Here is a 72,089-nt window from a genome sequence, read left to right as displayed (position 1 = left end):
CAGATATGGGGTGTGTTTTATCTCTAGTGGTTGGACAGGTGTGTTTTAAAACGAAAATGGGTAATTATTCTTTAAAGATATAAGTTGACAAGTTAGTTATTTCTTAAAAGTATAAGTTTCTGGACAAAAATGTTCCTAACAAATGGTTGCTAACACGTCTTTTTGTCGCTTCATTTATTTGTTTTATGGTCATTTTTATTTTGTTTAATGTTTAAAAATGTGTGGTATTACTGTAGGACCCGGTAACTCCTCAGAAGACACAATTTGAGTTCCCTTTAATAACCACACCCAATGTTACTCATGTAACCACACCTAATGTTACTCATGTAAGTGATCAAAGAGAGCTACAAACCATGGTTGATGCAATTGCAGCTGCAAGTCAACGAGAAGCCGAGGCTCACGAAACAGCAATCATATTATCGAAAGAAAACGACGAATTAAAAGCGAAGCTCAAAATGCTAATCAACGACAACAATAAACTCATTGAACTTTATGATCATGCAGTTGCCGACGGTCAACAAAACATTAACCGAATGGAAGAAAGTCATAACAACAATGTTGACCAAACTGAGCTTGCTCAAAAAGAAACTGAACTGAGAAGATTAAACGAGAAGTTAAAGCAGCAGTTAGTTGAAATGCATGAAGAGAATGATAAACTACTTGGATTGTATGAAAAGGCATTGCAAGAAAGTCAACAGAACAATGCTGACCAAAAAGAAGTTGAATTGAGAAGACTAAATGAGAAGTTAACAGAACTGCATGAAGAGAATGATAGATTGCTTGGATTGTATGAAAATGCAATGCGAGAAAAGAGTCAACAGAACCGTGTTGATCAAGCCGAGTTTGGTCAAAAGGAAGTTGAATTGAGAAGACTGAATGAGAATTTAGAGCATCAGTTAACCGAACTGCATGAAGAAAATGAAAGATTACTTGGCATGTATGAAAAGGCAATGCAAGAACAAGATGAATTAAAAAGATTATTTTCTTCAATCGATCAAAAAAGTCAAAGTTCCCAAGTCAATGAAGGAAGTGAAGTTCAGATAAATTATTTAATTGATGATAATCTGGTTGAAGTCAGTGTGAACGATGATCATAGTCAATACTCAAGTCAAACAAGTGAATTTTTTGACCCAGATGTACAGATGGTTGAAAATTCGACTTATTGTGATGAAAAAACTCAAGTTGACTTTGTTTCTGCAAACAAGAATCTTCAAGAAAAGCTGGATAACGTCCACAATTTGCTTTCAAAATCTTCCGAGAATGTCGGTCTATTCACTTCACTTGAGCGAGAGATTATCGACATTGACCGCCTTTCACGAACCTTACAAGAAGTCAAAGACGATGTTTTGGACAAACAGAAATATCACAAGTCAACAAATGTTGTCAACTCTCATATAAAAGAGCGCGAAAACACGCTTCAAAGAAAGATGACTGCAGTCAAACAGTCAATGTCAAACTTTTTAGAATCTCTCTATTACTTCGAGCAACGTGAAGCTCAATCCCGAGCCAAAGCACATGCTGCATCATCTCATCTGAAGTCAAAGAAAAACGTGTTGATCCGTGTTTTGACTGTCAAGGAAGAAAACGAGCGCGCTTTGTCAAAGATTAAACAATCAGAAGCTGAGTTAAAGAACCATATAGCAACATTAAAGGTAAGGATTGAAGAAGTCAAAAAACGTGAAAGTGACAAAGTTCTTCTTGCTATCGATAATGTGAAGTGGGAGTTAGGTAAAGCAACGGAATTACTCAAATCCGAAGAGGAAAAAACACAACTGCAGATTGAAATGAAGCAAGATCAAGAAAAACTCGCGACCGTTAAATCAGAATACGAAAGAATAATAAAAATGTCACATGATCTGGATACAAAACAGAAGGCGATCGAGTTAGAAATTCAAAAATTGTCAAACTTAACGGAGGAGACCGAGATGAAGCTTCAAAGTAACATTCAAGAAAAGCAAATGTTGTTAGAGATGAAAGAGAGCGGGACAACCGAATTTGAGAACTTGTTTCTTGAATTTCAAGAAACTATGTTTCTAGGAAAGTTAAAAGATGAAGAGATACTGATTTTGAGTGAAGAAATAGAGATGGGTGTGAAAAGGTTGGAGGATTTGGAGGTTGAAAGAAGTGTTTGTGTGCAGAAAGTGAGTGATATGGTTGAAGAAACAAGAGGGGGCTGGTTGTTTGAAAAGATTGTTGAACAACTTGAAAGCATATGTTCATGTCTTAAGGAGTTAAAAGGTGGAATTTGATTTGAGTGTGTTTATTAAATTATTATAACTTGTTGATTCTCTCTTGGAGTTGCATGTTATGGGATTAACACTGTAATGTTATTTTTAATGTCAAGGGTGTGATTATACTTTTGTATTTTCTTTGTTTTTATTGGATTAAAGGGTGTTATATGGTTCGGGTTTTGATTATTTTTTTAGTCGAACATGAAAACAAACTTAACCGAATTCAAGACGGTAAAAAATGAAGTTTAACTTAGTTTGGTTTTGGCTTTCAAAATCGTGCTCAACAATTTGATTTTGGGTTTCAGTTTGTTCTCTTTGTTTTTTAATGGGATAAATGTTAATGGTTTGTACATAAGAAAGTAGTCTAATTTTGATACACTAATTCGGTTTCCTGATTATTACTATGTTATGTTACTTCAAATCAAATAACGAATTTCTTACGATTTACTTAAGATTTGACCTAAAACGGAATATGTAATTCGGTTTGGTTTTTTTTTTTTTTTTTTTTGGTATTTATCGGTTTGTAACAGAATTTTAGTTATCCTAATTCAAATTAGAATCAAGTGTTAAAATAACAACAATCATAATCTAGTACATTGATTTTAAATTTGAATGACTGAAATTAATTCAATAAATAAAAATTGATGGAAAGGGCGTGAAGGTAATAACCCAAATTTGTTGACTTTCTCTCTCCACATGCAAGGCACATGTCAATTCCTCCATCATTTTAAAATGTCCATAACTTTTTCATACGACATTATTTTTTAAAAAAAAAATTCACCATAATAATAAGCGTTTTTTATCTTTAATACGAATATCATATTGTTATATAAAAATAAAAAAATTAATGGGTTTTTTTAATTGTGTTTTTTTTGTTTTCATATGAATTGTATTATAGATTTTGATCATTATATTTTTCAATTGGTTGTTTCCATTGTTATATTGCGTTCAATTCATTGTGTAATATGTTGTTTCCATTGTGTTTTACGTTTTAAGTCATTGTGTTATACGTATTCACCATTGTGTCTTACGTTTTAGGTCATTGTGTTATACGTATTCACCATTGTGTTTTACGTTTCAAGTTATTGTGTAACATGTATTAATCATTGTGTTTTATGTATTAGATAATTTGTTGTTATTTTATCATTATTTTTACATATTATTATTACACAACGGTGTTATTAGTATTTAAAAAAACATAATGATGAGTTAAAAAACACAATGACGAAAAAACACACAATGATAAGCGAAAAGACACAATGGTGTGCGAAAAGATACAATGACGAAAAAAAACACAATGATGTGCGAAAAGACACAATTGTGTGCGAAAAGATACAATGACGAAAAAAGACACAATTATAAGCGAAAAGACACAATGGTGTGCGAAAAGACATAATGACGAAAAAAGACACAATAGTGTGCGAAAAGACACAATGACGAAAAAAGACACAATGATGTGCGAAAAGACACAATGATAAGTGGAAAAGACACAATTTTAGGCGAAAAGACACAATGGTTAGGCGAAAAGACACAATGGTGTGTGAAAAGACACAATTACGTAATTTTTGTTTTAAATTTTTTATAACAAAAATCATACTCATATTAAAGATAAAAAACGCTTGTTATTATGATGCAATTTTTTTTTAGAAAAATATCACTCGAAAAAATTATAGACGTTCTAAAATAATAGGGGTATTAACATGTGCCTTGCATGTGGAAAGAGAAAATGTGTACAATTACCTCTATATATTTTTTCTTTTAGTCACCACTTGCACATGTCAATTTTTTATGGTTTTTCACACTTCTTATTTTTGTTATCCTTTGTAGAATAACTTGACCTCAATATCAAATACAAATAATGTAAAAATATAATTAAATAAATAAAATATAACTATTTGATGTGTTATAAAGATTCACTTTTGTAGGTAGGTATATGAATCAAAATGTTATTTAAACAACTTTTATAATATTTTATCAATACTAAAAAGGAAAAGCTAGTTTAAACAAAATAGTAATTTTATTGAAAATTCAGGTTGGAGTTAAAAGAAATAGAGAATATGAATGAAAGCGACAGTTAGATTCTTCATATTTTATGTTTCCGGTTCTTACCACCACACCAAAGGAAAAAAACACATCTTCAAACAAAATTTTTTATGTGCCAAATATTCATGTAAACAGTGTTATTTTTTAATCTTCAAACAATCCATCACGTCACAAAGCTAATCTTACTCTTTCTTCTGTTTTGAACTTTCAAACCTTTTGCCAATCCATCATTTCACTCGGGTAGACAATATCCACTTAGGAAAAATATGTGCATTAGACTCTTGTTCGTGAACATAAAATGTTTGAAATATCTAAACATTTTATCTCCAAATTGACCCTGGTCGGAAGCCTATTCAACAACACCCGCCAAGCCAAAACTTGTTAAGAGCCCCAAGCTTTGAAACCCAACTATATGGTTTTACCATGCATTTATTTACTTACTAAACTCCAAAATGTATAACAAGGAAACATAGCAGCCAAGCCAAGCATGACCCAATGATAAGTCCAGATTCATTAATCCGGGCCTGTTTTTGAATTGACGCGAGAGTAATAACATGGTCAAATTTGATTGTTGACCAATAGCGATTAAATTATAAACTCTAATTGTTCCTCAACCTCCACCTCCACATTTGTAATTGAAAGCAAAATTAATAAACAAACAAAACTGTTGATTTTAAACGACTGTTTTTAAATGCAAATAACTTTATATATATATATATATATATTTACCTATATATATATATATATATATTGAAAGCAAAATTAATAAACAAACAAAACTGTTGATTTTAAACGACTGTTTTTAAATGCAAATAACTTTATATATATATATATATATATATTTACCTATATATATATATATATATATTGAAAGCAAAATTAATAAACAAACAAAACTGTTGATTTTAAACGACTTTTTTTAAATGCAAATAACTTTATATATATATATATATATATATATATATATATATATATATATATATATAGGTAAATGATGGAATACGAAAATTGTTTATCGTACAATAGGTACGTGAGTGTCTGGAGCGTCCATCTTCAATAACCATCTTAACCTAAAATCACAATTACGCGAGCCGGCTTCCTTCAACCTTTTCTCCCGTCGATTCCGTCCACCTTCACCATCGCCGTTCAACGATTCCGTCCACCATCCACCTTCGCGACCACCATCTTCTTCTGACACAACCATCGATCATTGCTCACATGTCCGTTGATTAAATTGCCCAATTGAAATTGAAATTGTTGAACTAATTGATCAATTAAACTTTGAAATTGGTCCAATTAATCAATTTTGAGTTTTGCAGAAACCCAGTTGCAGACGCTCCATATTTTGTTCATATGATTGAATCAATGATCAAATTAACGGTCGATTGACGATTGTTTGATGATTATGAGATTATATAAAGTGATTTCAGTGTTCAATTTCATGTTTACAGGTGTTTAATTTTTTTTGTTAGTTTTAGAAGTTCTGAACCCAGAACTTCTTAGAATTTTTAAACTTTTATCAGAACTTCTAAACTTTTTTGAACACCCATAACTTCTTAGAACTTCTAAACTTTATCAGAACTTCTAAACTTTTTTTAACAACCTGAACTTCTTAGAACGTATTAGAATGCTTAAAGATGCTCATTTTTTTTAACACCCAGATCTTCTTTGAATGTATTAGAACGTTTAAAGATGTTCTTTTTTTGTCAGAACGTTTAAAGGTATTTCGTTTTGTTTCAGAACGTTTAAACATAATATTTGTACTGAACTTATAAACAACATTATTTAAAAACGTATAAACAGAACGTATAAACTTTATGTACTGCACTTTTAAAGTTTAATTGATTATGTTCTGAACGTTTTAAACAGAACGTGTAAACAGAAACCCAGAAACTTAATGTTAATACGTTCTATGTCAAAACCCATAACTCAAAACTCAAAATTGATTGACGGAAGCTTCAAATTGATGATTAATCGGATCAATTTCATTAATTGGATCAATTTCAAAGTTAATTGATCAATTAGGCTCATCAACAATTTCAATTGGAAATTGCTTAACTGACCTGTGAGCAACGATCGATAGTGGTGACGGACGATGGTGGTGCTCATGACAGTAGACGGTGGTCGCGATTGTGGACTTTGACGGGTATGCGTTAAGTATTTTTAGGTTAATTACAATTATGCCACTAAGCAATTTTTTTTTTTTTGAAAAGGCGGTATTTTATAAAAATAAATAAAAACAGTCCTAGCAAGTAGCTAGAACAAAAAAACATAAAACATTACAAATACAATAGAGGGTTCTTAAGCCACTCGATCCTAGAAATATTACATTTACGATTTCTGCTACTATACCATAAGAACGAGAAATTTAAAATTTCATCAAATATCGTTTCTTTGTTATGCCGATTCTTCTCAAATACCAAGTCATTTCTGAATCTCCAAATAATCCACCAAGTGACAAATATAATCATCCCGATCATATCTTTCTTATGAGTTTGGACTCTTAAAGTGTCCCACCAAGACATCAGCTCAATCGGAGCCAAAGAGGAAGACAACGGTAGGCCAAGCCAAGAAGCAACAAGACCCCAAATCCGATTAGCCACCGAGCACATACCGAAAACATGGTCAATAGACTCCTCATGATCATTACAGATAGGACATAAAGAACTCGGAATGTCTATACCCTTACTCACCAGATTGACTCTCATAGGAAGTCTCTTAAGTAACACCCTCCAAGCACAAATATTAACTTTTCTAGGAAGAAATTTGAACCATATTGTCTTTCGAGCCCACGAAGGAAGAATAAATTCATCAATAACCTTCCTTACACCCTTAACCGTGAAGTCTGTCATATCCCCAAAACTCCAAATCCATCTATCTTGAGAATCCGTTAAACTTACATGTCCTAACTCTACCATCAAATTATCAAATTGTTCACTTTCTCTCCCCCCTCTAATCTCTCTTCTCCAATTCCAAGAACCACCGTCTGCCCTTTGATTAACAAAACATTGCTTGTCCATTTCCAACACATAAAGGCGAGGATATTTGACCGCCAACGTACTACTTGTCCCCCAACAGTCTAACCAAAATCTAGTTTCTTGACCATTTCCTATCTTTTTTTGAACAGCCGAAAGAGGAATTACTTCTAAATCGTGTAGTTTATTAAATGAGTTACACATAGACGACCACACACCCGACCCTAACCCACTATTTTCACGATAGTTAGGATTCATTTCAACTCCATATATGGCTTTGATCAACTTAACCCACACACAATTGCTATCTGAAACAAACCTCCAACGCCACTTTTGTAAAAGAGCCTTGTTAAATGCCTCCAAGGAACCAATCTCGATACCTCCTTTCTCTTTAGAGGCCAACACTTGTTTCCAAGACACCCAATGAATTTTTCTTTCGTCATTTTTAAAACCCCAAAAGAACCGAGACCGAATTCTTTCCAAAACCTTCAAAACACTTGGAGGCACAACGAATAGGGAAAAGAAATAAATTCCCAAGGCTCCAAGGACCGAAGTGTTTAAAAGAGCTCTAGCTCCAATAGATAATAAATTCGACTTCCAAACCGAAAGACGAGTTTTGAATTTATCTATGATAACCTTCCAATCTTCAACCCTTTTCATACTCGAACCAACCGGTAAATCCAAATAGGTGAAGGGAATTTTAGCCGGAAGACAACCTGTCGAAGAAGCACGTAAAACCACCTCCTCATATGGGACCCCCACTCCATATAAATTAGATTTGAATAAATTTAACTTTAAACCTGAAGCCAAATAAAAACAATTCAAGATCTGAACAATACCATTTATATTTGCCTCCGACCATTCCCCCAGACATATAGCGTCGTCAGCATAAAATAGATGAGATATCCGCCCTTCATTTCTACCAATTCGAGCTCCTTTAAAAATACCCGCTTCAATAGCATCCTCCATGGCCACATGTAACCCTTCCATAGCTATTAAAAAAAGAAACGGAGATAAAGGATCACCTTGACGTAAACCTCGATGCATCTCGAATTCCAAAGTCGGGCTTCCATTAACAAGAATTGACATACGAGCCGATCCCAAACACGCTTTAATCCAAGAAATCCATTTCATTTGAAAGCCCATGTGTTCCATCATCTTAAACAAAAAATTCCACGATAAAGAGTCATACGCTTTTTCGAAATCAATTTTGAATATCATCGATTTTTTATTCCGCTTTTTGAACCACTCAACCACTTCATTCATAATTAACGAACCATCTAAAATTTGCCTTCCTTTTATGAAAGCGGTTTGTTCCGGGCTAATAATTGAATGAATGACCTTACTTACTCGATTTGCCAGAATTTTAGCTACCACTTTATAAACAGCTCCGATAAGGCTAATAGGACGAAAATCTTTGACAAGAACCGGACTTTGCACCTTAGGAATCAATGTAACAAAAGCGGAGTTACAACCTTTTGGAAAGGAAGCTTCCAAAAAAAATTGTTGAACCGCCTCAAAAAAATCCGCCTTCATAATGTCCCAAAATTTTTTAATAAAAGCAAACGAGAAACCGTCCGGTCCCGGCGACTTATCTGAACCACAACCCCAAACCGCCAATTTCACTTCAAACATAGTGACCTCAGAAACTAAAAAATCATTATCATCCGGTGATAAAAATTTTAATTTATTACTTCTTCTAACAACCTCCACCCCATCAAAAGGTTTAAATCTCTTCGAGTAAAAATCGAAAAAGACCTGCTTCACTTAAAGAGGATCTATAATCCACTCTCCCTTATCTTTAACTCCTGAAATGTTCATTTGTTTCCGCTTCTTTTTTAACAAAGCATTAAAAAATTTTGAGTTTTCATCACCTTCCAGAGACCATTTATATTTAAGTTTAATCGCCATTTCTTTGTTCTCAAGATGATTCAACTTCTCCAACTCGAGAAGCAAATCATTTCTCTCCTCAAATACCCCTTCGTCTATCAAGCCTGTTTCAATCTTATGTTCACAATCAATCAACTTAGATTCCAATCTCACCTTATCTTTTGAAGATTTTTCTTTGTTTACTTTCACCCAACCTTTTATTCTTTCTTTGAGTAACTTCAGTTTGTTTTTAACCTTAACGAGACCTCTACCAACAACCTCCTCCTTCCAAGCATCTTCCACCACCTTATCCAGCCCCTCCCATTCAAACCAGGAATTAAAAAATTTAAACGGTATACGACCAAAGTTTACCTCCTTCATTTGAATCATGATGGGTCTGTGATCCGAACAACCCGAAGGCAGAATCGTTGCCGCCAAAGACGGCATCACCTCCAATAATTCTTCAGAAATTAAAACTCTATCAAGTTTACTTAACTTTTTACCCGAGAAGCCAACCCGAGTAAATTTAAAACCACCTAGAGGCATATCGAATAAACCAATCCAATCAATAAACGAGTTAAAATTCGAAGCATTTACTTTAGAGAAAACGGTCCCCATTCTCTCCGACGGATACCTACAAGAATTAAAATCCCCAAAAATAAAATATAAACCCGGATTATTCCTTTTGAACGAAGAGATAACCTCCCATAAAATAAGTTTTTCACTCTCTTCTTGAGGCGCGTAGACATTCACCATATAAACCGAGACCTTTAACTTAACCCATAACCCTTCCACTATAAGCACATTGTCAAAACAAAATATTTTTGATTTAACGAACACCGAAGGATCCCAAATAGAAATAATTCTACCTGATTTCCCCCGCGCATTCACTGTAGCAAAATCAAAAAATAGTTCCCCCACATAGACCGAACATAAAATAAATCCACAGACGTTATTCTCGTTTCTTGGAGACCTAAAAAATTTACCCCCTCCGCTCGACAAAGATTGGCCACCCACTTCCTTTTAATCGCCTTACCCACCCCACATATATTATTAGTTAAGATATTCATTGATCCACCTTGTGTTCTCCAGTCCTGCTGATTAATTTGTTAAGATCCGCCTTAGTACCTTCCATTTTGTATCCAAGAACCTTTCCCACCTCTATAAGATCTGTCAAACCATTAACAAAAGAAAACCCACTAGTTTCTTTAACCTCCTTTCCTTTGTACCTAGAGTGACCCTTTTTGCCCGAAAATGATCCTCCTTTACTACCCTCTTCTGTTCCAACCGAGCTCCTAATCGGACTATGAAACCGTATTCCACCAAATCCCGGTGGAACTGAAGAGCTCCTTGATCGTACATTCCCCGCCTTTAGTTTTTTCTTAACTTCATTCTGCCTCAATGAAGTTTTCTCAACATAAGATATTTCTTCCTCTACGTTCCTTACCGCATCCTCGTTAGCATCTTCATTAAACTCCTTAACCGAATCTTCCGACTCCAAATCATTCGTTGCAAATATGTCTTCGCCGTCCCCCTCGCAAGATCCTTCCACCGTATCATCCTCCGATGGAGCACCACGGTTAATTGAAGGTGACCACGGTGAAAATTCTTTGATCTCCACTTCATAATCTTCCTTATCAATTACCACCCGAACCTTTTCGTTTATAGTAGACATTACCTTTGTTCTTATTGTAATGTACGATAAGAATCGGTGGTGCAGGAAGTCGCGTATGTAATGTACGATAAACGATTATTGTATATTAACTCACCCCTATATATATATATATATATATATATATATATACTTCATTATGTATTTTAAATATAACATAATAATAATTTGTTTTAAACTTTAATTCAAATATAATACTACGACATCTTTCTAAAAATAACTTTTTTAAACATTTATAAACTGATGCGTATAAATGTACGTAACACACCATTCACATGGTGCGCCTAACCATAGTGTCACCTGGTTACATGATTCGTCTAGTTCATACGATGGTTTGTCTGTCTCGTGTGAAAGGATAGTTACATTTTTTGGTTGAAAGCATTTAACCAATTCTTTGTCTAAGTCTAACTTAAATTATGCTTTTTAAAAATATTTTACTTTTTAATATAATCACCCATACATGTGAAGGCCCACCATAATGTGGTATCAAGGACTACAACATAAGATCAAGTACAAGTAAAACGTATGTCTAACTTCCATAAATAAACAAATTCAAGTGTAAACATTACAACTTACAAGACTTCAAAATGACTTTGAAATTTTCTTTTAACTTGTTTTTTCAATGCAACATTACGCGTTTTATTTTGTGTACTTCCATAAGCAGCTTATATGATTCCCATTTTAAATAATTTTTCACTTATAATTTTCTTTTCTTACTTTTTATTTCTATAATAAAAATGTTTTCTTTAGTTTATAAATATTTCGATAAGACATGTTTATCATTATTAAACAAAATCTTTCTCTTGACGAGTCACTTTTAATAAAGATAAAACCATTAATGAAAAAACATTGTTCATTACACTATTTTTAACATGACAATTTAAAAAAAGATATATCTAAAAACACCAATGTGTTTGGATTTATAATATAGATTAACAAAACATTTCACTTGTTGCTTTTAAAACCAACTATATACTTGTTTGACCGAAACTTTTGGATGCACAGAAGAAAAATTAGTTCTCTCGAGGGTTATGGAAAGAGGCAATATCAATGAACGTGAAAACTATTTTGTTCAACGTTTATGATTTACCAAATCTTATAATATCATGTCTTTAAGCTACATAATTTATACATTAGTATTAGTGTATTACTATACGTTAGATTTGACTAGGGCATTTGTTTGTGTTCATTACCTTTTACTATACCTTGCTGAATTGTAACCTTCGATTGTTTTGTATAATGAAAGTTTGTTTTGATAGTAAAAGAAATTGTTTGACTCGTTTTTCTTAATACATGTTTTGTATTTCTAACCAGTAGTCGTGTCTGCTCCTCATAATATAATAGTCAAAGCAGTATCTGTACTATCAAAGATGATCTCATGAGTCTGAAATATTACCGGGTTTTTCGTGATCGACCGTTTGTGAGAAGAAAGTAGAAACAAAGTATGAAAACATACGATATGGCCCGACCTCTTGATTTTGTAAAATAAAATGAATTTTTGAGAGTTGCCATCTCCAATTATTTAAATTTTAACTCCACACTAGTTTCTAGCAACTTACACAAGTCACATCATGTGTATCTTAGTGTTCTTTCTCCCTTCTAAATACAAAAAAACATTTAATAAGAGAACATTAAGAAACATAAACTATAGTAATTATTTCTAAATTATAGTTAGTAATTTTAAAGTAGAATAATAACTACTATTCACCACTTTTGTTGCACCGAAATAGTTATTATGCTACAACAAAATAAACTAGAGTAATTAAAACTATAACTAACTAGTTTTTAGCCAGCGTGTTACGCGGTTGCTTCTAGTTTTTTTTTTTTTTAATTTTTGGTTGTAAAAGTTAAATGACCATGAGTTAATGAATTTAAATAAAAATAATACCACACATAAACTAATACTTAACACATAGCACACGAAAGTCATGAATTAAATGAACAATGAAAGCATGAATTGAATAAACCTATGGAATGAAGAGAATCTCAGAGAAGCAGTATAGTGAGGACGCCTATGCCATATGCGCCTAACCCTATAAATCAAATTAACGATTCAATTAGCAATTTATCGCTAAACGAAAAAAATTGTTTACCGTGTGTATACAATTTTTAGCCCATGTATTACGAGGTTTATTTTACATTTGTTGTTTATATTATTTTTGTGTTCGTTTACGTGTGTTCATATACGTTAATTTATGTTCGTTTGTCTTTGTTCAATTATGTTTATTTATGTTTATAAACTATTCATTTAGATTTTAATTGAACAATCATAAACGACACACAAACATATGTAACCATACATTTCCTTTAGATCTTCATAAAAATCAAAACTATTAATCATATCCGTTCAAATTAAAGAGGTTAATATTGTTCCTTATGATGAATTCAAAAATCTTAAAATCGAATACCAACTATTGAGGGTGTGTTTGGAATTCCTTATTTTCCTCTCCTTATGACTTATGAAGGTTGAATAAGTCATTTTTATGTTTATAAAGTGTTTGGGAATACATAAGGCCTTTTAGGTTTCTCCTTATCATCAAGGCTAAAAGATGGGTTTTCAATAAGTTAAGATTTGATAACTTATCTCCTTATATGTTTAGAATACCCATTCCACCCTCCCATTCCACCCAAACACTTTTAAAAACAACTTATTCACTTATACAAAAATGTCTTTTTTGATCATTTACATCATTAAGTTAAACAAAACACTTTTTAAAATACAACTTATTGACTTATGTTAATCTAAACACTTTTTTGGAAACTCCTTATTAGAAAATCATAAGTCTTTTTTCACTTATCTCAAAAAAAACCTTCTCAACTTAAATAAGGAATCCTAAACACACCCTAAATATGCATAATAGTAATAAAAAAATGGCGGGTTGAATATTATATTCTTAAAATTTTATTTGAAAAATGAACTATTTAATCGATGAATAATTACCTTACCAATCACTTTATACCAAAAATGTGAACTTATTAAATATATAGAGGCTAATGTTACTGTTAATGTTAACCTTCTAGATTACTAACATGTATTAAATTTTAAAAACAAACAAAGTTGCTTCCTTTATCATACACCCATTTAACGTTTTAGTTTTTTCGGTTTCTTGGTCTTTAAAAGTCAACATGCCAAAAGAGGCGGTCAACACAATACCTTTCTCACTCAATTTCTTGACTTTGTCCAAATCCACGATATTGTAACAACAATTCATAAGAACATTATGATAAAAAATAATAATTGTCGGGCATATCAAAATAAATCTAACATATTCTTCCCTCATTAATCCCGCAATAAGCTTTTGGGCTCGGCGTTTTGGTAGCATTGTTGAATGCCCAATCATGTGAATAATACTTTGCAGCTTTGTGTCCTTTGTCCGAGTCCAGAAGCAGAATGTTCTTCACCAAAGAACAATACTGCTACAAATTAACGTATCTTATTAAATAAATGAACATACACAGACTTCGAATGGTTCACATAAGGCTTCTTACTGGTGTAACAAACACATACCCCTCATGCTTGTTCGTTAAATTGAATAAACAAAAAAGTTCGCTCTTGTTAGTTTATTTATTGAATAAAAAAACATAAACCAACTTTCCTTCAAACGCTTCATCGAACATTCGGTTCGATTACTTTGAATGGAAAAAAAGTAAAACAGTTGACACTGAACCCAATAATGCACTTCACATCATTACATATGCATTGTTAACATTGAATCCGATTCGCTAAAGAAACCAACATCATCATATTTGCCTTCGACGCTTTTGGATCCCTAGCTCCCAAGGTGGTTCGCTTCTTGGAGCGGGTGCAGAATGTGGTCCACGGTGACTCGCGGAGCCCGAGGAACCAAGGATTTATATTTAGTAGAATAGCTTTGCGATTCAAAAGGGGATAGCGGCGCAGCTTGTTGCTCGCTTACCCATTATCCAGATGTAGCTCGGTTTGTGTTATATATAAAAGAAAACTAATTTAATAAAAAAAAAATCATCATCATCATCATCATCGTACTCAGTATATCCCACCAATAGCAAAGCTACGGTAGGGTCTAAGGAGGGTAAGATGTAGACAGCCTTACCTCTACCCCATAGGGATAAAGAGGCCGCTTCCGATGAGAACCCCGGCTCGATAGTAGTTTTGCATCAAGCCTTGGACATAAGGCACATAACACTCAATCATCGGGACACCGGCTGATCGGTGCATGTACCTTTGTCTTTCGGCTATCAACGCCACCACATGATGCCTGATTAACCTTTCGCCACTTTTAACGTTATTTTCACGAGATTAGTAAAATAACGTCAAAATTAGTGCAATTTCACTTTTGCCCACCCGAGGATTCACACATATATACATTATATACGCGCACCGCAAGCATGGCGTATTTACAATTTACAAATAATGAGTAAAAAATACAGCCTCCTACATATCATTATTCTTCACCGGCAACAACACAGTAACCACCATCACAACCCCTAGTCACCCCCGACAACTCCAACCACCACTTTCACCTCCTCCGTCACACTCCCACCACCAACCTTTGAAAAGGAATAATACAATATGAATAAAAACAAAATAAATGAATTTATTTATCATCAAGATAAGAAACAAATGGGATAATCATTTGAATTAAACCTGCCTCAATTCTGCAGCCTTATGTTTGTCATGATCCATAGCATACCTGCAAATAAACAACCAAAAATGGAGTCAAAATTAAGCAATAAACAAATAACGAAAACGATGTGTAATGATCACATATTTAAACAATAACATTACTGTTTGAGTTTTATCTTGAAACCTAAATTTTTCCACATACAAAAATCATGACAGTATAATCTTGAATTTACACATACCCAAATCATTAAATCAGTCAATACCTTAGTCCAGAAAAGATCACTATTTTTTGACTTTTGATAATATATGAACCTAGTACAATAGAGATGAAGAATTTATACCACTTACTTGACTCCGATTATCTTTCCCAAAACAAAAATTCTAAAAACTTTTAAGTTGAGTAAAGAAAGATACCACATTACCACTTTGATATTAATCACATATTTAAATCATAACATCAAATCAATAATCACAAAACCCCTGTATGTGTCTACTGTTGACGTTTATCTTAAAACCTAATGCTAATTCCAAGATTAACATGGATCCAATTTGGGTTTCCAATCTAACAAAAAGATTGCATATTTCTCAATCTTAGATTAATCCCATTAACACAGAATTTTCTTTAAATTCAAAATATAAATGCAAATCAAATTCAACCCCAAAAAAGCTCATACCTTTGCTTTGTATTTATCATAAAGAGCATCTTGCTCTTCATGTTCATCCTCAGAGTCCACCTTCCATATTGTAAATAAGCACCTTAAATCGTTAAATATTCTGCAGTTTAATTGGTGATTTTAAATCAACATAAGAACAATATATCACAATCTCCATCAATTAGACACACACAAATATTAATAACATTATTTAAGTAACATCCATCAAGTAAAAGATCAACTCAGGCATTTGATCAAACACTTGGTGTGCACCACCTTTTCCCCGCCTAATTGATCTAAATTGGCGGTTATGATTCAAAGGAGCATGAATTAATCACAATTTTTTAATGTTTGCTCAATTACATGCAGACCAAAAAATAAAGAAGTTAGATCTCTATGGAATAAGGGCACATGTAATTGGTTCAGAAGTTGTGGATTACGCCGTTTGAATTCAGAAGACGGCAAAATCATCAATAGATCCAATTAATGATTGTATGCTAATATTTTTGAAAAAGACTAACTAATCTAATTGAAAGAAAACAAAACGAATCAAAATATAATACCTGTTGAAATAAAAAAATCTCGATTTTAGCTGAAAAAGGGCTATGGATCTTCAGAGAGAAAATAGGGTTGCGAATGGAGAAGAAACGATTCATATAAGAGTTTGGAGAATAACAGGCGTTGTCGAGATTTCTCGGAGATGGAGAAGATGACCGGAGATGAAGGTCCCCCGGTGATAAATTGAATAGGAGAAGAAACGTTCATATTCTTAATTCGTTTTATAAGTTATAAGTTGACTTGTACAAGAAGCTCTTGAGGTACTGCTCAATTATATATGTTGTCGTTTGAAGCCGACATTTGAATTCATCCAAATATATTGTGTTGTGTGACGCTGACTGGACCCAACTCTTTAACCCTTGTCGGTCGCGCCCCCGTTGAATTCACCACGTTATCGTTCGCGCTACCGAATTCATCCATTTGCGAGCCAACTCATCAATTTTCCCATTTAGCTCAAGCGAGAATCTTCGTCCTGAGTCACGTCAAGTGGTGAAGCGAGCGTGTTGTGGTGTGCGCTAGCCACCTGGCTTGCGGTGCCTGCTTGCTCCAACTGTTTCCTGGCCACTACACATGGCCTTATGATGACCATTCTAATTTTGATAGGACGGTAAGGTGCTTAAAGTGTGAAATAAGAGGTTAAGGATTCAAATTTCCAATCCCTATCAAACGTAACATTAATCATTAATAATAATAAAAAATGTTCCACCATGAGTGTTTTAATGGTGTATGCAACTATGCACCATGACTTTGATGTCGTTCGCCATTTTAAACATGTATTGCTAATAATATATCTCGATTTGTGGGTCCCGTTTTTTAATAATTTAACAAGAGTTAATGCAATACAACATGCATCACATAAAGTTTATTGTGATAGGTTTCAGGTCACAAAAGGAATTTTCCAGATTCATTAATGCCATAAAAGATAGATGACTAGACCTTAATGGAACTAAAGTTTCATCCCTCTTGGCTTACTAAAGTAAGTATTTTGTAGCAATTATTTTAATTAAACACAGAGATGATGCTGATTTTAGTCTCTTATTAATTCATTTGTAAGCATTTATTAGAATAAAACGAATTAAGAATAGACTTTGGTACATAGACTACGTATATGTAATACAACATATAAAATACATGTATGTAATATAATATGTATATATATTCAACTAGTTTGATTCTCCTGTATTATGAAGTTTATGTAAGTTTTTGTTTTTATTTGTTTTTTTATTTTATGATGATTATTTTATTTTTTAACGTAGTTTTGTTTAATTTCACACACACACACATTAGTTTGATATTAATTTTTTTAGCGTTTGGGTTTTTTCAATTGAGATGTGTGGGTCTTTTAGATTTTTAACGAACAAACATAAACGAACACGAGTATGTTGAGTTTTTTAAATAAATAAATATGAACACAAATATTTGTCTAATGAAAAAGGGGACGTTGATGTGTTAATGGTGGTGGGTAGTATAGGAAATTAACCGGCGATGAAGATAATAGACCAGCAACGGAGAATATATAAAGGAGATAAATTAAATTATGGTTTGATGATGAAAGTGTTTACCAATAAATGAGATCTTATAACCCATTTGAGAGTTATTAGGGTTTGGTAAGACCCGTAACCTGTGGAAATTATTCTTTGATGATTAAGTGGTTATTGCACAAATAAATTAGATGTTATAACTCGTTTAAGGGTTATCTGGGTTTGATGACACCCATGATCCACGAAAATTATTATTTGATTATGAAAGATTTTCACAAATAAATGAGATGTTATAACTCATTTAAAGACTATTCGGGTTTGGTGAGACCCATACCCGGAATATGAGTTAAATTCATGAGAAGCCTTCATTTTGAAATTAAGCAATCTAGTGGCTCTAAAGAATGGGAGGAACAACATGAGAGTGACACGTAAAATTTCATGGTAGACAATTATATAGATAGTTAGTGTCACACCCCGACCAAAAGCGGCAGAACATGCCGTGGTGCAACTGATTGCCCAAATACACAAAACACTATTTAAAGTGACAATATTTATCAACTCATTTTATTTCATAAATCAATAAACAACATATCTTGTTCATACAAACAAATTGAATACAAGTAACTAATTATATTGTTCGTTTTACTAATATACTAATAGTCTTGGTAACATTTTTCTTCAAGTCCTCGAGTCAACAAAAGTCAAACCTGTAACATTACATAAAATAAAGTTTATCAACACAAAGGTTGGTGAACAATTTCATAGTTTTTGAACAAATATGTAAATAATAAGAAATGCCACAATCTTGTATACAAAACAATAAATAAAAGCAACAATATGGATAATATGAGATCGCTAACACATTAGCGACACCTGCCATAAGAGAATACCAGATGGTTCAGGATTTTTATATGAGGTCGTTAATAAGAATACATTAACGGCACCGTCTATAAGGGAATACCAAATAGATTCGGATTTCATGAGGTCGTTAATAAGAATACATTAACGACACCGTGCTATAAGAGAATACCAGATAGTTCACGGATTTATGAATCAACCTTCCAAAAGCGGTAAACACATAAGCATATAAGCATGTAAGCATAGAACACCAAATCGAGCATTTATTTAAGTAAAGTATACGATAAAGTTTGTGGTTTAAGACTCAAGTATAAATCGTTTAGTTTGAATAAGTATGCAATATCACCCCCAAAACGAAAGATGGAAAACGACGAAATGACAGTACTCACATTCAAGTAAGAAAACTTGACCGGAAAAGACGGGAAAACGGTGGGTCGGAGTTTAACGAGCAAGGCCTAAATAAAAGTAAAAGCCTTGAATTAGAATGGTTGTTTTAGGAAATCTTTAAAATAAAAAGATAGGAAATGTAAATAATTAAAGTTTTTAAAGTTTAAAATGTAACTATTTAAGAAATTATAATAATAACCCTTTAAAAATGTAAGTTTGCTCGAAACCGGGTTAAAGTATCTAACCTTAATATTTACTCAACCTATGTTAAGTAATAAGGTGGGTAAAAATGCAAGAATGCAAGTCCCTTTGGAATAAAGATACTAAAACGGGTCTTTAACGAGTGTTCGGGTTGTTGGTTCGGGTCTTGGTAACTGGTCAAACCCAAAGTCAACTTTCCAAAATAACATATGTTATGAGATAACTCAATAAAATTTAAGAAGACTTAACCAAGTATGTAGTTCTATTGTTTTAGAACTAACAACGTACGTTAAGCGAGTGTTCGGTTTTGTCGGTCCAACTTTGTTATAAGATCAAGTTGGATTCAACATTCCAAGTACTTTAAATGAATATTTAAAATCAGTTTGTAAAGTATTTTTAAAGAAATATACAAGTCTTGATAGCTAGAAACACACTTGTGTGTCTTAAGCGAGTGAAAAATCGGTTTAATTCGGTTTGGTTCAGTTTCCATCTCACAATAAGTTCATAGATGGTTTCAACATGGCCAAATATCAAAGATCTTGCATAATAATTTATAAATGATGAAACTTAAGTTTTACAACCAAAAAGTTAACAATAAAGTCTTTAAATGAAAGTTCGGTTTGGTTCGGTTTTCATCTCACAATAAGTTCATAGACGGTTACCACATGCCCAAATATTAAAGAACTTATATAAAATGATTTTAGAAACTTAAATTAACAATAAGCATGTTTAAACAATTATTTAACAAAAACTAGTCAACAAAGTTCGGTTTACGGTCTAGAGCTATTTACGGTTAAATCGAGGCTAGACTCTTAGAACCCTTAACCATGGAACTTGTAAAATGATGTACAAACTAAAATGAGCAGAATTTAGTCATGGTTAGTATGTATAAACAAGTTATATAAGTATATATATCAAGAACACGAAGTTCTCCATGAAGTCTTGCCTTACGAGGTCTGAAACTTAACCAACCGGGGCCGGATAAGTAACTATCAAAGGTGTAACATCCCAAAATTTCGAATAATAATAATATTATTATATATTGACTCGTTATGACAGAAAAGTTTACTTGAGTTAATAAATAAATAGTAAAATGGTAAAAAGGGAAAGATAAGTAGGCTAATTAAAGGAATCAATCATGGACTAAAAAGGAAAGATGAGCCTTAGGTCCAGGGGCTTAAGGAAGTATAAATACCCCCCTTAAACCCTAATTCTTTCCATTTCCATCCATCATATCCTCATTATTCCCCTACACACCTTAAACACACACATACCCTCTTGCTTACGGCTGCAAGAGAGATACCAAGATCCGAGATTAATCGAGCAAAGATTCTTGATAAATCTTCAAGGCTCAAGCAAGATACAATATACTTATTGCAAAGCAAGCTAAACCGTAACCTAATAGCACATAAAGTGTGCCTTTTACCTTTAAAGTTTACATTTTTATGAACGGTTTGTTATGAAACTTAACCCTAGAGTAGATAGGGTCTAGATGTTTCATAAAGTTGCAAACTTGATGATAAAAGTGGACTTAATCTATTCATTAGCTAAGGATCTAGCTAAAATGGGTTTAAAACCGGTAAAGCTTTAAGCTTTAGACCTCATCATCATCATCGTACTCAGTATATCCCACCAATAGCAATGCTATGGTAGGGTCTGAGGAGGGTAAGATGTAGACAGCCTTACCTCTATCCCATAGGGATAGAGAGGCTGCTTCCGGTGAGACCCCCGGCTCGATAGTAGTTTTGCATCAAGCCTTGGACATAAGGCACATAGCACTCAATCATCGGGACACCGGCTGATCGGTGCATGTGCTCTTGTCTTTCGGCTATCAACGCCACCACATGATGCCTGATTAACCTTCCGCCACTTTTAACGTTATTTTCACGAGATTAGTAAAATAACGTCAAAATTAGTGCAATTTTACTTTTGCCCACCCGAGGGTTCACACATATATACATTATATGCGCACACCTCAAGCAGGGCGTATTAAGCTTTAGACCTAAAACGGGTTTTGACAGTAATAAAGGTTTAAGCTTTATGCTAGACACGGGTTAAATCTTGGTAGTGGGATGATATTGAATGATTAAACGGCTATGGAGAGTAGAAATGGTGGTTAAAATCATGTTATGGGATGTTAAAAGTTATCCGAGCCTAGAAAAAGGAAATAAGATAGAAAAATAAGAGCTAGCAGCACTGACCTGAGTTCTCGGCCAACTTGAGATCTCGGTCACGAAGAGTTCTCGGTTCCCATGGGTTCTCAGTGACGGGTGGGTTTTCGGTAAAGCATGGGATCTCGGTCAAATCCGAGTTTTCGGTCAAACCAAGGTTCTCGGTCAGAACAGGTTTTCGGCTATCAGGGTTCTCTGTTTGGATTTCTCGGCCACCCCATTCTGTTGGGTTTGGTCCTAAATCCAGTTGGGCCCAGGTATCATAATGGACAGTTGGGCTAAGCCCATATCTAATATAAAGCAAACTGGCCCATTATCTTAGGCTTAGCAAATAAGCCCAACTTAGAAAATAATTTAAAATGTTAATGGAACCCAGCCAGGGGCTCTGCCCCTTGGACCCCGCTAGGGGCTGCCGCCCCTATAACCCTGCTGCCAGGGGCGCTGCCCTCTGACCCCCCTTCTTTGTGAGTTATATAAAGATAGAAATACGATATGAGTAGTAATAGTTAACTGATACGTGTAATTGTTATATAGTTAGTCGTGTACAGCTCAAGAAAGGAATAACCATTAACGGTGAACGTAACCACATTCAGGTGAGTTTCTAGCCCCACTTCCTTGTTATGTTTTCGGGGCTGTGTGCATACTCGATGTGATAGTTAATACACTTACCTTAAGTGGTAAGTGTATGCCTTGCATGATTTATGTATGATGATCTCTTGATGGTGCGTGAACGATCTTCGGATATTGCACGTACCGTCAGGTGGAAGTTAAAGATATGATAAATATATAAGATGTATGAATGATGAATGTATAAATGCTTATGATGTATGTATGAGATGTTGATGGCACGTGAACGATCTTCGGATATTGCACGTTCTGACATGGAAGGTATGTAAAGACATGTATGGTACAGCTGCATGAAACAAAGGGACCAGACCCTAATAATATCTGTAAAGATAAGGACCGGACCCTAATAATATCTGTGAGGATAGGGACCAGACCCTCATAATATCTGTGATGGTGGGGACCAGACCCTTTATAATATCTGTGATGTTAGGGACCAGACCCTTATAATATCTACGAGGCTATAGGGGGGAAGGCTCTTTAAAAAGGATGGATAGTTATGTATGAAAAGTAAGTATGAATAATATATCCCCCTTCGGGCAGGTGTGCAAGTATGTGAACCGATTGTATGTTGTATGATTAACTAGAACTCACTCAGCGTAGTTGACTTTTAGTATGCACGCATGTGAGTAGAATGAGACAGTTGGCTTGAGCGGGGACACATGACGGAAGAATAAAGAAGCTGGCATCTGAAGTTTTATTTGTTAATGTTTGAACTAAAAGACATGTTTTAAGTTATGTTTTAAAGACAAGTTATGAATGTTTGTAATGACTGCTGATGTTTTATGTTATTCCGCGAAAGTTTTAATTAACTCTGATATTCAGAACTGTGTTTATGAGTAAATCCAACACCAAATGTAGGGCACCGGTAACGGGGCCTTATAAGTTGGTATCAGAGCAAAGTTCGAGAGATTTAAGCATCCTACATGCCTAAACTCGAACAGAGAATGAGATTTAAGTAAGAAAAGAAAGAAGATGTCAGTTCAAGATAGCCATGTGTCACTCAAGCAAGCTCAGTAAAGGTAAAAGTGTATGGTTAAATAAAGTATGTTAATGCCAGCTTAATTGCTAAAGAAAGGATATGTGAATGTTAGGGATAGGATTAATTGATTGTATTGATTGATTGACTGTTTAGAAGTAGAACCAGCACAAATAGACTCATAAAGGGAAGTGTATATGAAAAGAGTTTATGAGCATGGATTAATGTTAGAGAGAGTTGGGTATTTATAGGATAAGTTTAAATGGGTTAATTAAGAGGTTTAATGGTTAAAATTCGGATTCGCTGGACAATAGAACAAGCAAGGGAACACAAAAGCAAATCTGCAGGTCTGAGACGGCCATGCGCGGCCGCCCTAGCCTTCATGGCCGCTGGGCGCGGCGCCCATGAGGGTGGGGTTTAGTCAACTCGTCTTGCGTGGTTCGTTTTGCGTCTCGAAAGTTCGTTTTTGATGTAATTTGATCGTTTTAAAGGCTTTTTCGAATTCGTAAAAGGGGTTTTTCAAATTGAACATGTGGGAATGATTTAGTAACATAAAATCTAATATTTTTTATATTTAAAATGTTCGTGATATAAATCGGGTCAGTTTACGTGATAGACGAATACAAATAAAACTCAAAATTGACGAACGTCACAGTTAGATAGTTAGATTAGATATGATATCTTATAAACATGAAATTACAACTTGTAACATGAGTTTTTTGTTTAATAATTTACTATTATACTCAAGTAAAGAAAATAATTGTTTGATTTTTGGTATAAATGTCTAAAGCATTAAAAGGTTGTTAACGCTTTAAAAAAATAAAATAAAAGGGGCTGCTATTTTTCACCCTTCTTATATATTGCTATTTCTTTTTACCAAAAATTTAGAAAAAAAAATTAAAATAAATCGGTTGCGATATTACATATATGTAATATATGTAATATTGTTGTATTAAATATATATAATATTTTTGTGTTACATATATGTAAATATGTAATAGTGTTATATTTCATATATGTAATATAATAATATTGTTTTATTATATATGTGTGATATTGTTGTATTACATATATGTAATAGTGTTATATCACATGTATGCAATATAACAATATTACATACATGCAATCAATCAAATATCGAGATCAAAGAAAAGTAAACTAATAATAAAAGGAATGACAAATTATTTTTAAATAAATAAAACCATGTTTGAGTTTTCGCTAGTTCTTTATTAGTTCTCAAGTTATCTCTTTAATGAATAGTTCTTTTATGATCCTTCTCCTACATACACACATAGTTTATTTGTGTTTTGTTATATAAATAACTTATATGTAGAACCTAAAAAGATATATTCGCAATCTATTGATGAAAAACATGTGATAGTTTAGGTCAATTTTGATTAAAAAAACACAATAAGTTAGAGGACGAAAATTGTAATTTACTAAAAACAAAAGGCATAAAAGGGAAAAAGAATAGCCCCCGGTTTTATCCCTCGACACTCTATATAAACCTAATTCCAGCCGCTAGCCGCAAACATGCTTTTCTTGTACAATTCTCTCGGCAAGTAACAACCACTTCCTTTACTTTCATCGCCTGTGACAACAAAGCCACAAGTTGAGCACATCTCTCGTCATCCCAAGATATCCAAGAACTACTCGATTGGCCAGAATTGTTCAGTTAACAACCGATTTTCAACAGACCGTCTAGAAACTGACGTGCCGATCATACCAAAATAGCCAAGTGAAACTCCGACCAGTGGCAATTAATCGGAGAATAGTAACGACTTTTGTAATATTGCTTTTGACTAAACCGTGAAGCGATCAAACGACCATCTACCAGTTTTACATAAAGTGAAAGAAAAAACGAACAAGGTAATTAAACTTTCCCCTTCCATCGCCGTGGTTACAAAATCTTTTTTTTTTGAGGTTTTATTTTATAAAAAGTGAAAGTGAAGGAATGAAATAGATCTACCTATACTAATAAAAGAAAATAATTCTGACACATGGCATGCTGAGATTAATTCTCACTATCAATTTCCCGCCAAAATCACTTATCTTCTATTGATGGAAAAGAAAAAAAATATCTTGGTTCTAAATATAGTATTGATTATAAATTCAACATACCGTATTAATTGGTCAATCTCCCTTGATTGAATTATTAATGCCATAAATTATATTCTAAATTTACTTAATATAAAAAAAATTATTAATATAATAATTACATGTCTAGATATATTTTCTTTTAAATTAGAATGTATATATCTAAAAAAGTTTATGTTTAAAGAGTACATTAACATTTAATTTTTTAATACTTTTTCATTTTAAAGAAAGATATAATAAAATATTTTTATAATTTTTTTACAAATATTTAGTCTTAATAATCATAGTCAAATTTTCCATTATTTATATTTATTATAAGACTATTGTGATAGCTGAACAATAATGTGTTTATACAGACATCATGAAAGTTGTTCAAAAAAATTTGTTGCCTTTTTTGTCTATGCCCGGGTATGGAATGTATAATAGTTTTGTGAAAAACTTTAGCTACATATTTCACATCGAAAGACTCATTGTTTAAAATGTTGCTTCCAGTGACATTATTTCATTATTGTATACCAATGGTAGAACAACCCATTGCCGATTTAAAATTTAAATATATTTGATGATATAGAATGACTATATATGTAATACATTTTTTTTACATAATATAAATAAACTTAATTATCTTTTTTTTATTTGTATTAAATTATTTATTATAATTTATCATTAATTTATCCCGTGTAATACACATATTTCTAAATCTAGTTAATAAATAAATAAAGTGATATAATAAATAAAAGAATTAATAAACAAAGTAGGAAGCAAGGAGTAAAACAAAGGAAGGTTTAAAAGTGTAAAAGCAAGGAACCTGAGACTAATGAAACCAAATCAAAGCAAAGCTGGTACTATAATATACTCCTCCTCCTTCATCTCTCTCTCTCATACATACCTTTACGCCTCTGTCTGTCTCTCTCTCTCTTTAAATAATAATAATAATAATAATAATAATAATAATAATAATAATAATAATAATCAATCCCCCCCAATGTATATATGTATTTTAACAAGGCAGATAGATTAATTGTATTCTATGATTGGTTCTGTTCTCTTCTTCCTCACTGATCACGGCTAGGCTAGGGTTCAGTGGCTCAACACCACCACCTCCTCCGATAAATTCAATTCAATCAATTCACATTCATCATCATCATATTTGTAATTGAATTGTAGGTAGATCTAGGTTGAGCTTCACCTGGTTGTTCCGTCTTCCTCGTGATTCTACCGGAATTTGCGCTTCACCTCTTACTCAATTCAATTCGATTCACACCTTCTTCTTCTTCTTCTTCTGTCTCTGATTATTGTTATTATTATTCATGATATGACTACTCTTCACCAAACCACTCGTCTTCCTTCCTTTCCTTGAGGTAATTATTTTATTTCTCTAATTCTTTCTTTTAGTATTATTCTATTTATTAATAATAAATTAATATTTCATTTCTTCATGTGACTGATAAGTGTTTGCGTGAGCCTTCATGAGCCTCTACCCGTTAGGTTTCTTTCTTTTCTATTCTACCCTTGCCTAGGGTTTATACTTTACCATCATCATTTCATTAATGCAAATCTCATAATAATTAACACTATATACATATATGTTACTTAAATTCATCTCTTCTTACTTGTTTTATTAATTCATTCATTCATCAATCAATCAGATATTGTTGTTATACATTATTATTATTCATTACACACCTCTTTTAAGTAACTAGCATAATAAACAAATATCACACTACTTTTGTTGCATCTACTACACTGTTACAATAATCAAAATTAAACTATGAAATAATACAGACCTTTGACACTCTTTTATCCCAACATAGATTATCTATGAAATCATTACTCATAAGAGCTCTGTTTATTATATGTTACAAAGATGAGCAACATGACGAGTGAAAGTGAGGACATGACCATGTCCAGGGACTGCATCGGTTCACCAGGGATTGATGAAGTTACCGTTGAAAGAAACATGCTCAATAACGCAACGCTCAAGAAAGGTCCATGGACGTCTGCTGAAGACGCAATTCTGGTCGAGTATGTGAACAAACATGGGGAAGGAAACTGGAATGCTGTTCAGAAGCATTCTGGGCTTTACCGTTGTGGTAAAAGTTGTCGGTTACGCTGGGCCAATCACTTAAGGCCTGATCTCAAAAAAGGTGCGTTTACGCCCGAGGAGGAGCGCCGAATCATTGAACTTCATGCTAAAATGGGTAATAAGTGGGCCCGCATGGCTGTCGAGGTACGTCATACGTGCCTGTTTTGCTTTATGAGTTTTCTAAAACTACCATGTTTCACATTTGCATTATTGTTTGTGTACAAGTTGTTTCACTTTGCTGTTTCTTTAAATAAATTGAATTTCTCAGGTGTGGTAGTTGCATATAAAGCATGTCTGCAAATTGGGTGTCAATTTGCATTCATGCAGTATGTCTCTCTGTATGTATGCTTAATATCATGTTTTCCGTTTTCTATACCAAGTTTTCCATATATTAATGGTTCCAAAAGTTTTTGTTAGGTGTAGACCAAACCAGCTTCTTGGGGTAGGAAATTCTTTTGAAATAGTTTATTTGTTTGCATAATCAAAAATGTAAATTTCCTTATTGTAGTCATTAGTCACATTCTTCATTTGGTAAGCACAGCTTGTTTAGTGGAAACAGAAGCTCATTCTTTGGATTCTTTTGAATTCGTTTCACCACAAATGAGTGTATATAACACACACAGGCACACGCGTATTGAAGTATAATAGTATGTTTATTAGGCACAAATTCATCTTGCTAACTAGGGCCGTTAAGAAAATCATTGAACTAATCCAAGAAAGAGGTCAACCATTCAGTTATGGATCATTTTTGGTTTGGAAATATGGCAATCCACATTATTTGGTCTCGTTTAGGTTTGGTAGTTGAAAATGCTGTTAACTTTACCAAATCATTTATATATAGGATAATATGAAATAGATGTATTTGATCAGTAAAACAAAAAAGGTATTTCAGTTTCTTGTCACAAAAATATAAATTCCTAATAAGCTAAATCAGAATATGCTGACCTTAATACTATAGTCCAAACTTATATTCTTGTGTTGAAACCTGATGCTCCTACTTATTTTCTTTTACTCTTTTGTTAGCTGGTTATAACATATTTCAGTTTTTTAGAACGTGGGAATTGATTAGTGAATATTATGGATTGCTATAAAATAGAAAGATAAAAAGCAATTGGAGTTTTGATTCTGATATTTTGTTTCTTGGGTTGCACATAGAGCTTCTTTAGTTGTATGTGGAGTTAAAAAATCTCACAAATAGGATTCATGCATTGTATATTATTATATTGTATGTATATATAATTATCTTGTTATGGTGTTTAAGGATACAACAATAGAAAATTTGTCTATACTCTATAGTTAATTTATAAGTATAGTAGTTGATTTCTTTTCTGCATGTATTTTGTCAATGCTGAATTAGAAATACAAATACTCTGTCCACATGAATTCGCAACATGATTGATTCTTGCATTTATTCTTCTATGCTTCCTGATATATCTATCTATTTTAGTTTGTTGTGTAAGAAAGTTGTTGAGATGCTCAACTTATAGCGGGGTCATTTCATTTTAGATGCTTACGACCTACTACATTACAATATGTAAATGTAAGAAAAAAATTAAGGAGATTTAACAAGTACTATTTATTTTAGATGCTTACGACCCTACTACATTACACATACACACACAAATGAGAAAATCCGATAGGTAGAACTAGCAAAATGTCTGAAAATGAGTTTTTACTTTCAATGAGTTATGTAGATACACCTTTTTACTTTCAATGAGTTATGTAGATACACCTTTTTACTTTCAATGAGTTTTTAAAAAAGTTCAAATGTCTAAAAGTTAATTAGTTAATTGTTTTGTTAAAAATGGGTCAAGTTGGATGTGTTTAGGTCAATATGCATATTGTAGCAACATACTTTTGTTTTATTTCCATTTATAGCAACAACCTATTTAACCGATAACTGGTCAGTCTTTTAATTCGGCAGCTTCGATGGGCAAATTGTAAATTCAGGAACTTGAGGATGCCAGTTGAAAAAGATGAAAAACTGGTCATGTTTTTACCTTTTGCTGACCTACAACTTATTTTTAATTCACTCCAAATCAAATTAATTTTTGACGATCCTTTTACTTTTAAATAATTGCTTTCATTAATTTAATATTATCGATTGACTATTTCATTATATTATTTGAAGAAATCAAGGTTTTTAAATTTTTTAAACTTTACAAATTTAGCTCTCTTTTTTGGGTAGTTATGCAGCCCGTATATGCATATATTTCTCAGATATTAGAAAAGTGAAATGAAACATCAATGCTGGTTGCAGTGTTGCACATCGCGTCAGCACATGTATTTGTCAGTTAAGAAGGTTTTTACTTATTAATTGCTATAAATGAAAGATTTTAGAAGTAAATTGTTGTTTTGCATAAAGAAGTAGGTTGCTAGCTCTGAATGGTAATAAAACCAAAACTGGTTGCTATATTATGCATTTTACCCTTTGTATTGCTATGTCAGCGTTCTGGATGGCAGAACTGTTAAATCAAGGGAATATTGAGGTCACTTTTGAAGTTAGTAATTAATTTTTCAAGTGCAAGGGGAACCATGCAAGCTCCGCTGCTGACATCATTTTGCTTGAGCTCTTAAATACATGCAGACTTTTGAAAATGATGATTTTCTGTTGTATGTTGGTTTCTTTTTGAAAATTTGAGGTTGTGTTGTTTATTGACTTTACTTGTCAAAGAGTATCTCTTCAGTTTTTAGTTCTTTTCTGTTTGATTCTTTTGGGTTTTTATGCATGACATTGCTGGGGAAATTGTACCTGTTTCTTTTTTTTTCTTTTTTCCTTTTTTAATGAATAGTGTTAAAGCTTTTGTTTATAATTTATACGGTTTTGAATGAGTTTATGTATGCTAGAACATAATGTGTAGTTTCATATGGTTGGATTATGTCTTGGTTAATAAAGTTGTATGGATGAAGATATTATGAAATGTTTAGTTGATAAATAGGTTTATATGTAAAACAGACTAGAGTATGCAGCTTCTGATTGTATATAAAGCTTAATTGGTTGCACATAGCGCCTTAATATTTTTTAAACCAAGGGATATATATTATTTTTGTGACAAATGTTCTTTATTTTTATATTTTTCTCTTGTTTGTATTTAGTTCAGATTTTGGATGAAAATTTAAACATTAGATTTATTTGAATCACTTTTCTTCTGATGTTGTGGTGCATGTTTTACTTCTATTAATTAGTAAATTGTTGTTTATAAGAATATAAAAATGAAGCATGTTTTGACCTGTTTTAATGGGTTTGAAAATTCACATTTTACTGTTTTCCTACTAAAACGACAGTAACTTTTATTTTTCAGTTACCGGGGCGTACCGACAATGAAATCAAGAACTTCTGGAACACAAGAACCAAAAGGCGACAACGTGCCGGATTACCAATTTACCCTCCCGACATCTGTTTACAAACACTAAACGACAACAGCCAAACCCAAAACATGGTCACATTTGATGCATCACATACTGAAATCCTACCAAGTAACGCGTTCCAACTTCCAGATTTCGAGTTCAAACATTTGGAATTAGATCACGACTTGTACAGTACAAACATTCTCGATTTGCCTGGACCCAATTTCCTTAATGTTTCTGAAAGTAACCTGTTCCATGAGATGGGACCCACCACCTGTAACAATAATAGTTTTCTATTCCCAATGCTGAAACGGGTCAGGCGACCCGATTCTTTTCTGGCCTTTGATGGTGGGCCTAGTGAGTATTTCCCAACAGTTGACCAATCATATAGTCAACACATGAATGATGGTGATATACCAATACCATCAGGCAGCCATGCCTATTTTAATGGCAACACTTCTTCTTGTGGGCCCGATTTGTGGGCCCAGAAGATGGAGCTCCCTTCACTCCAATATTCTACCCACATGGGTAGATGTAACGTTGCGCCTTCTTCCCCGTTACCTTCCCTTGAATCTGTGGATACTATGGTTGACCAGTCAACTTTGGTTGGTCAAAGTCAAGCAAAGTCAGACAGGGATAGCGGGTTGTTGGAAGCAGTGCTGTTACAATCCCAAAATCTGAAAATGTCCAAGAGCGGTTGTAATAATAATGATTCGAATGCTGCGAGTGTGCCACGTGGCGGTACCCCTGATAGCTCATCGCAACCGGATGACGAGTGGGACCCAATGTCACCTTTGGGCCATTCTGCTGCTTCGGTATTTAGTGAGTATACTCCTCATCTTAGTGGAAGCTCTTTGGATGAACATAAATCTGTTGAAGCTGTTTCAGGTAACAAACCATATTTTTATATTTTTTTTAATAATTGTTTTGTTTAAACTAATTTTAAAAACTAGGGTTTTGCTAGTGGCTTAACTTTCAATAACCAAACAATAGAGGTGAATTGAGCGGTTTGGTAACAATTCAAAACATGGCAGGTCGGGTTCGTTTGGCCCGAAATGCTTGTTTCCCATTTTTTTTAAACAGTATTAATCTATTTTTTTTGAATGAAATGATTTAGAAACTTTTATGCATAAAAATTACATTTCGGGCTTTTCTTTTGGCCGGTTTGAGGTTAAAGTAGATAACTGGGGCTCGTGAGTAGTTTTTTAAGCTCGATCTTGTCTCGTTTATTATCTATTAGTTAATTTATATACATTTTTAGTTTTACGTCTAATATTATTAATTATAGTTTTTATAATAACATAATATATATAATTTAGTTATTTTTATCATAATTTTGTATACAATAATAATTATTATATAAATATATATTAAATATATTAACTAAAGCAATATGTATAATAGGCTGGTTTTGGCTCGCAAACTAGCTCGAGTTTGATAAGTGAAGCCCAGGCTCGTTTATTAAACAAACTTATTTAGCTTTAGGCTCGAGCTTGTTTAAGCTCAGCTTGATTCGAGGTCTCAGCGAGCCGATCTCGACGGGCTTTTGTTTTCGGCTTTATTATTTTGACCTGCTAGTGAGATAAAGGTAGATAACCCAAATCAACCATTCATAAATCATAAGTTAGTGGGTCAGGTTGAAATCTTGATCTAATTCCTTTTCTCTAGTTAAAGTGGAAGCAGAGGAATCTGGTGCTAAGCAATCTGACAACCGCATAAACTCCTCATGGCCGGATACTCTAATGGGCTTAAACTTGTTTGGTTCGGGTTCAAACACAAGCCATAGTAACAGTAACTATGATCGATATGTGCTGAGTGACCCCATCCGTGCCCTTCTTGGTGAGGACTTTTGCATCGATTCCAGCAAACACATTTCAGCATTTCATGGGTCTACAGGTAAATGGGATGATATTTCTGAAATCTGCAGAAACCGTTAAAGGCAGCTTTCGTCTTTTAAGTTTGGGTTATAAGATGACTATGTGGTGAACCTTGTAATTCGATGGTGTTGGATGTTTTTCTTTTGTTTTCAACAGTTCATCTTTAATTGCACCTTTGTTGATGTTAAAGAGATTTGGATATATTTTCGTTACATGTTTGAAGAATATCGAATAATGTGTAACTGTGATAATGAATACCGAATTTGAATTGATATCGGGTTTAGGTGATATCGTGTATGTGTGTTTGTAAAACTGATATTGTTGTCATATTGATACTTGCAATTTGGTCATCATTTTCTTTTTACAAGGTGGACATGAAATGTTAGTTTTTTTTCTATGATCAACCGTTATCAGGCGGTCGTATGTTTTTTTTTATCATGTTTCTTTTCATGTCCGTGTCTTGTTTTCTTTCACGCATAGGGCGCTAATTGCTAAACTGGTTGCATTCATCTGGTCGTATTCATGTGTAGAAATATAAACACAATCACATGACGTGAAACTGTGCTTGACACGCTTATTTACTGGTTAACATGAATGCGACTAGTGTTTAACATTTAGATGGTAGAATCTGAACATGACGAATCTGAACACGACACACGTGTTTAACCTGAAAGAAAGTTAATATATTTTTACATAGTAATATCTAATTAGATAGTTGCAACCAAAATACAAATACCAAATGTATCTAAAGAATGATATAAGTTGTTTAAGTTACAACACATTTTAAAATATGTATAAATTATACGACATATTATTTTAAATATTTAAAATAAAGAGTTAAAAAATATAAATTACATGTCAAATACATATATATATATATTTTTTAAAATTTAAATAAAAATAAGAGAACACTTGATTATTAAAATACTCTTGTTTGTTCCCTCCTGAAGGGTTAATTTCTCATGTCCTTTGATAAAGTTATTACCTAACTTGGTCCATTTGGTTGATTGGTAAACACTTCATTCAGACAAAATTTCTAATTCCTGTTTTTATAGGCATTATTAGTCTACAATTTCAGAAGACAGTGTGTGTGTTTGATCAAATGGGTCATTACTTTGATTGTAAAACAAGTCATCCTATTAAACATCACAGTTTTTGCTCCTAATCACAATCCTGCCATTTGCTGCACTTCCTTTTAATAATAATAATAATAATAATAATAATAATAATAATAGAGCATTTTCAACTCACCACCATTACCAGTAATAGGGATGAGCAGAGGACAAATGATACCGGTACCGTACATGTACCGGATATTTTTAGGACCCAATTTTGAGTTTTTTGGGATCGAGTACGGGGATTTTGGGTTGATTTACTTTACCGGTTCAGACGGTACCGGGATTTTGGGTTGATTTAATTTAAAATATTTTCAATACCCACTTAGTTTTTCAGGATCTTTACTTTTAGTACCAGGATTATGGGTTGATTTACTTTACTAGTTTGGTACGGTACCGAGATTTTGTGTTGATTTACTTTAGAACACCATATTGCACCAGGTACTTTCGGTACCGGTACCCATTTTTGGCATTTTTTCAGGATCGATCCTGGTATCGGTTTGGTAGTCTACCAGGCTTATCCTTAACTAGTAACCAATTTTCCCATGTTACAAAAAAAACTTGTGTTTTAAGAAAAAACAACATAAAAAGTCCCTGTGGTGTCTATATTGAGAAATTAAACAATGCAATTCTCAAAAGAGCCAAAACCACAATATGAGCATACCAATCCATCACTACAATAATGTTCAATCAAACCTATGTATGAATATAATTATAAAATAAAATGAGAACCGAGTCATGTAAAGCTTAATGACATTAAATTTCATCAACATCCAAACACATTGAATATTTTTTTTCCCAAAAATACAACACAAAAATATAGAAGAGAGAAAATCACCCCTTCAACAAACTCTTTTTTAAATAAAACTACAAAACTAACAAAATGTTTTGCTAACGATAAAACAAACAATCAGATCAGGCAAGACATACAGTATACCAACCTATAATTTTTTAAATCCGCGGTCAACGGTATTCTCTAGCAGAAAACTAATACTTCACAATCTTCATTAACCAAACCTGCTAGGGGCGAGTCGGGTCGATTAATAGCACTGAGATTAATAGTCCCAACTGTAATCTCGTTTTCCATAATTACTCGAGTTTCCAAATCTTGATGCAGAATACCTCTGTTGATACCCAGTAGAACCACCTGGACTGTCATAATGATGATACCTTCCATTACTATGATTATTATAACCTGAATTATAACCACCACCGCCATGATATCTATCATTAGAAGATTTGTAACCGCTGTCATGAAATCTATCATTAGATTTATACCTAGCCGGGGTCTTTGGAGATCCCCAACCATGGCTATGGCTTTGGTGGTTATGGTTATGGTTGTAGTCACCAGGGTCTTCGGTTATCCAACCGCCTCTACCCCTTAGTTTCGGTTGAGATGAACTTGGTTCGGCATACTGTGGTTTATTTCTTTTCCGGGCGTTAGGCACAGTTCGAACTCCTAAATGGTTTCCATGTTTACCCTTTGAGTGGTTCTTTTTAACATTTGGTGATCTGCTTTTCTTCTTTTCCTTCTAATAAATCACAGAAGCAAGCCACTTAGAACATTGTTATAAAAATGAAAATTAAAAGAGATGACAAATTCAACCTAAGTGTGTGGAAGAGCCAAAGACGCTCATGAACTACTCAAGATTGGATCGCTAAAAGCTTGGTGCGAGCCGAGCTTAAACAAGTTTGCTCTCAAGCTTGACTAAGCTCACGAGCTTAAACGAGTATTATTTATATATTTGTATTTAACAAATTATATATATATCTATATAAGGTTAGTATCATTTAAGAACTCTAAAAAAATTAAGAACTATGAGGAACTCTAAGCAACCAAGCATTTTTTTATTTTTTTTTATATATTAACATTATTTAAGAGTAGTTTATCATATTTTATTTAAATAATTTTGATTATATATATTAATCACAAGTTTACATATGTGTAAAATTTATGTACTAATAAATTTACATAAGTGTAAAACAAAACATAGATATGTATAAAAACTAATTTTCAAAATTGAACTCGTAAGTATAGATATAAAAAATGATAAAGCTACACTCAAATAACATTAACATACAAAACTTTTTACAAAAATCGTTAATTTTCAAGGATTCGTTCAAGTTCTTAAATCATTTAACAGTTCTGTAATGATACTCATCCTATATATATATATATATAAGAATTGATATTATATATAAAATAGTGAAACATTATTAACCGTACCAATTTTTTCAGTTGGGGACCAGTCGCTACCAGTACTATTGAAAATACCAAAACCGAATGGTATGTACAGAAAACATGAAGGAAAAATACCGACATCAATGGTTGGTACCGGTACTTGGCACAAAATTGTTTCTCTCTAATAAATATTATTAGACACAATTAACTATGATTTATATAAAAATAAATATATATACACACACACATACACACACACAAATGCATATAATATAATACATGAGCCAAGTTTGAGACCCTAAAAAAACCATTCATTTGTGCCCACTTAAATTAAACAAGTTGAGCCTGGGCCCAGCTCATTTACACCCCTAGTCCATATAAGTCATGCAAAAAGTTCGGCTAAAAATCAAATGGGTTTAAGATCTCCAAAACAGTGTTTTAATGCATTAAAAATCCTAACTCGTTTAATTAAACTAGAATATTGTTGAAATAATATAACTTTGTGATCATTTGCTGTTACAGTCATGCACGAAAAGTTCAAAAACCCCAAGAAACACATAATTAAGGTCAACCCGACACAACCTATAGCAAGCAAAAGCATGTTACCTTAGCAGAAGTCTTGCATTTACGTGCCACATGACCATCCTGACCACACTTGTAGCAAGAACTTGGAGTTCCATTACTGGTTGTTTCTGCATGCACTCTTGCACATTCCTGTTAAATAAAACACGCAATATGTAACTATATGTTATCAATCAAAGTGAATGGGCCAAATTCATAATGTAGTTTAAAGAAATTACCCAGCCAGAATGGCCCAACTGACCACATCTGTAACAAGAAACCTCTTTTGGACCTTCACCGGCATAGTTTACACAACAAAGATGCCCAAAACACTTGCAAACATAACATTGTATTTCCTGTAGAAAAACATAAAAATGTAAAAAACTGATATCCATATATGAAACTCAATATACAACATAATTGTCTTATTTACTCACCTTCAGGTCATCTGGAGAATATTTTCCCTTGCATGACCACATTTCATGCCCGGAATCACCACATTTCAAACAAATTTTAGCACGTTGGGGTACAAAATTGGATTTTTCAGGACAATCTTTTGCACGGTGACCACTTTTCTTGCAGATAAAGCAATCTTTCCCCTGCCGAAAAGTAAAACTAACAACTATTATTGAGTTTTAAAAAACTTAACTAGAAAAAAACTGATAATTTGAAACTTTGTAGGGCTATGAACAACCCATAAATCCGAATCTAGATATAAAAACCTTTATATTGTTTAGCTTTAATAAAATATAATAAACGTTAAAAAAAAACTTGTTAATCTTTTTTTAGATAATATATAACCCGTCCCTTCCTTTTCCATCTTGCATATTTCTATTTATCCCAAAACTTTTACGTATTAGCCTAAAAGAGCTTGAAGTAAACAATGCCCAAACACAACTATTAACCAAACCATTATAAAATCTAAGAGCAGATTCACTGGTTTATAGATTCAGTTTGAACCATAATCAACCCAAAGCAACCCATGTTTACCCCTACACATGTGTATGAAAAGGACATTAAATCAAAGTAAAACTTTACTAGTCCTAACCTTGTTACACTGCTTCACATTGTGCTCCAAACTCCCACAAACAAAACAAGGTTTCTTGCGTTTTGCAGACGTACAATTTGCAGCTGAATGACCAGCTTCACCACAATTATAGCAATTTCCCCAATTGTTATCTGGAGGATCAAAATATCTGGGTCCCCTCTGAAGATATTAACTTGTTAACATACAACAAAAAGGTCACATAGATGTGTAAACCATAACAGCTTGTTTCTACTCACAAGAAGCTTTCGCAGAACAATATTATCAGATTTCTCTGCAGGTTCTGCTGTCTCAGTCTCCATTGTTGTATCAGCATCTACCGGTGCATCAACATCCTCCTTTTCCTTCGCATCTTCTTCAACCTATAAGAATACATACAGCTATAAACTTAGAAACACCACCACATCCTTGCTCAGTTGATAAAGAGCAGCCATTACTAATAAACCAATTCTTCCTATTAACATTTAAAACACAAAATTCAAGAATTTTTAAAACTAAACCAAGTATTCGGTTTACGTTCACTCCCCCATACCCTGCTATTGGTGGGATTTCTTACTGGGTATGATTGTTATTGTATTGATACTTTTCGATATCCCCAACTCCCATTAACATTCAAACAATTAAACTCACAAATTACTTCAAACCAAAAAACCCCTAAATTTGAACCACCTGATAGGAAACAAATAACCCAGATTCCAAAACAATTTATTATTAACCACCAAATAAATAAAAAGATTCAAACTTTAAATCCAATTTATTATTACCGCATTAACTTGTGGTTCAACCTTGTCTTTCAATTTCTTTCTCTTTTTCTTGACTTCTGAGCCAGAGGGTTCATTGCCGCAGGCTCTAAGCATTGCTTTTTGAACGATTTTCAAGCTTAGGTCATCATCGGCTTCGTCATCGGTGCTCAGGATAATCGGCGTAGGGTCGGGTTTGTCGTCTTGATCGGACTTAGGGTTTGATTTCGGCAGCCGTGGCTTCTTTCTTGCCGATTTGCCCATTTGCAACGATTGATTTGGGGATTAGGGTTTGGTTTGGTTGGGTTGAGACAAACCCTAATTCTTATTCTTATTGTTGTTGCCGCTCGCCGTTGTAGCTTTTGAACGTTTGTTGTGTGTTTTGTATAAAAAGATTTTTAAGATGTACCCTTTGATTCATTTTTGAAAATTTTAAACGCCTCCAAGGGCCGGTCCAACACTTTTGAATTTTCAAAGAATTTTGTTTACAATTTAAAACAACTAATTACGAATTTATTTTTCTTTTCAAATAACACAAGGGTCATTTTCGTTATCTAATATGTGTTTTGTCTAGCTTTTGTTTAACATGGCGGTCTTATCTAAGTAGAGGTATAAAGTCATAGCTTGAGTTTACTCCTCTAGAGCCGGGCCTAATTGGACCATGTATTTGTTCATATGACATCTTTGTATCACCTCTTAAACGCTTGTATACACTCGTTTTTTCGTCCTGTTTAAGCTCGTTTGACAAGATGGAGTGAGTGACTTGACAAAAAAGATACACACAATAAAAAATGCAATGGTGACATCACATTTCTATAATGATGGACTTAATTACATGAATCGTCATGTCACATGCTTATCACATGAGAGTATTTTTGACCTTTTCAAGTCATTTTCGATTTCTTCGATACCTTTCACTCTTCTCTCTTACATCAATTGAATATCTTCGTTGTTATTCTTCTTTACCGGAACTAAATGAAGATATGCTATTATGGAAGGCAAGTTGCTTGTGCTACTAATTTGGAAAATTAGTAAGAATTTTAAATTTCTTGTCGACCTAAACTAAAGTTTGGAATCCTTTTACGAGGCTTCAATTATCAATTTCTTAGTTAGTTGGATTCACTCATGTATGTTCATGTTGATCAAATCATAGCCATGCTATTGGTAAGAAAATCTTATATAGCCAATGTGTAACTTGAAGTTAAAATTACAAGTCATAACAATTTGATATTCACGCTCTTAACATTAGCATTGTTAATAGTTTAAATTGTAACGATTTATGTTTTGCAATCAATAGAGTTCTAAACTGGATGGTGTTATTGTAATTCGTGTTATGTGATACTTAGGGTATGTTTGGTTTGGGGTAATGGAATGAACAAAAGAATGGAGTGGATGATTATTATCCCATTGAGATGTTTGGTTGCCATGCGGGAATGAAATGAATCATTACTTTGTGTTGTTTGGTATGCATAAAAGGATAAAGGAATAACATAAAAATTGTAGTGAGCGGCGGTGGCGGCGGGTGGTGTACGTGGTTGGCGATGTTGGTAGCGGGTAGTGGCGGCGGGTGGTGGTGGTTGGCGATGTTGGCAACAGGTAGTGGTGGCGAGTGGTGAAAGTGATGTAGGGTGAAAGATGGAATTGATTAAAAAAAAACAAGTGTGGTGGGACGTGGAATGAATTTATGGTGTTTTAGGGGAATGCAATGGACTATGTAATGGGTGATTTCATTCAATTGACCAACCAACACCTTTTATTCGTTCATTCACAATGATCCATTTCATTATATCTCTCAGTCCTGCATATCAAACACTACCTTAAAGAGTGTGTTGAAAAGTTTGACGTTTAAATTGAGATTAAACTAGAATGAAACTAGAGGAGAATATTTAGCATAAATATAAATGAAATTAGAATGCATTATGAAACATAACTTTCATGGAACTCGAATGGAGTATGTAACATAAGTTGGAATGTGTTCTACAACATGCATTCAACTAATTAGACAACACGAGAGAAAGAGAAACACTGTAAAAAGACAAAAATATAATTGTTTGCAATAACAAGCCTCAAAAGCTATCAAATACTATCATATTAAACTTATCAAGCATTTGATTCACATTACCTTTGCATGTCTTAGAAGTGTGACTTGAACTATTACACTTGAAATTTTACGAACTTTCACAATCTCACATGCCACTTTAACTTGATTATTCCCCCTTATTTTGTTCTTTAGCCATCCAAGCAGTCTATGTGTATGATGTGATGGTGGGGTCCGTGAAAACGTTATTACGAGCTAGGAGCTAGTCGCTAGATGTGACACGTGAATTAATTGAGATGTAACGGATGTAATCAAGCAGAATGTTAATCTCATTGAACGTGTAACCGAATGATTTACAAAATCATACGGTTAAGCTCGATCCACCACGGTGTGCACCCTGTGGTAGCCTATCATGCTAGAGAAAATTCGACAACAAAATGGTACAAAACACTGTAAGAATGACCTGATCGCTGTGCTATACATGTCATACCCCGACCAATGGCAGATTTTACATCGAAGCGTAACTTAGATTGTTCATCACATAATGACACGATTAATGTTAATATTTATTAATATCAATTTCATACGTCACACATTACACATTGTTCACATGACAAAATAAACAAAAGCAACCTACTAATATCATTTTTCGATTTATAACCTATAGTCCAACTAATGATCTTCAATCTTGAAATAACATCAAACACTTTTACGCATGTATGACATGTATATATATATATATATTGGGAGGGGTTATCCTAAAAAGTTGGGTGTGTCTAAAAAGTGTAGGAAGTAATCTGGATGTTTAGATCTTGGTAGTCAATGGTCAAGATTAAAAGATGGAACAAGTTGAGGAGTGATTTATTTTAAAGGGTTAGATTGGTGTGTTAAAGGGTAGTTTAGTCATAGTAAATTTGGAATCTCATATTTTTATGCAATCAATCTCTGGATCTTCCAAAAGATGGTTACCAATATAATATTTTTTTTATTAGTTTTTCACTATCAAATATATTGAAACAGACTCAATTATTGGTGATATAAAAATAAAATTGGAGCAGACGATAGTGAGTTCTTGTTCACAATTATTGCCGTTAATATCAGTTACGGTGAAACAAAAACACACTTACAAAGACACAGTAAAAGAAACACACCAACATATTACTCTTGACATAACAAAAATAATTAAAACACAATAAGTATAACTTCAAACTACAAAGAAAATTAAAAACACACCAATAATTAAAACACATTAAAAAAAATCCAACCTAATTGCTCGCCGGAAACATATGTGTGGATAAGGATCATTAGAAATCAGAGGTAGCGGTGAGAAGAAGGTGATGATAGATGCTTGGAGCCGTCACCGGTGGTGGCGCAGGAGAGCCGGTCTCTCTTCTCCCTTTGGTTCAATTACACACTCTCAAACCCATATTCTCCAATTCAACCAACAGATCTGCACTTCAAATAACTCATCCCTTGCATGTTTACTCTGATCATCAGTTTCACAATTTGATACAATATACAAATACTCCATCGTTTGTGGATCTTTGACAAGACCCCAACTCAATTTAAAAAGATATTGCTGGCTCACCGGTCAGTCCGCTGCAGGGTTGCCAATTAGCACCACCGCTGTATCTGTCTTTGGTTCCGTCACAGTTGCCCTTGGATCAGGTTGAATGTGGCGGTGGATGGTTGATTGTTGAATGTGATGGTGGCGGTGGATGGTTGATGGTTGAATGTGATGGTGGATGGTTGAATGGCGATGGTGCCTGGTTGAACGCGACAATGGCGGTGGATAGTCGACTTGATTGGTGGTGGTGGCTAGTTAAACGACGGTGATGGCTTGTTGAACTAGAGGTGGCTGGTTGTAGATGGTGTTGTCACAATTGAATGAGTTAGGAGTAGGGTTTTGTTATTTTGCTTTGAATGGAAGATGATCTGAATATGTTGATATAAAAGAGAGAGAAATAACTATTTTTACATCTTACCCCCTTGGGTTATATTTAATCCAATGGTTCTAATAACTTTCTATATTTTTTAGAAAATATTTACTTCTTATTTTAACCTTGCTATATATATATATATATATAATATTGAAAATCGTGCAATTCACATGTGGTTTATGTAAATACAAGCATATATGAAAATGTAAAATAATAATTATAAATAAATGTGGACCCATTCTTGTTGGCTTACTTGGGTAAGTGTATTCATTGTCGATAGGCACAAAGCTAAACGTTTATAAATAAGGTGGTATGATCATAATCAAATTTGAGATTGAGACAAATACTGAGATTGAGATGTATACAAATAAGCACATAAACACAAACAAGTAACAAACATGTAGCATGTAATTTTACACATCACAACAAACATGAGATTGAATTACATAATGTAATTGACACAAAACAAGAGGTAAAATGTTGAGGTTTGCTAATAGGTATACACGCTACCCCCAAATATATAAAATGTGAAAATGGGGTATAAGTACTCACTTGGTGATGATGTCGAGATGGAGAAAAGCAACAAAATGTTGAAGCGAGTCACAAGAAACATAGAGCGTAACAGATTATCATAACATGAAAGCATGCTTAAATTAATAATGATATAACCAATACGAGAAAATAAATGATAATAAAATTTAGTGTTTTTGTTTGAATATGCGGTGGGTTTATGTAGCTGATGTAATTCAATAAACGAGTTTAGGTTAAAAAATAAGTGAGTTTAGAAAATAAGCGAGTTGGGAAAATAACAACTCTTTATGAAAAAAATATTTATTATATTTAATAGTGTTTATAACTAACTATTTAAAAACAACCATACCTTTACATAATGTTAACTATGGTATCTAAATCTTGGTTGAAAATGTTTGATATTATGAATAACCAACTTTCATTATCACACGCGCTTCTCTAGTGCCATACGAGTTGTGGCAAAAGTTGTCATCAGAGCAATGGTTATTGTGAAAAAGAAAAGTTTTTCTGGACTATAACCACAAAAGGATAATGAAAGTTGGTTGAAAATGTTTGATATTATGAATAACCAACTTTCATTATCACACGCGCTTCTCTAGTGCCATACGAGTTGTGGCAAAAGTTGTCATCAGAGCAATGGTTATTGTGAAAAAGAAAAGTTTTTCTAGACTATAACCACAAAAGGGTATTCAAAACCCGAAAGTACATTCATTCTCAAAGTGTTTTTTCATGCATCAATTAGTTCATATGATGGGTTAAATATGTCAACTTATGTGCTTACATGTATAGTTGTTTATGTGCACTTATTTCATCATAGTGCTTATGTGGTTAGCACTATAGTAATATGAAAAGTTTAGTTTACATTTGTATGGATAGGAAACTCCACCGAATGATGCTCTTGTGCTACATGACAATACATCGACGGCCCTTACCACTAAATCCATCAACCACATTAGCAAATACAAGGACAATCTCCTAAGTAACGACTCAAAGCGACATTTCTACTCCTACGAGAGCTAGCATCTAGAAGACTGCTCTATTTGCGCTTTGAACGAATCATTCGCAATCTGTTAGACTTAAACATGGAGGACACTTTGGTGACCACATAGGGTATATTATCACATGTAATCATGATTTGTGGTGAACGAGAGCCTTAGTGAATTCCTATTGGGTTAGTGTTCATGTCCTTGTAAAACTTTCATTTAATTAGGTTCAACACGCCAATAGAAAGAATGTTAGTTCGCTGAGATTTCCACAAAAACACCCTAAAATGCGTTTATTTATGTTACTAAAATACCTATCGATCCCTCTTTATCCTCAATTGGCAAGATATAATGTCACCCTCGACAAAAGAATAAAAAAGATTAGCCATTTCCTGTAGATCATAGCTTAATCTTTTGTAGAATTTTGCATCCAATTAGTGTCAAAACACTCATAACATGCTACCCGACTTATTAAAGTAGTAGTTACGAGGTGCTTGTTTAACACTTAATGAGGTTATTCAGATGCCCATATCTGATTTGCACAGATATATACATGTTTGGTTTGCTAAGATAAAACCTCTTCATGGTTCAACATACCACCCCTGAACCATTCAACTTAAAAATATAGCTTAACCATTCGGCAAACACATATGCCCATTATATCATATACACACGCTCTTCTTCTTCACCACTGATCTCATCAACGCTCAAGAACTTCGCACCGTCGTCGATTCCATCCATGTCGCTAACCAAGTTTAATTTAAATTTATGATTCTATAGATTTCTATTCCATCCTCGAATAGATTAAGATTTAATCGATTTCTATTTCTATGTAACCAATTTCTATTTACTCCATATTTTAATTGTTTGATTAAATCGATTTAGTTTAAAAGTCTCTGATTGTTTGATTCAATCGATTCAGTTTAATGTTGAACTAAGTGATTAGTGTATCTTGTAGAGATATGTGGTTGATTTGATGTACTTTGTTGTGTGAATTTAGTTATCTTGGAATGAAATTGGTGCTTAAGTTAACAAATACATTGAAAAGTAGCTAAATTAGGTTGACTATAGATATAAGTTATTAGCTTGATGGCAATTTTGGAATTTGGGATTTTTAAGTAGTGTTTTTGAGCATATTAGTAGTGTTTTGTACTAGTTCATGTTTGGTTGGGATGCTTGTGTCTTATTGGTTTATTCACAAAAGCATTGTTTAGATTATATGATAATACTTCAAACAACAACTCAATGCAAATTCGCAAGGTTAACTTTAATGTGTTGAAGCAACTGGTTAGAAAGGTTGCAAAAGTCGCTAGGCGAACCCTAGGCGGCCGACTAGGGAGTTGGGTGTACTCGGAGTACTCAGGGAGTACCCATACATGGTAAATAGAAAAAAAAATCAATTTTTGGATATTATATATATGTCAAATGTCATAAGTTTGCTAATATTTATAACATAATAGGTGAATATCAATATAAATAAGATAAATACATTTTTAAATAATAAATTATTCTAAAAATTGCCGATTATTAATTAAAAAATGATATTTGTTATTTTATATTATAGATGTATGAATTATGTTTATTTTCTTAAGTCAAAATCTGCTCAACTTCACCGACTAGACGTGATTTTGACCGAGGTTGACCACCTATGATCGATTCTTAGTAACTAGATGGAGTTAAATAAACTCACATCGATGACATACCTTGTAGAGAGTACCCAGCCTTGTAAACCTACTGTTACAATATTGCTAGTTAGATTTGGAGTTATTTATTTTATGTCACTATTTATTAATATTCAGTGTTGAGTTAAGTTGTCAGAATATATTATAGAGATATATGATTAACTTGATGTGATTTGTGATATCCATTTAGTTATTTATGAGAATATATTGTAGAGATATATGATTAACTTGATGTGATTTGTGATATCCTTTTAGTTATTTATGCATGAAATTGATGCTTAAGTTAAATTATGTTTGACTATAGATTTTTGCAAGACTAGTATCGTATAGTTATAATTTCCATTGTAAGAATAAACTTTTAGGGCTGTATAGAGGTAGGGTACCAAAAAGACCCAAATACCCTTAAGGACTACCCGCGGGTCAATCAGAAGTCCCTCATAAGTCACCCGCGGGACATATAAACCATCCGCATAATCATCTGAGGAAGAACACCCTCATAGCGCACGCGGAAACACCACAGCACCCTCAAAGGTCATCCGCGGGAAGAGCTATCCTTCCTCGTAAATAACCATGAGGTAAATGCTCCGGGACAGCTGTCAACACATGATTGCCTTCTATAAGATTTACCAAGATGCTTTCTTGGGCAATACGTGAGCCCCCGGCCAGTCAATTGATGACAAGTGGCAAGGACGTTATAACCGTGCATATGACCAATATTCCCCCCATTAGTCAATGGGAAAAAGACACGTGTCCAGGTTGTTATGCATGCACATGCAACGTATAGGATGAACCTATCACATAAGGACACGTGTCCAGACGGTTATGCAGGCATCTTCTTAAAAGACAGCTGGCCCCAATCACCTTCCCACACCCTTCGGCTATAAATACTCCCTCAACCATCATGAGGTATTCATTCACTCCCACTGTACTCTCTCAATTTACTTAAGTGCTTATCTTCTACAGAACAGTACTTATTCTCACGCCGGAGGGTGGTTACGGGAAGACCCCCCCTCTTGTCCTTCCCGTAACGAGCTCACGGTGTCTGTATTGTAGGTGTTCGTCACTGGACTTTAGGCAATTAGGTTCATATCGTTTGGTAGTTAACCGTATCCTACCCTGTTGACTCATTGGATCTAAAACCCATACCCGGGGAGAGGATCCGTGTTTCTTCATTGGCACCATCCATGTTTTTGTTAGAACATCAAATTTTGTTTTCGAAGTCACGATATGAATCAAATTCCTAAAGGGATGACGGGGACCTAAGAACAAATCCCACGTGTTACTAACCTAGAAACACGTGAGTGAGCAACGTCATTGTTCGCTCAGAATCTTACTCCCGATGAGCAAGATGATGTTGTGACACCTGGAGGTTTTACTTTGGGTGGTTCATCAACTCGAAAGCATCGTACCCCTTTGGCAGACGCTGCTCCAGTGGGTACAAGAAATGTAGTAACACCAGCTGGTACCTCGCCCAACGATCTGGGAGGGGTTACAGCTCAGAGAGGTTCCAATTTGGGAGATCTTGAGCGAACTATGAGAGAAAGTCGCTGGACTCACCCAGAATTGGACCTCGAAGAAAATTCAGGTGACTCAGCCCTGAGGAAAACTCATACAACAAGCCACAGATCTGAGGAACTCTTGTCTCCGGATGAGTGGTTCCGTATTCAACAAGAGAGTCTGGCCGCTGAATATGGACGAAGGGTACGGAATGAGTGACTTCACGCCCGTACCCTAAGTTATGATGACCCTCCTAGGAGATCTATTTCTCCTCCAATAAGAGGAAGTCATATTCAGTACAGTCATCCAGAAGAGCAATACTAGAAGGAAATCCCGAGGTTACGTCCTCGTCCCCGCATAAATATTCGAGTACCGTCTTACGAAGAACTAGATGGACACGACTCAACATATCATCCAGGAGGTAGTTATTACAGCGGAGACAACCGTTTTCTTCCATTTGGAGAGGCTAGTTACCCGCGATTGGCTATTCGCTACACAGAGTATTACAGCAATGCGGAACACGACTTCTCCAAACCATACCGCCCAGAGTCATTCGCAGAAAAATCCAAGTTCATTCCGGCCATTGCGAAAGCTCTGTTCTCGATAAATGCAAAAATACCAACATCCGTTGGGACATATAACGGGATGACGGATCCCAATGATCACTTGCTAAGGTTCGAAGCGGTTGGAGGAGTCAGTGGTTGGACTCTTTCGTACTGGTGCCATATGTTCGCATTGACATTTACTGGAGCTGTGCGAGAATGGTTTGAAAAATTGCCTTGCGGACACATTAAGAGTTGGAAAGACTTCGTAGCAAAGTTTTCCCAACACTTTAGTCAACAAAAAAAACACACTCTTGACCCGTCTGAAATACTTGATGTAGTAAGGCGAAATAACGAATCCATTGAGGATTTCATTACTCGTTTCAATAATGAGAGCCTCAATATTGGCGGAGTTAGTGAAGACATGCTGAGAGGAGCATTCCAAAAGATGTAAATAGTGACGCCCTGATTCGTACTCTAACCGGAAGAGATGGTATGCCCAAATCTTGGGACGAAATCATGACGTCAGCCAAGGTATTCGCAAGAACTGAGAAAACCTCGGGATCCGGTACTCAAAAACAAGTGCCAAGAGTCGAATTCCAAACCCCAAGACCAAATATACAGGCCAAGGGGCCAATTTGGTCTAGACTGCAACCAAGTACATAAGCACCAAAGCAGTTTGATGCGAGATCATTGATTAACAATAAGAACAAACACAACTTTCCCGCACGTTCTTCCAGTAACAGTTGGACTCAGCTGTCAAAATCTCCATCGGAAATCCTCACGACCGAGAACCTAACCTTCCGCAAACCTCAACCAATACCGAGGAAGTCATTTCTCGACAAAAACAAACACTGCTCATATCATGAAGACATTGGACACAACACAAATGAATATGTAGCCTTAAGAAATGAAATCAAGGCAGCAGTGAGAAATGGAAAATTGGAACACTTGGTCAAAGGCGCAAAGGCAGGGGGTGGCAAACCTCCCTCAAAGGATAACCAGGGCCTGTTAAAAAGGCAAATAAAGGATCTGAATGTTCATATGATTCACGGAGGTTAGCAGACCAGCGGGAAGAGAAAAGAATTTGAGGACGAAGAGTGGAAAAATGAGCCAGTCATTTTTCCTCGTATCAAAGGAGGACCATGTAACAAGAACCCGTTGATAATTACTGCCTTGTTCGGACACTACCGGTCGCAATATGTGTTCTTCGACACCGGTAGTACATCCGACATTATGTATGAACAGTGCTTTGAACAGCTTGAAGAAGAGGATAAAGAACGATTACGACCTATTCACGCACCCGTCTCTGGGTTTGGTGGGGAAATAATGCACCCGCGAGGTGTCGTTACTTTCCCGATTACACTTAGTGATGGAATTCACTCACGAACCGAAGAGGTTGAATTCTTAGTTTTACCAGCAAGGTCCAAGCATGATATTATCCTCGGACGTGAGGCAATTGGTGACTTCAATGCACATCCGTCCACAGCTCACGGAGCAGTAGGGGTCTCAACCCGCACTGGCGTAGCAATAATCCATGTTAACCGACATTGCTACACAGCTGAAAGTTCAAGACCGAGCAAAGTTTCCAAACAAAGCCAGAGGACTGAACCGGAGAAGTGGATCCTCAACAAGAAATTTCCCGACCAAACCGTAGTAATTGGTCCGGCTATCTCCGAAATCGTCCGAACTTTTCTGAAACAATTATTGACAAAGAATATCGACATTTTCGCATGGCAACCCGCGGACATGACTGGTGTCCCGCGGAACATTTCAGAAAACAAATTGAAGGTGAATTCGTTAATCACCCCAATTGTGCAAAAGAAGCGAAAAAATGGGCCCCGAATAGACAAAAGCCATGAACGAGCAAGTACAAGACCTTCTTCACGCCGGAATCATCCGAGATATCAAGTACCAAACATGGGTAGCTAACCCGGTGATGGTCCCAAAAAGTAATGGAACGTGGAGGATGTGTATAGATTACAAAGATCTAAACAAGGCATGTCCGAAAGATTGTTACCCACTTCCGGAAATTGACTTAAAGGTAGATGCGGTGGCCCCATTCAAATTCAAGTGCTTCCTTGAGGCCTACAAAGGGTATCACCAGATTCATATGGCAGCTGGTGACGAAGACAAGACAGCGTTCCGCACTGACCAAGGCACATTCTACTACAGAATGATGCCTTTCGGATTAAAAAACGCGGGGGCCACGTATCAAAGGCTGATGGATCAAGCCTTCAAAGGTCAGATAAGTCGAAATCTTGAAGTTTACATGGACGATTTAGTAATCAAAAGCATCGAAGAAGATCAAATGCTGAGGGACATAGAGGAAACTTTCGAAACACTGAGAAGTATCAACATGAAACTCAATCCGGCAAAGTGTTCCTTCGGAATGGAGGAAGGGAAGTTTCTCGGGGTAATCGTTACAGGCACGGGTTTCAAAGCTAATCCATACAAGATACAAGCAGTAGCCCGCATGCCATCCCCCGCATCCCTCAAAGAGGTCCAAACACTTAACGGAAGATTAGTAGCATTAAATAGGTTTCTGGCAAACCACGCTGCTAAATCTTATCCGTTCATTTCAACTCTGGGAAATTGCCTTAAAAAGGCACAGTTCAGATGGACCCCGGAAGCCGAGCAAGCGTTCCAAGAAGTCAAGAAGTGTTTAATAGAATTACTCACGTTAATTGCTCCACACGCGGGTGAACCATTAACACTATACTTGTCGGCATCTGACATTTCTGTGGGGGATGTTCTATTAACAGATAGGAAAAATGTCCAAACTCCAATCTATTACGTTAGTAGAACATTATCGGACCCGGAAACAAGATATTGAATGTTGGAAAAGCTGGTATTGGCGCTGATCTATGCAGCCAGACGACTCCGCAGATATTTCCAGGGTCACCCTATAAATGTGTTAACCGGGTACAAACTCAAGAACGTGTTGAGTAAGCCTGAATTGTCCGGTCGGCTGGCAAAATGGGCCATTGAATTAGGTGAATATTCAATCGAGTATAAACCAAGACCGACAATCAAGGGGCAAGTGCTGGCGGACTTCGTCACAGAAGTTCCGCAACACAAAGAACAAGAATGTATGATCGAACAACAACCCCAAGCACCTCCGGAACAAGGACAAGTCTGGTCATTGTTTACGGACGGAGCTTCAAGCAGTGAAGGATCGGGCCCTTAGCAAACTAGCTTCAACGAATTTCGAGCATTTCGCTAAAGATATTAGGGTAGAAGTCTTGGATCATCCACCCGTTCACCAAAATCAAGTCCTGGTAATCCAGACCGGTGTCGAGTCCTGGATGACACCCATTAAAGCTTACTTATCTTCTGGAGCACTCCCAGCAGGAAAAGCTGAGGCTCGGAAGATCAAGCACAAAGTTTTAAACTACCAGATGACTGATGGCATTTTGTATAAGAGATCATTCCTCGGCCCGCTGTTACGATGTGTAGACGCAGAGGATGCAAATTACCTAATTCGAGAAATTCACGAGGGTATCTGCGGACTACACGCGGGGCCAAGAATGACAGTTGTGAAAATTATGAACGCGGGATACTATTGGCCCGGCATGCATTTGGACGCTGTACAAGAAATCAGAAAGTGCGATTCTTGCCAACGCCATGCCCCTAACACCTTGCGTCCTAAAAACGAACTGATCCCGGTCACTTCTGCCTGGCCGTTCCAAAAATGGGCTATTGATATTATGGGACCTTTCCTAGAAGCCCCGGGACGAGTCAAGTTCCTGATAGTGGCAATTGATTACTTCACCAAGTGGGTAGAAGCCAAACCAGTCGCCTCAATAACGGCATCAAATGTTAAGAAATTCCTGTGGGAATTCATCATTTACCGGTTTGGCCACTCGCAACAGTTGGTAAGTGACAATGGGACCCAATTTGCTGATAGCGGATTACAAGAATGGTTAAGAGAACTTCAGGTAACCCAAGTCTTCACATCTGTAGCTCACTCGCAAGCAAATGGTCAAGTCGAAAGGACCAACCGAACTATCAAGGAAGGAATTAAGGCGAGGTTGGGTACTAAATGGACTGGTTGGGTTGACGAGTTACCCCATGTACTTTGGGCCTTCCGCACCCAGAAAAACTCTAGTAATTCAGAAACGCCGTTTAGCCTAACCTATGGCACTGAAGCCATGATTCCGGCAGAAATCGGGATCCCATCCGCGAGGGTCTTGTTAATCAACGATAACGACCGTGAACTCCGGATGAATCTCGATTTGCTCGAGGAAAGACGAGAATTAGCATCGATTCGCGAGCACAATTACAAAAGACATCTTCAAAAATACTATAACTCGCGGGTCCAAATATGCGAATTCGATGCGATTGATTTTGTTTTCCGCAACAACGAGGCATCCGGACAGGAGCCTCGGGGTAAATTAGCCCCAACTTGGGAAGGACCTTATAAAATCAAGCAAGTGTTATCCAAAGGTGCCTACAAGTTGGAGAAATTAGATGGGACCGAAATGCCTCGGATGTGGAATGTAGCACAGTTAAGGAAATTCTACATGTAGTGCTCCTAGTTGTCTTTTATTTTCGGCCTGCGCGCCCACATAGTTCAGTAATTGTATAATTTCCTTTGACGGCTTATGCCTAGTAAGAAACTTATGATAGTTATGCACTATTTTGATAAGTTGTAATCTTTTATTGACGCAAACGAAGTCCCGAATAGACACTTATATTATGGTACATAAAACAAAGTGCACCGGAAGAAAACAAGACTATTTATCGGATAGTCAAATGAGATTACAAGCAGAAAGAGGATTTACAATAAGAACCTATACACCTATGGAGTAGCATCTTCTTCCGTGGTGGCATCGGCTTCTGCTTCTCCCTCATCAAGGTTCAACAAATTCTTTAATTGATCTATAGCATCTTCTTTGTTCGCAAGCTCCGATATATGGTCGGAGAGGGAAAATTTCAGAGTATCAAACTCTGTGGTTTTCTTGATAAGGATAGAGGCAGTATCCTTGTCGGCTAACACATGCTCCTCCAGAATCTGGCCCGCAGAGCCAAATTCATATCCTTCTTCAAAGCCCATTTGTCGGCCTGCTTGCTCGGAAGCACGGAGGAGTATCGCAACGCAATTCCCAAGATCATCACTGTTCCGAATGTCAACAATAACCTGTTAAGCGCAACAAACAGATGTAAGCTCATACACATCTGAACTGATTAAGTTAAACAGACTTCGTACCTTGGGAATAGCTGTGGACAGAAGCCACTTCTTATCCACCTGAGCCCGGATAAGATCCATTTTGTGCTTAGCACACTCCAGCGCTTGGTCTCGACTCTTAGCATTAAGGTCAGATAAGCGCTTGTCCTTAGCTGCTGAATCGGCTTGAAGGGTCCTAATTAGCTCAGCTTGGTCATCCAGCTGTTTCTGAAGAGCGACCTTAGCTTTCTCAGCAGCAAGTTGTTCGGCCTTCGCCACTTCCATAGCTCGATGACTGTCTCGAGCATCAGTTAATGCTTTGAGAGCCTCCTTCTTGGCATCAAGCAAGTTTCGCTCGGTTTCCTCCAACTCATCATTCATAGCTAACCAATCCTGGCGAAGTTCCTGGTTGGTAGACACAGCGTTCGCCACGTGACAAGAGTGGGAGTCGAACATATCTTTGCGGATGCGGCGACGTTGTCGTTCCTTCTCTGCAGGGGGAAGACTCTCGTCAAGATATTCCTGGCAAACGTCCGCATCATTCAGCACCGAGTTCCGCCGTAACGTCCATCGGGGATGATGCGGAGCAGTGTCTTCACCTACTTGAGAAGAGGAAGTTTGCCCTCTATGTCTAAACACATTAACCCCACCCTGTTTTTGGAAATCATGCTCATCGTGGGGTTGAGATGCGTGGAATTGATCAACCCCACCAACCTCTTTCTCCCTAATCGGAGAAGAATCTGACAAATTGATCGGTGATGTCGATGGAGTTAGGGGTTTGGTAGCAACAGAATCCTCTAAGTTACCCTTGGAAACATCCCGGGCAGCAAGTTCTCGAAGGCGGGCACCTAGGTCCAGAACCTCGGTTTTCTGTTCCTTCCTTTTCTTCTTCTTAGGAGGCGCGACGTCGGCAGGCTGCGCTTTTCTCTTACCAGCAGCCTTAGATCCCTCCCCCTCCGTTACTTGAGGTTCGCCCTCAACGGTCTGAGGACCACCTCCCTCACCAGTTGCTGGGTCGGTGGTGGCCTTCAAATCTGGCTTGCGGGTCAAACCTGCAGAAGAAGGAGAAGGATTAGTAGCACTAAGTGGTAACCCTCCTTCACAGAGTGACGACTCTTCACTAGATGACAAAAATACGATCACTCCGCTTGAATTAACGGCGGTTACAGGGCGAGGTTGGAAATACCTTCGCACTTCTTGACAAATTCCTTACCTTGTGCATACATTGCCTCAGAGACAATGGGCTCCGGGGTGAGGGTGGTGGAAAACAGGAAGTTGTCCAGCGTGCGCTCTAAAAATGGCACGTCATGTCGGGCAATGGGGCGGCGCACCATCATGCCCCCCCACCTTGTCCAACAAAGTGGACAAAACTATACCTTCACCTGCAACCAGTGTAAAAGTTTAAATAACATAACGAAAAAGCCCCGATAAGCACAAGTATCAACTTACCTCCAGCAGTGTTCTCATAGTAGGGTCCTAAAGCAGGAAACGGCCACAACCGACTCATCCTCGCATAAACCATCGCCCCTTCATGAATAGGGCGCATGGGCATCGGCGTCTTGATCAAAGTGTCAAACCATCTATGACCCTCATATTCAATAGCCGGAATCTCAGGGGCCGCATCTTCCGTCTTCCGTTGGGTCATGGCAAAGGGAATGGTGTCCTCGCGAATCCAAAAGAATTTGGATTTCCACCCATGAAGGTTCCGGAGCCACTCAAAGCCAACGGAACCTTTACAGGTGGTAGCGAAACTATACCACCCTTCACGGTATGTCATCTTGTAGAAAACGACGAACATGTTAACGGATGGGTCATAGTTGTGAGATTGACAACAGAACTCGAAATGACGAATCCTCAACATCCCAAACGGGTGAATCTGGGACAGATGGAGCCCATAGGCCCTCATTATAGATCGAACGAACTTCGTCACAGGCAAGCGAAAGTTACCTGTGGTAAATGGTCCACGTAGACGGCCATTTTCTTCGCCGGGGGCTCCGTTGCAATAGCCCCTCGTGACGGACGTTCGGCTTCCCATTCCGGAGGGAATCCGTACACGTTTTTTACGTCCTCGAAGTCTTTCTCTTTGATATCACACCCGACTTCAGTAATAGAGGGAGGATTTTTCTTCTGGGCAGCCATTTTTATGGGAAATATGTAAAACAGATATCAGAAAGAAGAAGTTCTTTGATATGAGTAAGAGAGAAAATATGTAAGTGATAAGAATGGATCGAAGACTTCAAGGCCTATTTATACCCATCGCAATTAATGCGACTGTCAGACTAACAGAAGAAAGAGAAATTCCGGGCCACAGGATGACTGACACGTCAGGCGGGAGATTCGAAAACAAGTGCTTACAGGCTGTCAAAACAGGCGTTTTACACGTCCTGTCAGCCACCGGCTAAAAACCTCTCTCCGCCACGTCATCAGTATTATCTACCCAACTTGCACAAATTCAAAATTTAAAGAAAAATATTCCACAAGAGATAATGCATGCATGAAATTCTTTTCATTAATATCAAAAAACAGTGATTACAAAAACATGAAAAGAAATTACAAGTGTAAATTCTAGCGCCTACACATAACCTAAGGGTTAGCAGTATGAGCCTCGTCTTCCGCCTTGTCATCATTAGATTCGTCATCCATGTATACCCGTAATTGCTTCACACCGTCTTCGGATGAAGCAAATTCCGGAAGCATATTCTGTAACAGGAAGACAAGGTTATCATACTCTGGAACCCGCATATCCAACTCCTGCTTCGCGTCGAGGCCATAGAGCGGGTGACTCTCGATAGGTTGTCCGGATTGGGCAAACGCCAATCCCTCATCAAAACCTTTCACCCGGCCAACGCCTTCCGAAGTAGTAGTCAGGTTCACGAAGCAATCGGTAAGCTCCGTACTCCTCTCGATATGGTGGATGACCTGCGAACGAGACTTGTTAACATCATAAGATCAAACACACACAAAATAAAATGTACGCGGAGAACACTTACAGAGTCAAGGCCACGGTCAAGGAAATATTGCCTCTCCTGCTCTGCGCGTTCCGCCCTGTTGCGCAGTTCTTGCATTTCGATGGAAGCGGGGTTCTCTGTCTCAGCTTGAGATTGCAAGAGGGAATCATACGCAGACTGCATGTCAACAATCGTCTTATCTTTCAACTCAGCCTGCTCCCCTTGCAATTTCAAAGCTTCCTCGAGCTCTTGCATTCGGACATTTTGTTGAGACAATTCATCCTGTGCCCTCGACAATTCTTCCTTCTTCCTTTGAGTCTCAGCTCGGGAAGCTTTAAGAGTGGCATTAGACCTTTCACAGGCCTCTTTCCAACTCTTGGCAGCAGCAGCACTTCGGTCTTTCTCTAGCTTGAGTGCAGCCTCAGCATCGACGTGCTTCCATTTTGCCGCAACCGCTGCCTTCCGCTGCTCCTCAGCTTCTCTTTCCGCAGCCTTCACGAACTCGGAAGCCGAACCAAGCCTCCCACCCATTGTTCTCCACTCCCGCAAGATCTCTTGACTACAAGCTAAGCTGTTAGTCAAAGAAACGGCTAAGTTAGTATGAAGATCTTGGCGGGAGCAAGTCTTCTGATATGCTATCTCAGCGGGTGGCATGCAGTGTTCGACAAAACTCATACAAAATTTTGGGTCCGTAACTCGCGAACCATTGACAATGTCCCAAGGCGGGACAAACAAATCATAGTCTCCTCCTAATTGAACATTCCTAAAAAATTGAGAACTTGAAGTCCCAAGACGGATAGGGGAGGAGGAAGTCTGCGGGGGAATATTCTACAAAGAACCTCCCCCAATCTCATGGACAGATGGTCCAAAATGGAATTCTCCTTCCTCACCCGACATAAAAGGCGAAGAAGTAGAATAAAATTGAGAGGCGGATCGGATGGGAGATTCATTAACCCTGAAGCCCTCAGCGGTAACCTCAGGGTTATCATGTTGAAAACTAGCAACATCCCCACCTTGAAAAAGGTAATCTAATGGCCCAGTAGTCGCCGGTTGAACGCTAGACCCCTCCACAGTCGTTCCAACAGGAGGGGTAACAGACTTCTCTGTTTCTTCCTCAGGAGGAGGCAACGGTTGCTTTTCAACATTTGGTTTCGGCGTTGATAGCCTACCAAACGCGTGACCCTTAACAATGGACGGATCTGCATATCATAATCAAAGTCAGATCTCATTGTCTTATATAACAAAAGCTAACATATAGGAACTTACCGGTCACGGTCCCCAGTCGCTTTGAAAGGCTGAGTGGTAGTGGTTTCCTCGGACGATATGTCCGGCGTTTCTTTGTTTTCGGCTCCTTCCCGGCGTCCGCAGCGCTAGTACCAGCGTCACTCACCTGCGACGCATGGAAGGACCTCTTCCGGTAGAGTTCTGCCAATAGATGAGAGACAGATGAAACTTCAGTGGCATCATCTGAGCTTTCCCCCTCAATAATATTTGAATCGTCACTTGGAATGACGATTATCCCATCGGAGGTCAGCATATTAAGAGGCGGAGGGTTCAAGATGTACGCACCTGTTTCAAAGATATTATCCGAGACAACTGGCTCGGCCCGCACACTCACAGGAAGGAGGAAATATTTGGCATTCCTCTCCATGACAGACACTTGCTTAATGTCACGGATAGTTTTCCCAACACACCCCTTGTCGTCATACAAGGCGTTAAGCATAGATCCGAAATCTGAAAAACAAATGTAAGAATTAAAGTAACAGAAACTTTGGAAGATCACATAAAGAAAACCAATAAAACTTACGGCCGTTCGGTTCGACGAAAACAGGCTCCATATCGGGAGCAGGCCATAGACGGCTCATTCCCGCCCAGACAAGGGCCTCCTCAGGAAGCACCCACATTGGTGTTAGCGGGACAGTCAACTTCCGAACCCAATAACGGTTCTCGTGGGCAGCTGGAGTAAGATCAATCAATGGCTCGTTGCCTGGCCGACGAACCATGGTGTCCGGCACCACGTTTTCTGATATCCAGATAACTTCCTCTTCCATTCCTTGGATATCGTCTCAACCTCTTGACCAAACGCCCTGTCAGTCGACGAATGACAAGAAAACCACCCATTCCGACGGGTCATCTTGTAGAAAACAGCGAAACGGTCCAGCCGTGGTACCATCCCTTGAGCCATGCATACGAACTCGAAATGGAGAATTCGCATGACAGCACGGGGATGAAGTTGGGACAAGTGAATCCCAAACGCCTTCACTACCTACATAAAAAACTTCGTGACAGGAAGACGGAAGTTCCCCAAAACAAAGTAATCGGCATATAATGCCATCTTCCCAGGAGAAGGGAAACTGGCAATGGAACCGGCAGATGGGAACTCCGGTTCCCATTCTGACGGAATACCATAAGTTTCAATAAGCTTTTGGTATTCACCATGGTCCCATTGTACTTCTATCTCATCAACCTCTGCCATCGTGCTAGTCATAAAGGAAAATGTCTGGTACGATAGTAAAATCAAAGGAATATGCAGAGAATTTCAAAGAAAGATAGAAGGAAAATAATCAGAATGCAAAGACGATAAAACTTCCAAAAGAAGTTAACTCCACGTATTTATACCCACCGCAATTAATGCGATGAGATACAGGCAGTAGAGAGAGAAAAGGCAACCCAGTAGATAACTGCCACGTCACGGGGGAAATTCAAAAAAGGGAAAAAGTTGAACAGTCGGGTACAGTTACAGTCGTCATAAACATCCTGTCACCTGCACACGCGCCTGCGAGTGGCCAACTTGTCCTTTTTTATCATTATCCACAACCAACAAAAGATATTTTTCACCAGCTGGCAAGTCAAAAACCCCCAAATCCACAATAAGTCCAGAATTTCACCTGCATAAAATACTTCACACGGAAGAAACACTGGACTGGGGGGACTTATAGAGGTAGGGTACCAAAAAGACCCAAATACCCTTAAGGACTACCCGCGGGTCAATCAGAAGTCCCTCATAAGTCACCCACGGGACATATAAACCATCCGCGTAATCATCTGAGGAAGAAACACCCTCATAGCGCATGCGGAAACACCACATCACCCTCAAAGGTCATCCGCGGGAAGAGCTATCCTTCCGCGTAAATAACCAAGAGGTAAATGCTCCGGGACAGCTGTCAACACATGATTGCCTTCTAGAAGATTTACCAAGATGCTTTCTTGGGCAATACGTGAGCCCCCGGCCAGTCAATTGATGACAAGTGGCAAGGACGTTATAACTGTGCATATGGCCAATATTCTCCCATTAGTCAATGGGAAAAAGACACGTGTCCAGATTGTTATGCATGCACATGCAACGTATAGGATGAACCTATCACATAAGGACACGTGTCCAGACGGTTATGCAGGCATCTTCTTAAAGGACAGCTGGCCCCAATCACCTTCCCACACCCTTCGGCTATAAATACTCCCTCAACCATCATGAGGTATTCATTCACTCCCACTGTACTCTCTCAATTTACTTAAGTTCATATCTTATACAGAACAATACTTATTCTCACGCCGGAGGGTGGTTACGGGAAGACCCCCCACTTGTCCTTCCCGTAAAGAGCTCACGGTGTCTGTTTTGCAGGTGTTCGTCACTGGACTTTAGGCAATTAGGTTCATATCGTTTGACAGTTAACCATATCCTACCCTGTTGACTCATCGGATCCAGGACCCATACCCGGGGAGAGGATCCGTGTTTCTTCAGGCTGTTATGAGCTCAATGACAATTTTGAAATTTGAGATCTTTAAGTGTTGCTTTTGGAGCATGTCAGCAGTGTTTAAATCACTAGTTCATGTTTGGTTGAGATGTTTGTCTTATTAATTATTTCACAATAGTGTTGTTTGTATAAATTTAATATTATAGTACTTGATTTGTTTCCCCTTAAAGTTTAATAAACTAGAAACTTTAATTTGCTTACAAGAGGCATATCCGTTATTTCAAGTGTCCCTAATTGTAAATATGTTTATACATGGAGAATAAAGTTCTATCTGAAGATATTATACGACAGAAGCATCACTGGACTAAATTAGATAAATATTTTAGGACAATATGGATGCTCTTTTGTGAAACTACTATACAATTGATTACGATCTCAATACATTTACGGATCTAGTCGTTAGATTTGATTGCGATCAGTAATGATTGATTTACGTTAAATGTATTTTGAGAGAACAATTTGGTAGAGTTACGTGATGTAAATGATAATAATAAGAACTCTGTTAATTTACTCAATACATTACAACTATATATAGACGATGACCTCATTCGTTATACAAGTCATAATGAATGAGCGTCATTCGCTATCATACGTGAACATGAATACATTATCATAACGAATAAGCACATTCGTAGTCCTCATTCGTTAACAAGTCTAACGAATGGACCCGAATAAACACACGCTGAAACATTCATTATTATCTACTTTAAAAAATGTGCCTTATAATAGCGAATGTGCTTTAATACAATTACCAAAATACCCTTATACTTTACACAAAAACCAATTCCGTTAAACAAAGGCCGAGATGCACAAACCGTATACTAACAAACTCCCCCTCGTCCCGTGCTCTTTGTCTTCATCACTTGAATCTCTTGGTCGTCCAATCCACACAACTATGGATCCCGAACGCACGGCAAACACGAACCACGTGTTGGAATTGTATAACAACTTCATTATCTTTAACGTCAGCCCAACGAATCCAATTCTCGTATAAGATTTCGTTGTCTGATTCCGATAAGTTAACCAACCACATAGGGTCGATAACTCTAACGAACTTAGTCTTCACCCCTGATCCCATCATAATCACGGCTTCACCTGTTCGATTATCGTAATACCACATATTGAATTTATTGTAAAGACTTTGAGGAAAAGTCTTTACATGAGCTTTCTTCAACGTGCGAGGCGGTTTTACCTTAAGCACCAACTTCCTCCATCACCACCATCATATCCATCACCACCCCACTGTTCCCACCTTTACCACCTTCACGTTCGGAATCCAAATCATCGTGCATCCAACGATCATTAAGTGGAGCTTTATAATTATCACGAGCTAAATGACCAATAAGCTTTTGAATTTTGGCCTATTCTTAGTAGTCTAATTATAATACGACCTAACACGCCTCATCGTATCCTCGTTCATATGCTCCAAAATCAGCATGTCATCAGAATTATTTGGATCTTTCACCGGATTAAGTTCAAGATGATTAATCATCAATTGCAAGAACCTTGGATACATTAGGAACTTGTTCTTCACATGTCGAATCGTACAATTCTCCTTCAAATGGTAGAATATAAGCTCATAGAATTGAACAGCTTGTTTAGAACTAAGGCAAAAATGCGGATTGCAGCATGATATGACATTCATCGTACCACCTTTAACCCACTGAGACAATGTATAAGTGATGTTTGTCTAATTCACGAATCTATATCTATGAAACTCACAACTAAGCTTTAATTTTAAAACGGATTATCCTAATAATACCACACACAACCGGCAAGTGTACTGATCGTAACTAGGATAGATTAAAAAAGTCCAAGTATCGAACACAAGAACACGTGAGAACGATTTTGACTATTAAACCCTAAACAAGACCTTCCTAAGAATATTATTTTGATTAAATTTATTATTAAAAATTACTTGACTTAATTTACTTTAAACTGACTTAATTAATTTAACTTAACTAACAGGACTAACTTACAAAACTTTCCAAACTTAGAAAACTTAGCAACCCTGAACTGACACGATGGAGAAAACGTCTACCTAGGTAAGAATCAAATTGACGGCTCAACAGGCAAATGGTTTGAATGAACTCACGACACCGGTATCTAAAGATGACACAACTAAGGCTGGCTCAAGCTAGCTAGATCAACTACGATTACTAAGGTGTTCTAATGTCAAATATTCTCTCGGACTCACCGACACTCAACCCTAATGGATATAAATACTACACAACCAAGGATAGACGAACAATTCAATTAAACATAAACTAAATCAACTAGCCGCTAAAAAACCCAAACCCGACAAGAACCGAACTCGCTTTCGCGCAATTCTAATCCTAGAATGCAAAGGCTATGAGACAACCCTAACTTCTTATAACCTCTCGGTCTCTAAGAAGATGTATACATGCTGAATTTTATCAAATAACCCACTAAACAAAACCCTATGGTTGTACCGACCGCAAACAAACCCTAAACACAAAGTCTAGAATCAAACATGCAAAGATCAATCAAAACACAATCAATCAATCAAAGCATGAGGTTAACGAAGTAATATTAATAAAATCCTAGCAACTAAACATAACCTAATTCATATAATATCAAACTTTACAATAACAATTGAAGTCTTTTGATCAAACAATCCATAAAACTCGTTAAACTTGAACAATTATCATCAAACTAGGCAGAACTAACAAGATTAGCCAAGCATATTAAATGGACAACATCATATACTTATAAAAACATTCATATTACTCATCCAAATCATAAGTAAACTCATTCAATAATCAATAATAATCAAGACCAACTCAATCCTTAATCCAATTGCAAAAGAATTCGACTTAATGATAAAAACAAGACAATAATGAAACTTAAACCAAACCAAAGTATATGTGTATGTAGTATGATGATCTTGGCTGTCCTTTGATGCGTAAAACACTTAGACAACACTTGTACACCTGCTACCAAACTCCTTCTCTACCTTGCGTAGCTGTTGCGATCGAAACCTTCACAGACTTAAGGGTTTTATTTTTCTTTCTTGTTTGTGAGCTGCTGGCCAATTTCAACTGTCCAGCCACTTATATTATTTTTTCTTTTGCTACTTGCTGCTTGCTGATCGAAACTAGTGGGAGGGCTTTTATATTATATTTTTTTCTTTGTTTTTTCCTTATGAGCTGCTTCTGCCGATTGCTACTTCTGGCCAGCCACCCTAGGGTTTATTATTTTATGTTATTATATAATATAACATGCATGGGCTTCACACAAATGGACAAGGGTCGGGCCTTTAACTTGGTTCTTCAAGAATTGAGCAAAAAAGACCTCTAAGTCTCTTGAAAAGCTCGGTTGTTTTCTCTTTAAACCGCAACCTACAAAAGATATAGTTACGTGATATCATGCTAAAACAAGCTAAGAACATCAATTATTAGATATAAAAGCCATTAAAACAATGATAATTAGCGTGTAAAACTAGTGTGTTTTTGATGTGCTAAAAGTAGTTATAAAATAAATAACTAAAATTATAATAATCTAGACACTAAGTAATACTCTAGACCCTTAAACTTAACTTAAACTACTAACCGGCAAGTGAACCGGTCGACTCTAGTACAGCTAAGTAAGTCCGATGTCGAACCCACGAGACTCTTTAAATTACGAAACTAGCAAATTAGACTCGATTACAAGACACGACTATTTATTAATAATATTTGAGGGGGATTTTAAAACTAAATAATTAAAACTCTAATAATAATTAACTAATGATTACTTTAATTAAACTATTAATAAACTAATTAATATAATAATAAAACAAACCCTAATTATTATAATTATAATAAAACATAATCATTACTTATTAATTAATTAATAAAACTTAGACCTAATTAGTTTTAACTAATAAACAATTTAGAAAACTTGGATGAATTCAGATGATTAAAATAACTATCCAGGCCGGAATCCCCAAAGTTACGGTTATTAATTAAATGGAAAAACGCAAGTTATGGAACCGGGATCATAAAATAGACCCTTGACAGAAAACCCGAACAGGACCCTTGAACTTCAAGAAGACGCCTATAGATTTCTAACAAGATTTAAGACTCACCAATTTTATATTAAACTTCCTTACAGTTATTTAATCGCTTATGTCTAAGTATCTTTTATGACGAAAACATACCTTACAGCGCGGAATTCAAAAGATAGCAAAGCAAACCGAATTAATTTAATAGACTAAGCTGACAATCAAATCTTGAAGGACTCCTTACGAAGAACTAAATCTAGCAATCCCGACAAGCAAAGATATATTAATAGCCTATCACTTTACAACTTTTTAGACTAGTAGCTCACTTTTATTTATTTACTTGATTTTATTGTTTCTATGATTTTAATCGATATTAATCACAAACTAGTCAAGAACACATAGTAAATGACCTAACAAAACCCTATCCTATGAAACAATCAACAAGGGCAATGTGAAACAATAAATTTTAGCAAACAAAACCAAGCAATCATACGCATCAATTAAATCAAGCTCAACCGTTTACTTAAAACATAACATCTATAACGAAACGAAAATCCAAATATAATCAAACCGAACTAAGGTTCATCATGACCTAGGTAGTCTATGAAATTTAGCCTAGCATCTTAAAGTTTAAATCAGGCAAAACAAATAATAACGAAAACATGGTGAATCTAAAGAACGAAGGATTAAAGGCGATAAAACCCGTAAAACTTCAAACGTAAATGTGTAGCTCTTCACCGGCTGTCCTCTTGCCTTCAAAATCACCACGAGACTCGAAAATATGCTCCAAGAACTCCCAAAATCGGCTGGTGGCTTTCAAGTTGTGTCAGGTTTAAGTTAAAGGTGTTTAAATAGCGAAAACAAGGCCCAACAAGAAGCAAAAACGAAATAACTCTAGCCCAGATGTGCCTAGGCGCCGCGCTAAGGGCATTTGGCCTTCCCCCTTCGCGCGGCGCGGCGTGCTTTTCCAAGGGGGCCGGTCAGACCGGCCCGGTCTGACCGGTTCTCTGCTCTGGTTCTTCCAGACGCGTTCCGGATCTCCGTTTCGGCTCGTTTTAGCTCGTTTTTCTCCCTTTTTAATCACGATCAAATCTTGGAACCTACAAAACATAAAAACGTTAGTAGTATACAACTCTAGACTAAAAACGAACAAAAATAATTAAAATATTAAATAAAATATACACGGGAAACATAAATATTTTGCATTATATCAAATATCCCCACACTTATTCTTTTTTCGTCCCTGAAAAAGTTTGATGCAGTTGGATCAGAATCGGAAAATTACAGTCTAACAAACATATAGGTTAAATTTTAAAGCTCAGAAAAACGCAAAAACTGCGATCACCGATATTGTTGTCCACTTAAACCCATGTCTTAGTCTTTACCGGGACAAATATGATCCGACATTTTTTACTCAGTGGTTTACACAGTTAAGACCCACTTATTTTCAGCTTTTACCGGACCAGACCACCCCAACTTGACTTAAACCTCAAAATTAGCAGATTTAAAACTTTTTGTTGCTCTATTTTTTATGAATAGTTAAGACGATGAAGGGTATTGTTTATCCACCTAAGCTTAAGCATCAAAGTCTACCAAGCAGCCATTAGATATGATTAAGGTACAATTAATTTAATAGCTAGTGTTCCCCACAACATGACATACCCCCGTTATCAAGCAATACACCGAACCATTACCATAGGTGAGTATGCAAAATTTCATCTGTAGGGCTTACATGTGGCGTGTCCCTTGTGGTCCGTTTCTTAATGGTAATGAAACGCGAGCAAGGGGACCCCACATGGCTAACAGCATGGATGATTAAGTCTGTAATGCATTGTACTTTTTGTGATCATGTTTAAAGACTTAAGTGGTAGAAAACTGTGGGTTTGCTCTCTCTTTTTTTAGCTTAATTTTAAATATTCACAACCCCATTTGGAATTGTGAATACCCAGATGAAAAGTCGGCATACAGACCCATGGCCTCCGGACCCGGGGCATCCCATCAATACAAGATTTAAGGTTATAAAACCATACGCCAATAATGTGTAAAACACTAAAGCTAGCAGTTTAAGATTTATATCACAGGCTACACGGCATACTCTAACGTTAAACCTACCCAAGCATCATATGATAACGTATTCAATTTTTTAAACTTTTCAAACTTTATGATATTTTCACTTTTCATACCAAGAATTGAGGCTTGAGTATGGCTGACCTTTCATTGCTTATTTTCTACGGATAAAACGCTTTACCCACAAGAGTTTTCCGACCCATTTTATCAAATTGCCCTTTCATTTTCAAGGCTGAGCCTACCAACACATCCCATGTTAAGTGCGTTTTCTTTTATTTATCTCATATTATTAGTAGTTTGAAAAACCAATTTCCGATAAAATCATCATCTCCCACTTTAACGCAAAAAAACTAGATTCAAGGGACATTTTTAAAGCATTTTTCAATTTTTTTAAATTTTTTATTTTTTCTATATTTTTTTAAACATAAGTACGAAAACGAAAACAAAACTCAAATTAATTGAAACACTTGTGTCCCATCCCCACACTTAAATTTTGCATTGTCCTCAATGTGGGCACGGGAAACACGACTCGAAAATAATTAAAAGCAAAAGCTAAAAAAATATAAAAATATAAAGCAAAAACTTGAAAAGATAAAAAGAAAAAAACAAAAACATAGAAATAAAAATATAAAAAACATAAAAACAAAATATAATGGAAAAGACTTAGCTGGTAATATGCGAGACTGTCAATGTGCCAGTCTATTTCCATGGGTGCTCTCCTTACTGACCGCTCAACATAAATTGGTAACTCATGCTCTCTTTCTGAACAGACACGGCCTCTCCTCTCGATAAACCTAAGTAACATCAAAAAATAAAATCTAAAAATAAAGGTTACTTATAAGTTCCAAATGTCCACCAACTTCCAACCCGAACCCAACAAAAAAGTCTAAAATAATAATCAAGTACAGACCAAATAAAAGCAAAAACATCATAAAATAAAAACAAAAACATCACAAAACCAAAAACTCCGATGTCAGCTCGTCAACTCAATCCTCGTCTTCTTCCTCCTCCGACTCCGACTCCTGCTCAAGAATACGGTATGGCTCAGCATTATCCAATTTTGGCTGACCCGTCCTATAAAAAGGTTCTCCATGACCATAACCCGAACCACCCGGAGCGCCCGACCCGTTCGGAACCGCATCGTCCGGCTGTCGAAGAGAAGCGGGCAACTCAATGCTCAGTGCACTCATCATATGCCTCATGTTCTCATCCTGTCTCCTCTGGTTCGCCTCAATCAACTCCCTCAACTCATCTTGGCTCTCGGTCACATAACCCCTGATCTGATCAAAACCGGACTCCATCCGGTCATATAACAAATCCAAAGTAATCTCCTCGGGGCGAAGCTCTCCGACAGGAAACTGACCACTCGGTCTCTCTGATCTGTGAAGCGGTGGGACGGTAACCAGCTCGCATAGCAGTAGCAGCCGCGGTCCTCGCCGGTGCTTGAATATGTGGGCCCGCTTTGACATCCTCCTATGCTACCGGATCGGACCCCTTCAAAATTCTAGCATTCCTCAAATCCTTAACCTCCAAAAACTCTCTAACGGTCCCTCTGTCAAAATTTCCGGTTTAAACCTATCAAACACACCCAAATATCTAGCAATCCGTGTAACGTACGGGCCACTTTGACCTATTTTTTGTTCCCCCACGTCTCTTCCGATGAAATGTCCACGCCAAAAGACTCGCATAATTTATCGGAACCCTATCAACCATAGCCATCAAACAAAAAATATTCAACCAGTTTACTTTATTGTCGCCCGAACCGCGACCAATCAAAGTGTTAGTCAAAACCCGATGGATAAACCGAAGCACGGGATCTCGAATATCCGACGCCACATTCGCTCCCGAATACTAGTAAATAGAAATTTTTTTCCAAAAAGTGGCCAACTCATCCGAACTACTCACATCGTGCTTATTCAAAAACGCACCCCGTAGACCCGTCACAAATCCCGGTTCTCTCACTTCCGCATCCGTATAAAAACCACTTGCTATCGCGAACTGTGCGATAGTCATATTGTACAACTGTCGACCCAAAGAAAACGACACCGCATTTGACTGAACAAAATTTCCATCTTTGTATTTAAACGTGCTCAGGAACTCTAATGTCAACTCGTGAAACTGCGGTTCGTTTAAATCTAACATCGCCCTAAACTTTGGGCCCAATAAATCTTCCATGCGCTCTTTTTGACCAATCGAATCCAATAAATCCCAATTTATCGTTTTAAACGTGAGAAGATCCGAATTAACCAACTTACATAACTGCTGATACTCGGCCGAATCAACATCAAACTTGAGTAATGAATTTTTCTTAATGTTGGCAGTTTTTCTAAACACAATCTGTCGGGTTGATACTCGATCACCCGAGCTCTCGGATCCATGAAGATTACTGGTTCCGGATCGCCTCGTGGTCGCGTGGCCGGACCTCGTTTTCTCTTACGGGCTTCTTTTGACATCTAAACACATTTAAGCAAGCAAACAAACATGGGAGTAAGTAAATGAATTAAAAAGAACAAAAACAAAATATTTTTTTTTTTAATTTTCGGATTTTTTAATTTTTAATTTTTAATTTTTATTTTTTTAATAAAAAATGAAAATAAAATAAAATTTTGGAAGTTCAGGTTTCAAAATATTTTAAACCGACTCATTTAGATGAAAAACAAGTAAGTGCGAGTGGATTAATTATTTACTTAAAAGTTAATGGATAACCAACTTGTTAAGACTTTTACTAGCTTAAAAATCCGAAAACGATCACACCGACCAACAAACATCACCTCCTCCTGGCACTTTTATTTTCCCAATTAAACCCAAGTGCCAAAAACCCGCACAAATGAGTCGAAAACGAGCGAAAAACCACACTTTTAGTAAAATATATATTGCTTAAAACTTGTTTTCCGGCTCGTTTTAAAACTAAAAACACTAAAATTCAACATCTCAAACCAAAAATCCAACGCTAGATATACTCGTTATAACCCCAAACCGACAACCCGACCGCAACCAAAAACATGTTCCATTAAATTCCAACCCAACCATCCGCACCCAAAAATTCAACGAAACTGCCAGCCCATCAAACCGCACCCAACGACTAACTTAAACAACTACTTGAACAAAGCCTAACAAAAAAGTTTGCAAAACCTAAGCTAAAAACTAACATTATAATGTACAAAAAATACAAAGATTACAAGAAATCATACATTGGATAGTGAAAGCCCGGATTAACTTGCAAATAATTGAAGAACTAAAGTGTGTGCAAGTGAGAGATTTGATGAGTTATAAGTTAAAATTAATGGTGGGTTATGGTTTTAGGATGATATGTAAGTGATTAGGAGGTTTAATTTGATGATTAATGGTGAAAAATAGATGGATTATGGTGGAGAAGAAGGTGTTTTTCGGCTAGGGTTTTGAAGAAGAAAGAGGGATTTTGAAAAAATATGAAAATTAAACATAGAATGATTTGAAAATAAAATTTTTTTTCGGAATAATGGAGCTGGGGGCGCCGTGGCGCGCGAACCCCGAGGGTCAAACCGGCTGCGGGCCGCCTAGGCGGCACTGTAGGCATTTTTTGTTTGTTGCTCGGCTTGGCGCACCCGGAGGCAAAAAAAAAGACCCCCGTCGCGCGCGCGACGGGGTGTTTTCACAGAAAGTTTTTGACGTTTTGGACCTCAATTTGCCTTAGAAATTTTTTTAGAAGATTACCCACTTATTCTTATGCCTATTGTATGTTAATTTTACGTGCTAAACTTACCTGGCATCTTTCAAAACCTCTTAAAACCTCTCGTTTAGTTGGTGATGATCTCTTGTAATGACTCGACGACGCAATCAAACTACAAAAACGAAAGTTAGTGACTCAACGAAACTAAAATAAAGTAACGTCGATTATACAAACTCTACACTTGAGTTTTCACTCAAGAACCCGTCGATGATTTAATTTGATGGATCGAGGGGAGTTTCCTCCACCTCGATTGAATCCTCCGGCCCTCCAAGATAATGCTTTAGACGATGACCGTTCACTTTCCATGAAGTTCCATTTTCCGGATTCTCTAACTCCACCGCTCCATACGGAAATACTTCCTTCACCAAATATGGTCCCGTCCACTTGGATCTCAGCTTACCTGCAAATAACTTCAAACGAGAATTATATAACAATACTTTATCACCTTTCTTGAAGTCTTTACCTCCCTTTAAACGTCGATCGTGCAACACTTTCGTCTTTTCCTTGATATCCAATGATCGAGAATATGCCGCATCACGAAGCTCCTCTAACTCATGAATTTGAAAATATCTCTTTCTTGCGGCCTCAGTAAGATCAACATTCATCGTCTTCAATGCCCAAAACGCTCGATGTTCCAACTCAACGGGCAAATGACAAGGTTTACCGTAAACTAACATAAACGGTGTAGTACCCAACGGTGTCTTGTACGCGGTTCTAAATGCCCACAACGCGTCATCCAACTTCTCCGACCAATCTTTCCGACTTGTCCCAACCGTCTTCTCCAAAATTCTCTTCACCCCTCTATTAGCATTCTCGACTTGACCATTCGTTTGAGGATGGTAAGCGGTAGAGGTGCGACGAGTAACTCCATAACGAGCTAATGCTTTCTCCATGACGGAATTACAAAATGGGTACCTCGATCACTAATAATTGCCCGTGGAGTTCCGAACCGAGTAAATAACTTCTTTAAAAACTTCACAACAACTCTAGCATCATTCGTGGCCAACGCTTGGGCTTCAACCCACTTGGAAACATAATCTATCGCCACTAAAATATACTTGTAACCACCGGAAACGGGAAACGGTCCCATAAAATCGATTCCCCAAACATCAAAAATTTCAAGAGTTTGTATGGGGTTTTGAGGCATCTCGTTTTTCGATGAAATATTTCCGGTGCGTTGACAAGCGTCACACGTTTTAACAAATTCCACCGCGTCTTTTACAACCGATGGCCAATAAAAACCACTATCAATTACCTTTTGAGCCGTGGCATGCGCTCCATGATAACCTCCCGTTAAACCTTCATGGACATGCTTTAAAATATTCAACCCTTCTTCTTTCGACACACATCTTCTAAGAATTCGGTCACCACCAATCTTGAAGAGATAAGGATCATCCCAAACATACCGATTGACATCCCGGAAAAATTTATTCTTTTGTTGAGTAGTCATCCTTTTCAACACCAGGCCCGTAGACAAAAAATTAGCAAAATTGGTGAACCATGGCAAACCTTGCGTTTCTGCCGTAACAAAATCAATCGACTCGTGCGGGAATCTATCACCAATTTCTTCTTCGCGAATCTCTTCTCTCTTCGGATCTTCTAAACGGGAGAGATGATCCGCCGCTACATTCTCCGCCCCCTTCTTGTCTTTATTCTCTATATCAAACTCGGAAAGTAAATGAATCCACCGTATAAGACGGGGCTTCGCGTCCTTCTTGTGAAAGAGAAAACGCAATGCCGCATGATTGGTAAAAACGGTGGTTTTGGAAAGTACGAGATAAGACCGGAATTTGTCAAATGCAAACACAACGGCTAAAAGCTCCTTCTCGGTGGTGGTGTAGTTTTCTTGGGCATCATTCAACGTCTTGCTTGCATAATAAATAGGGTGAAAATGTTTGTCATGCCTTTGCCCCAAAACCACTCCAACCGCATAATCGCTCGCATCACACATTAGCTCAAATGGTAATTTCCAATCCGGTGACACGAGAATAGAAGCACTTACAAGTTGATCTTTCAGAAACTTGAACGCCTTCAAACAATCTTCATTGAACACAAACGAGACATCTTTCTCTAATAATCGGGTCATCGGGCGGGTAATCTTTGAAAAGTCTTCAATAAACCACCAGTAAAAACCCGCATAACCAAGAAAACTTCTTATAGCCTTAACATTTGTCGGTGGAGGAAGCCTACTAATCGTATCAATCTTCGCCCGATCCACCTCTATACATTCTCTTGAAATTTTATGACCCAAGACTATCCCTTCCGTCACCATAAAGTGACACTTTTCCCAATTCAACATCAACTTCGTCTCAATACACCTCTTCAACATTTTCTCAAGTTTAACCAAGCAATGATCGAACTAATTACCGTACACCGAAAAATCATCCATAAAAACCTCCATGGACGTCTCTATCATGTCTTGAAAGATTGCCACCATACAACGTTGAAAGATAGCCGGAGCATTACACAACCCAAACAGCATGCGACGATAAGCATATGTTCCATACGGACACATAAAAGTCGTCTTCTCTTGATCTTCCGGTGCGATAAGAATCTGAAAATAACCTGAAAAACCGTCAAGAAAACAATAAAATTGCTGACCTGCGAGACACTCCAACATTTGATCAATAAACGGCAACGGGAAGTGGTCTTTGCGAGTAGCATCATTCAACATCCGGTAGTCAATACAAACCCGCCAACCGGTAACCGTACGCGAAGGGATAAGTTCATTTTTCTCGTTCATGACAACCGTCATCCCCCCTTTCTTCGGAACAACTTGAGTCGGACTTACCCATGGAGAGTCCGAAATTGGATAAATCACCCCGGCATCCAATAACTTAAGAACCTCTTTCTTGACAACTTCTT

The 72,089-nt window shown here is 36.5% G+C and overlaps 3 protein-coding genes across 4 annotated transcripts in view; 2 read left to right on the top strand and 1 right to left on the bottom strand.

Annotated features, from left to right (window-relative positions):
• The window catches only part of LOC143624701 (kinesin-like protein KIN-12E), a 7,653-nt gene extending 5,345 nt beyond the window's left edge, over nucleotides 1-2,308 (top strand). Inside the window, exon 20 of the mRNA XM_077095267.1 lies at nucleotides 237-2,308. Coding sequence (XP_076951382.1) covers nucleotides 237-2,249 — 2,013 coding nt within the window. The 3' untranslated portion in view covers nucleotides 2,250-2,308. The remainder of the gene's footprint in view (nucleotides 1-236) is intronic.
• Nucleotides 2,309-26,544: 24,236 nt separating this feature from the next.
• Nucleotides 26,545-33,085, top strand: LOC143624700 (transcription factor GAMYB-like). 2 transcript variants are annotated; one of them, XM_077095265.1, is made up of 4 exons: nucleotides 26,545-26,766; nucleotides 27,273-27,635; nucleotides 30,794-31,727; nucleotides 32,508-33,085. In XM_077095265.1, the coding sequence occupies exons 2-4, from the start codon at nucleotides 27,273-27,275 to the stop codon at nucleotides 32,774-32,776; spliced, it is 1,566 nt and encodes a 521-aa protein (XP_076951380.1). In that variant the 5' UTR covers nucleotides 26,545-26,766; the 3' UTR covers nucleotides 32,777-33,085. The 2 variants fall into 2 exon arrangements, with proteins under 2 accessions (XP_076951380.1, XP_076951381.1); XM_077095266.1 differs by lacking the exon at nucleotides 26,545-26,766 and having other exon boundaries at nucleotides 27,258-27,635.
• A 1,488-nt stretch (nucleotides 33,086-34,573) lies between these two features.
• On the bottom strand, nucleotides 34,574-38,737 carry LOC143624699 (uncharacterized). Its single transcript, XM_077095264.1, has 7 exons — nucleotides 38,382-38,737; nucleotides 37,859-37,982; nucleotides 37,623-37,781; nucleotides 37,012-37,173; nucleotides 36,814-36,930; nucleotides 36,620-36,727; nucleotides 34,574-35,363 (listed from the first exon to the last, which is right to left on the bottom strand). Exons 1-7 carry the CDS (start codon nucleotides 38,621-38,623, stop codon nucleotides 34,887-34,889), a joined length of 1,389 nt encoding a protein of 462 aa, XP_076951379.1. The 5' UTR covers nucleotides 38,624-38,737; the 3' UTR covers nucleotides 34,574-34,886.
• Between the last annotated feature and the right edge of the window lie 33,352 nt (nucleotides 38,738-72,089).

This window comes from Bidens hawaiensis, unplaced genomic scaffold (assembly GCF_021521415.1).
Source record: "Bidens hawaiensis isolate Kalapana, Puna unplaced genomic scaffold, B.hawaiensis_p1.1 tig00003956_1, whole genome shotgun sequence".
NCBI classification, from domain to species: domain Eukaryota; kingdom Viridiplantae; phylum Streptophyta; class Magnoliopsida; order Asterales; family Asteraceae; genus Bidens; species Bidens hawaiensis.
Note: the sequence above shows the minus strand (reverse complement) of the source record. Positions and strands in the feature narration are given on the sequence as shown.

Excerpts from the sequence above, each read along its gene's own strand:
- LOC143624700 (XM_077095265.1), top strand. The coding sequence starts at position 27,273 with ATGAGCAACATGACGAGTGAAAGTGAGGACATGACCATGTCCAGGGAC. Across the intron at positions 27,636-30,793 it reads GGGCCCGCATGGCTGTCGAG|TTACCGGGGCGTACCGACAA; the intron begins GTACGTCATACG and ends TTTATTTTTCAG. Across the intron at positions 31,728-32,507 it reads ATCTGTTGAAGCTGTTTCAG|TTAAAGTGGAAGCAGAGGAA; the intron begins GTAACAAACCAT and ends CCTTTTCTCTAG.
- LOC143624699 (XM_077095264.1), bottom strand. The coding sequence starts at position 38,623 with ATGGGCAAATCGGCAAGAAAGAAGCCACGGCTGCCGAAATCAAACCCT. Across the intron at positions 36,728-36,813 it reads AGTTGGGCCATTCTGGCTGG|GAATGTGCAAGAGTGCATGC; the intron begins GTAATTTCTTTA and ends TTTATTTAACAG. Across the intron at positions 35,364-36,619 it reads AATGCAAGACTTCTGCTAAG|AAGGAAAAGAAGAAAAGCAG; the intron begins GTAACATGCTTT and ends GTGATTTATTAG.